This window comes from Prionailurus viverrinus, chromosome E2, assembly GCF_022837055.1.
Source record: "Prionailurus viverrinus isolate Anna chromosome E2, UM_Priviv_1.0, whole genome shotgun sequence".
NCBI classification, from domain to species: domain Eukaryota; kingdom Metazoa; phylum Chordata; class Mammalia; order Carnivora; family Felidae; genus Prionailurus; species Prionailurus viverrinus.
Genome location: NC_062575.1, coordinates 4,349,524 through 4,420,568, shown reverse-complemented (window position 1 = coordinate 4,420,568; position 71,045 = coordinate 4,349,524). Strand labels below are relative to the sequence as shown.

Below are 71,045 nucleotides of genomic sequence, written 5' to 3'. Positions count from 1 at the left end.
ATCTCGCGGTCGGTGAGTTCAAGCCCCGCATCAGGCTCTGTGCTGACAGCTCAGAGCCTGGAGCCTGTTTCAGTGTCTGTGTCTCCCTCTCTCTCTGACCCTCCCCCATTCATGCTGTCTCTCCCTGTCTCAAAAATAAATAAACGTTAAAAAAATTAAAAAAAAAAAAAAAAGAAAATCTTGGGGCGCCTGGGTGGCTCAGTCAGTTGAGCGACCGACTTCGGCTCAGGTCAAGATCTCGCGGTCCATGAGTTCGAGCCCCGTGTCGGACTCTGTGCTGACAGCTCAGAGCCTGGAGCCTGTTTCAGATTCTGTGTCTCCCTCTCTCTCTGCCCCTCCCCCGTTCATGCTCTGTCTCTCTGTGTCTCAAAAATAAATAAACATTAAAAAATTTTTTTTAATTAAATTAAAAATGACTTAGCTTCAGAATATGTACTTTGTAAACTTATTTTTATTTATTTTGAGAGACAGTGAGCACGAGTGGGGGAGGGGCAGAGAGGAGGGAGGGAAAATCTTAAGCTCCAGGCTGAGCGTGGACTCCATCTTGTGACCGTGAGATCATGACCTGTGTCGAAAGCAAGAGTTGGACGCTTAACCAACTGAGCCACCCAGGCGCCCCCAAGATACACTCTTAAGAGAACAAAAAAGACAACCCACACAGCCGGAGAGCAATGTTTGCAAATCACATTTCTGATGACTTAAATCCAGAATACAAAAAGAGTTCCCATAACTCAGTAATAGAAAAGCAAATAACCCATGAGCAGACACTACGGAGATAGAAGCCTATGACAAGATGCTCAAAAAGATGCCATGCCATGCTCTTAGAGAAAAGTAAAGTAAAACCATAATACAATATCACTTAACGCTTTTAGAATGGCTTAAAAGGCAGACAATACCCAGTGTTGAGGAACAGGAGTTCTCCTACCTTGCTGTTAGATATGTAAAATCTACCAGCTACCTTGGTAAAAAGTTCCTCCATACCTAATTTTAAGTATTTTTTAAGTTTTTATTTATTTTTGAGAGAGAGATAGACAGAGTGCTACCAGGGGAGGAGCAGAGAGAGAGGGGAGAGACACAGAATCTGAAGCAGGCTCCAGACTCTGAACTGTCAGCATAGAGCTCAATGCAGGGCTCAAATTCATGAGCCCTGAGATCATGACCAGAGCGGAAGTCAGATGCTTAACCGACTGAGCCACCCAGGTGTCCCAAAAGTTCCTCTGTTCCTTTGAAAGCTAGTCATACACATCTCTGACCCATCCATTCCATCCCCACATATCTGACCACGTGAACATATAATGTTCCCACAAAACCCTATATAGAATGCTTACAGAAGCTTCATTTAAAATGGACAAAAACTAAAAACAACCAAAATTCCCCTCAACAGCTAAAAGGACTTTAAAAACCTTTGTACATCCACATGATAACTATGACTCTGCAAGAAAAAGGAACCAACATGGATGAATGCCCTTTGCTGAGTGAGAGAAGCCAGACTCCAAAGTCTACAGACTATATGATTCTATTATGGGACATCAATAGGAAAAAGCCTGAACTCTAGGGACAAAGCATATGAGCAGTTCCCAAGGGAATTGGAATAACACCATTCTGTATCTTTAGTGGGGGGACACATGACTATCTGAACTTATAAACCTATAAAGCATAAAAATGTAAAATCACTAAAAAGTTATTTTTACTATATGTAATTTAAGCCTTAGTAATAAAAAAACTTAAAAATACAAGCATTTCCATGCACATCAGCAGACGACTAACTCTAAGTTCATAAGATGTAATGATGCAGGAAAAGCCTGGACTGGCTTAGAAAAAAAAAAATCACAGATTTTGCTGTATATCTTTTTATTTTGTATTTGTATGTTAACAAAAGGGAATTGGGTTTCCTTTGTCCCCCAGTGTGGACATATTCTTCCAATTCCTGTTTATCATTCACGGAAAAGCGACCCCTTTTCTTCCTCTAAAATTTGGTCCATCCCTTGGAAAGCAACCCCTTTTCCTTTTTTTTTTTTTAAGGTTTTTTATTTTATTTTTGAGAGAGAGTCCAAGTACAAGTGGGGGAAGGGCAGAGAAAGAGGGAGACACAGACCCAAAGCAGGCTCCAGACTCTGAGCTATCAGCACAGAGCCCGATGCCAGGCTCTGACTCATGAACTGTGAGATCATGACCTGAGCCGAAGTCAGCACTCAACCAACTAAACCACCAAGTCGCCCCTACAAGCAAACCCTTTTCCTAAACCTTCTGGCCCTCCCCCCACCCTCCCCACCCCCCACCTTATCTCAGCCCAGATGCTTGTGCATTTTATCCAGGGTTTGTAAGTGTACCTGTGGTGTTGGGGCTGAATAAATCCTTGTTACGGGAGAGCTGTCCTATTCACTGCCCCCCAAGGCAGGGATGAGCCCTGGTTGAGAACTTCTGGATTCACTCCATCTTCCTAGACTTAAAGTCAAAAAGTCCCCGAGGAAACACATCCAGGCTTCAAGTCCTGTTACAGACCCAGCTCAACTAATTAACCCACATACATTGCTTAGGGATTCTTCTGGCCAAGGCAAGCAATGCCCCAAGTGCTAGTCATTAAGATACACCTGGCCAGGTGACCAATAGGAGGTCTGGCAAAGCCCCAAGAACCAACAGTCTCCCAGTCTCACACCCAGGCGAGACCACAGGGCCCCCAACATCTCAAGACACCTTACCCAGGAGACTCCTCAGCTTCAGCTCTCCGGTGTGCCTGCCCCCACTGCTATTTCAGCATCTCTTAAAGGACATGACACACCCTTTATCCTCCTTCTCTGTCTTCCAACCAGATCTCTGACCCTTCCCTCAGCAAATCCTCTTATTGTAAAAACAAAACAAAAACACACACAAACACACAAGAGAGAAATTGTAAAACACTTTTTTTTTTTTTAAGATTGGAAACTGCTGAGATGGAAGAGGAGGATCTGGGGGTTCTGGGTAGAATGTTCTGGGAGGGTGTAAACTGAATGCCAAGATGAAAGTCGAGGATCTGGGGGTTCTGGGTGGAAGGTTCAGAGTGGGTATAAACTGAGTGTTGAAATGTAAGAAGAGGATCTGTGGATTTTGGGTGGATGGTTCTGGAAGGCTATAAATTGAACGTTGAGATAGAAGAGGAGGATCTGGAGGTTCTGGGTGGAAGGTTCTGGATGGCTGTAAACTGAATGCCAAGATGGAAGTCGAGGATCTGGGGGTTCTGGGTGGGAGGTTCTGGATGGCTGTAAACTGAATGCCAAGATGGAAGTCGAGGATCTGGGGGTTCTGGGTGGAAGGTTCTGGGTGGCTGTAAACTGAATGCCAAGATGGAAGTCGAGGATCTTGGGGTTCTGGGTGGAAGGTTCTGGATGGCTGTAAACTGAATGCCAAGATGGAAGTCAAGGATCTGGGGGTTCTGGGTGGGAGGTTCTGGGTGGCTGTAAACTGAATGCCAAGATGGAAGTCGAGGATCTGGGGGTTCTGGGTGGAAGGTTCTGGATGGCTGTAAACTGAATGCCAAGATGGAAGTCGAGGATCTGGGGGTTCTGGGTGGGAGGTTCTGGGTGGCTGTAAACTGAATGCCAAGATGGAAGTCGAGGATCTGGGGGTTCTGGGTGGGAGGTTCTGGGTGGCTGTAAACTGAATGCCAAGATGGAAGTCGAGGATCTGGGGGTTCTGGGTGGGAGGTTCTGGATGGCTGTAAACTGAATGCCAAGATGGAAGTCGAGGATCTGGGGGTTCTGGGTAGGAGGTTCTGGATGGCTGTAAACTGAATGCCAACATGGAACAGTTGGACCTATGGGTTCTGGATGGGTATAAACTGAATGCCAAGATGGAAGTCGAGGATCTGGGGGTTCTGGGTGGAAGGTTCTGGATGGCTGTAAACTGAATGCCAAGATGGAAGTCGAGGATCTGGGGGTTCTGGGTGGGAGGTTCTGGATGGCTGTAAACTGAATGCCAAGATGGAAGTCGAGGATCTGGGGGTTCTGGGTGGGAGGTTCTGGGTAGGTCTAAACTGGATGCTGCAGTGGAAGAGGAGGATCTTGAGGTTCTGGGTGGGCAGGGCAGATCTCAAGGGCATCTGAGCCATGCCAAAAGCCTAGGCACCATTCTGGGTCAAGCAGAGGGACCAGTATAACAAAACCCTGAAGTGGACGCGAGCTTGGTGGCTTATCGGATGGCACTGCCCAGTTGAACATCCACTAGCACGTGTACCTGAAGTGAAGCTGGGTCCAAGCAAAGTGTGTGCGTAGCGAAACATGCTCAAGCAAGGACAGACCTCAGAAGCATTGCACAAAGCGAGAGAAGCCAGGCAGAAAAGACTGCAGACATCATGATTCCATTTCTCTGAAATGTCCAGAAAAGGCATGAGTGAAGATGCAAGAGTAGGTGGGTGGTTACCAGTGGTGGAGAATGGCGCTTCAAATGTGCCTCATGGCGATGGTGGCACAACTCTGTGAATTTAGTAAAAATCTGAAATGCACACTTAGGATGAAAGAATCTGGGGGCATGTCACCTGTTCCTTCATCCAGCCATTAAAGGAGAAAAGGAAAATCCTCTGTAAGAGAAATACAAATTGAAGTTTAAAGGGGCGCCTGGGTGTCTCAGTCAGTTAGGCGTCTGACTTCGAATCAGGTCGTGATCTCGCCATTCATGAGTTGAAGCCCTGTGTTGGGCTCTGCACTGACAGTGTGGAGCCTGCTTGGAGTTCTCTTTCTCCGCTCCCCTCTCTCTCTGCCCCTGCCCTGCTTGCTCTCTCTCGCGCGCTCTCTGTCTCTCTGTCTCTCTCTCTCAAAATAAATAAAAATAAGCTTAAGAAAATAAAACTAGGGGCGCCGGGGTGGCTCAGTCGGTTAAGCGTCCGACTTCGGCTCAGGTCATGATCTCACACACTCCGTGAGCTGGAGCCCCACGTCGGACTCTGTGCTGACAGCTCAGAGCCTGGAGCCTGCTTCAGATTCTGGGTCTCCCTCCCTGTCTGCCCCTCCCCTGCTCGTGCTCTGTCTCTCTTTCTCGAAAATAAACATTAAAAAAAATTTTTTTAATTAAACTTTAAGTATGACACTTTTTTTTACCTAATATTTTGGCCAAAAGTTTGTTTTAAATGTTAGAAAGTCATGATCTCGCCATCCATGAGTTCAAGCCCCACATCTGGCTCTGTGCTGACAGCTCAGAGCCTGGAGTCTGCTTCAGATTCTGGGTCTCCCTCCCTGTCTGCCCCTCCCCTGCTCGTGCTCTGTCTCTCTTTCTCAAAAATAAACATTAAAAAAAATTTTTTTTAATTAAACTTTAAGTATGACACTTTTTTTTACCTAATATTTTGGCCAAAAGTTTGTTTTAAATGTTAGAAAGTCACACTCTTGGCATCGATGCAAGGAAACAAGTAACCCACAACAGACTGAGAGGCTGAGTGTCCTTGAGTTCCTCCATCAACATCATATCTTACCTGGCAAATGTGTGAGCTCTGGGGTTTGAATCCTGTGTTTATCAGTCCTTTGTACGCATGTCCCCTACAAGTTTCTTAATGTCTCAGAGCGTCAACTTCCTTGTCTGTAAAATAGGAATGACAGGACCTACCCCCCATAGGGCACATAGCCTCTCAATACACATTAGATACTTCTGTTTTTATTTCTGAAATGGTTTCGGCAGACCTCGAGTTATTCTTGAACCACTGTCTTGCGGTGCAGCCGGCGTACAGAAAGCTGTATGTATTTGAGGTATGCAAGTTGATGAGTTTGGAAGGAATCTGTGCCATAAACAGATCCACCAACACTGTGTGTAAGATTTACTCTGGGAGCAAGTTTTTCAGGGCACACAACACCCAACTGCTAACTATTCAGCATGTCCTGGGCTCTAGAACTTGTGGGTCATGCATAAGTGACAGGTCATACTCTCGGGCCACCCTCTCCCAGCCCCTGGCAACCCCCATTCGGTTCTCTGCTTCCATGAGTCTACTTTTTTTTTTTTAATTTTTTTTTCAACATTTATTTATTTTTGGGACAGAGAGAGACAGAGCATGAACGGGGGAGGGGCAGAGAGAGAGGGAGACACAGAATCGGAAACAGGCTCCAGGCTCTGAGCCATCAGCCCAGAGCCTGATGCGGGGCTCGAACCCACAGACCGCGAGATCGTGACCTGGCTGAAGTCGGACACTTAACCGACTGCGCCACCCAGGCGCCCCCATGAGTCTATTTAAGATTCCTCATGATGGGGCGCCTGGGTGGCTCAGTCAGTTAGGCGTCCGACTTCGGCTGAGGTCATGATCTCACGGTCCGTGAGTTCGAGCCCCGCGTCGGGCTCTGTGCTGACAGCTCAGAGCCTGGAGCCTGTTTCGGATTCTGTGTCTCCCTCTCTCTGACCCTCCCCCATTCATGCTCTGTCTCTCTCTGTCTCAAAAATAAATAAACGTTAAAAAAAAAATTAAAAAAAAAAAAAGATTCCTCATGAGATTCCTGACTGAAGGATCCCGTGGGCCTCACTCAGTCCTTTATGTCTGGGTCATCTCACTTAGCACAGCGTCCTTTCCGGGTTCGTCCATGCTGTGGCCAATGGCAGGATGTCCTTCTTTTTTAAGGCTGAATGATTCTCCATCCTGTTTCCTTCTACGTTAGATGCTTTTATTTGAACACGAAGCGTTTGGCCCAGAGCTCGAGGAAAAGCTACTCCCTTAACACCTGGAGGCAGCTTGGGGCAAGTCTTCCCCCACCCCAGAGCCTCAGTTTCTGAGGCCTCCCTCTCCCCTTTCCAGGAAATAAAAGTAAACTTATTTCTCTTTGAGCAGAAGGTAGGTTTGAAAACACACAGACACATGTTTGAGCTCCAGAAAAGAGGGAGAGGTCAGAGATCCAACGAAGGGGGAAAGAGGTGTGGGGACCTCATCTTGGGACTCTTCTCAGGATTTCTGGACTCAGACTGGATTCACAGTCCCACCAAAAAGCTGTGTGAACTTGAATGGATTACCTTGAGTCTCTGAGCTGGGTAAATAAACAAAGACCACCCATATAAGGACAGCCCAAGGTGGTTGCTATGATAAAGGAACTGGTCACCCTCACTTGTGTCTTGGTGGGGACTCAAGGACAGGCAGAGGAGGGGCAAAGCTTTGTTGTGGGGGAAAAAGAGAGAAAAAAAGAAAGAAAAGGAAAAGAAAGAAAAAGAAAGAAAGAAAAAAGAAAGAAAAAGGAAGGAAGGAAGAAAAAGAGAGGAAAGAAAGAAAGAAAGAAAGAAAGAAAGAAAGAAAGAAAGAAGAAGGAAGGAAGGAAGGAAGGAAGGAAGGAAGGAAGGAAGCCTGAGCCTGTTGGCACAGAGAGGCTGAGGCAGGCTAACCAGAAATCAGACATCCTGTGTAATTTACTGGAGATCCCATTTGGCTTTCTCCGGGTGAACCGAAATTGGAAGCAGGAACAAATTATTAGGGAAAATATCAGTTATTCATTAATTCCTGGTCATTTTTGGCTGACTGCTAGAGGGGTAACAGTTTGGCTGGTTCCTGGACATAGTGGTCTGAGTTGCAGACACCAGGCTGGCTTCCTGGGCTTGGTTATTGTAAATAATGGGATGGTTTTCTGGTCTGGTCACTGCAGATCACAGATCGTGGGCCAGAGTTCTGTTCTGTAGTATGGTCTGGCCACTGTCTGTTGGTATATTTACAAAGACACTAGACATAGCCCTGTTCTTACGTGTGTGATACTTATGGTAAATAATAATACCCATCTCCTGGGGCGCCTGGGTGGCTCAGTCGGTTAAGCCTCCAACTTTAGCTCAGGTCATGATCTCGAAGTTCGTGAGCTCGAGCACCGTGTCAGGCTCTGGGCTGGCAGCTCAGAGCCTGGACCCTGCTTCAGATTCTGCGTCTCCCTCTCTCTCTTCCCCTCCGCCGCTCACACTCTGTGTCTCTCTGTCTCTCAAAAATAAATAACCATTTTAAAAAATTGTTTTTTTTTAAATATTACCCATCTCCAGAGATTGTGAACATCTAACAGGATCTATAAGAGGAGGACACATTTTACTGGGAAAGGTGATTCCTGCCTGAAGACCTTTGCACTTACCTATCGTTCCCTCCACCTAAAGAGCTCTTTCCTCCAGTGTTGCTATGGCTTATTCTTTTTTCCTCAACCACATCTCAGCTCAAATATCGCTTCTTCAGGAAGGACTTCCCTGGGCACTCTGTACAACGTGCTGATTATAGTTAACAACACTGCATTCTATACTGGAAAGTTGCTGAGAGGCTGGATCTTAAATCCTCTCATCACCAAAAACAAAAACAAAACAAAAAAAAAAGATAACTCTGTGAGGTGAAGGATGTGTTCACTAGCCTTACTGTGGTAATAATTTCTTAATACATGGGTGCATCATATCGTCGACTTCCACCTTAAACTTATACAATATTATCTCTCAGTTGTATCTCAGCAAAGCTGGAGAAACCCGTATAAAGGACATTTCCTTCGTTCTGAAAAGTTGCATGTGCCCCTTTGTGGTCTGTGCCCTCACCCACCTGCACTCCTTAGCAAATGCCGATCTGCTTTCTGTCCCCCTGGTTGTGTAATATGGACTAAGTATTAAAGGGGGACCAGGCTTAGGGATGAATAATGTGATGGTGTTGGTGGGGAAAGGGATCAGATCAGATGATAAGGTCTGGGACGAATTCCCCAAACAAGGGGCTTTTAGGCTGAGATCTGAAAGGTAGGTAGGAGTTTGCCATATTAACATTTTTAAATTTATTTATTTATCTTGAAAGACAGAGTGTGAGCATGAGCAGGAGACGAGCAGAGAGAGAGAGGCAGAGAGAGAATCCCAAGCAGGCTCTGTGCTGACAGCTCAGAGCCTGGAGCCTGCTTCCAATTCTGTGTCTCCCTCTCTCTCTTCCCCTCCCCTGCTTGCTCTCTCTCTCTCTCTCTCTCTCTCTCTCTCTCTCTCAAAAAAGAATAAACATTAAACAAATTTTTTAATAAACAACTAAATAAATAAAAGAGAAGCAGGGACGGGGGGATGGGAGCCTTCTCGGCTCAGAGACCAGCACTTGCAATGCCTGGAGAGACCAGGGGGCTGCCTGGGACCTGACTTTGATTATTAAATAATCTTGCCTTCATCTTGAAAGCCTGGGAACCATGAACAGCCGGTGGGTTTTGTTCAGTTTCTTGAGATTTCAACATCATCCCCGCTTTTAAAAAGGTAAAGAAGCACCTGGATGGCTTAGTGGGTTAAGTGTCCAACCTCAGCTCCTCTCCCTCTCTCTCTGCCCCTCCCCCACTTGTGCGCACTTTCTCTCTCCCTCCCTCTCTCAAAAATAAATAAATTGGGGCACCTGGGTGGCTCAGTCGGTTAAGCATCTGACTTTGACTCAGGTCATGACCTCGTGGTTCGTGAGTTCAAGCCCCACCTTGGGCTCTGTGCTGACAGCTGAGAGCCTGGAGCCTGCTTCAGATGCTGTGTCTCCCTCTCTCTCTTCCCCTCCCCCACTCACACTCTATCCCTCTCTTTAAAAAAAAAAAAAAAAAAGAACCACAAGATCAGGACCTGAGCCAAAACCAAGAGTTGGATGCTTAACCGACTGAGCCACCAGGTGCCCCTGTCTTATGCTGATTTTAGACCAAAGAACCTAGAAGGGAGGGGGGGAATGTTTCCACCCCTACAGGAACAGAGAGTGCTCCTTGACTGATCACCACCCAGGCCTGTAGATGGAGGAGTCAAGACAGGAAAGTAAAACCAGCCGGAGAGGGTCAGGTGACAGGGCTGAACTTCTCTGAGCATAAGTGACTCAGTTGACCTCAGAGTGACATCCAGCTGTGCATGTTTAGGCTACAAACTGGTGGCAGAGCTGGGGCTTGAAGAGACGGGGTCCTTAGTCCCCAACAGAAAGTGTGAACTGACTCCCAAGTAGTGAAAGGAATTTGCCAGCAATCACTCAGGAAGGGCCCCAGAGCCAGAATTGGAGCTCTAGGCCCCCTGTCTTGGGGCAGATGGGTCTCCCCACTCCCAGCCCGCACAGCACAGCCTCCTTACCACCCAAGCCCTCACCATGTTTTTGAGCTGACTGGGGTAAAGATTTCTCCACGGCATCTTCTCCACATGGCTGTGGCTTCCACGTGGCTCCTGATCCCCTGAGTCAATGGCGATGGAGAGTCCATGGAGAGCTGGGGTCTCTGAGACCTCGGCTCACTGGGACCCTAACCTCCCCACCTGAGCCCTGGTGGAGACTACAGACTCTGTGATGTTTCAGAAAGAGAAGTGGAGGGGGAAGGAAGCAACAGATCTGGTCTTCCCTCTGTTCTTTTCCATTCTGTTTCTTTCTCGTAGTCTTTGTGGGGAAAATATTCACTCTAACGTTCATTCTTCCGTATAAAAGGTAGAGTGTACCTTGTAGCACACGATTCTATAGTGTGCAATTCCGTAGGTGTTACTGGCATATTCACAGGGTTGTGTGATACCACCACTACCTAATTCTGGGACACTTTGATCAAACCCCCAGAAAGAAACCCGGACCCATCAGCTGCCACTGCCCATTCCCCTCTCCCCGCCTGCCCTGGACAACCCCTGGTCTGCTTATGTTCTGTATGGATTTGCCTCTTCTGGACATGGCATAGACGTGAAACCCATACCACAGTATGTGGTATTTTGTGTCTGGCTTCTTCTTTTTTTTTTTAATTATTTTTTAATGTTTATTCATTTTTGAGAGACAGAGAGAGACAGAGCATGAGCAGGGAAGGGGCAGAGAGAGGGAGACACAGAATCTGAAACAGGCTCCAGGCTCTGAGCTGTTAGCACAGAGCCCAACGTGGGGCTCGAACTCACAAACTGTGAGATCATGACCTGAGACAAAGTGAGGCGCTTAGCCACCTGAGCCACCTAGGTGCCCCAGCATTATTATTTAAAAAAAAAAATTTTTTTTAATCTTTATTTATTTTCTTTTTTTTTTTTTTAATTTTTTTTTCAACGTTTATTTATTTTTTTTGAGACAGAGAGAGACAGAGCATGAACGGGGGAGGGGCAGAGAGAGAGGGAGACACAGAATCGGAAACAGGCTCCAGGCTCTGAGCCATCAGCCCAGAGCCTGACGCGGGGCTCGAACTCACGGACTGCGAGATCGTGACCTGGCTGAAGTTGGACACTTAACCGACTGCGCCACCCAGGCGCCCCTAATGTTTATTTATTTTCAAGAGAAGGGAGAGAGTGCGAGCAGGGGAGGGGCATAGAGACAGCGAGACACAGAATCCGAAGCAGGCTCCAGGCTCCGAGCTGCCAGCACAGAGCCCAATGCGGGGCTCGAACTCACAAGGCATGAGTTCATGACCTGAGCTGCAGTCGGACGCTCAACCAACTGAGCCACCCAGGAGCCCCATGTCTGGCCTCTTTCACTTGGCATAATGTGGTTTCATTAGATTTTGGTTTGTCTAATGATGGGACTCTCATAATTGGGGAGTTAACCCTGAAACGTGGGGCTGGGACAATCTGGGGTGGAATAACCTCCCTCTGCCCAGGGGATTGAAGGGGTGTAGGCAGACACTGATGATGGGGAAGCCAGACCTGGCATGGTCCTGAGGGTGGGAACCCCATTCTGGCCACAGGGATCAGTGAAGTACCTCCCCCAAACACCGGGGGGTGGGGGTTCAGTGGAAGGTGGCAGATAGCCCCAGGCTTAGATGATGAGGGCATTGCCCCAGTGCACAGTGCGGGGGTGGGGGGAGGGAGAGGGCTGCAGAATGTCCATCAGGAGGCAGTTTGGGGTGTGTATCCTGGGAGAGCAAGCCACTTGGGTCCCCGGTTTGTGGTTCTGGGTGTCTCTCTCCATGGTTGCAAAATGTGATGACAGAGCCTCTCAGCCAAGACTAGCCCCTTTCTCCGTCCCCCCAGCCCAGCCATCCCTCCTGCTCCGATTCCCACTCTCATGGAGAATCTACGGATCTGGCAGGGGTTCTGAAGAGAGATGGAGACCCTCTGGGTCCAGTCCCTTAGCTGAGACCTTGCATCCCTAGTTCCTGCTCAAGGTGCAGACCATGTGAGAGACACCTCACTGATCTCCCAAGGGGAGCTCTCCAGGACGGCTGTCGGCTGGAGCAAGAAGTTACAGGATGCCTGGTAAAATCTGAAATTGAGATAAACAATGTTGTAGCATAAATATGTCCCATTTGTATTGCATACATGGGACACACAGGAAAGATGATTTTTTGTTGAGCTGTGGAAATTTTTGGTTGCTTGAGCTTGCAATACACAAGACATGTTTCTTTGACTGAAAGATGATTCCTTAGGGGCGCCTGGGTGGTTCCACCCGTTGAGCGTCCGACTGCAGCTCAGGTCATGATCTCACGGTTCGTTCAAGCCCCACATGGGGCTCTGCACCTGCTTCGGATCCTCTGTCCCTCTCTCTCTCTCTCTCTGCTCCCCCCCTGCTTGCGCTCTCTCTCAAATAAATAAATAAACATTTCAAAATAATAAAAGATTTCTTGTTCATTCCAAATCCAGATGTAACTGGGCGTCTTGCGTTTTAGGTGGCCCCCATTTTGCTGCCCAGGGGCCTGTGGGTGGCTGAACTGTCTGTCTGCCTTTGTTGATGTGGCCAGATGGCACTGAGACTCACACAGAAGACTCATCATTCATTCTCTAGCAAACTGATTGAGAGAAGTGTTTTTGAGCAACACTCCATGACAAACACTGTCCCCACTGTCTGGATGGGGGACTCAGAAAGTAACATCTGTCCTCAAGGATCCTACGGCCCCAGCAGGATGTAGAAACACACGATTAAAATAGAGACACGGAGCACTACAACATCCCGTTCCAACAGGAATACTATTCCCTTCTTATCTGATGCCTCTGAGCCAGCCAGCCCCTTCTGAATCTCAGATTCCCTTTGTTATTATCGTCCACCTGGCGGAACCTGCCATCGCACCGTGAGTCTCCCGGGGTCTGGGGTCTTTCTGGCCGCACATCCTTGGTGCGGTCCACTGTGCTCTGTGTTTTCTCTATTTCCTGCCAATTGACAGCAAAATCAGGAAACCCAGTAATCCAGGATGTTCTTGTTCATTTTGTACCAGTTTATCTAAAATAAAGGTGATTTGGGGCACCTGGCTGGCTCAGTCGGTTAAGCATCTGACTTCAACTCAGGTCACGATATCGCCGTCCATGAGTTCGAGCCCCGCGTCGGGCTCTGGGCTGACGGCTCAGAGCCTGGAGCCTGCTTCTGATTCTGTGTCTCCCTCTCTCTCTGCCCCTCCCCCGTTCATGCTCTGTCTCTCTCTGCCTCAAAAATAAATAAACGTTAAAAAAAATAAAATAAATAAAATAAAATAAAGATGATTCGGGGCACCTGGGTAGCTCAGATGGTTAGGGGTCCGACTTCAGCTCAGGTCATAATCTCCCGGTTTGTGAGATTAAGCCCCGCGTGGGGCTCTGTGCTGATAGGAGCCTGGAGCCTGCTTGGGATTCTGTGTCTCCTTCTCTCTCTGCCCCTCCCCCACTCATGTTCCAGTCTCTGTCTCTCAAAAGTAAATAAGCATTAAAAAATGTTTTTAAAAATATAATGAAAATGATTTAAAAAAGAAAGCAGAGGGGCGCCTGGGTGGCGCAGTCGGTTAAGCGTCCGACTTCAGCCAGGTCACGATCTCGCGGTCCGTGAGTTCGAGCCCCGCGTCAGGCTCTGGGCTGATGGCTCGGAGCCTGGAGCCTGTTTCCGATTCTGTGTCTCCCTCTCTCTCTGCCCCTCCCCCGTTCATGCTCTGTCTCTCTCTGTCCCAAAAATAAATAAACGTTGAAAAAAAAATTTAAAAAAAAGAAAGCAGAGCTATGATAGAGGCTTATGAGAATTAAAAAAACAGAAACAGTGATCTGTTTTGCAAAAGAGACGAATAGGGGATTTGGTTGTGTCAGGAGCAGTTTTTTTTAAGGAAATTGCATTTCGGTTTAAGAACATGCACAGAGGCTGGTATGGCCAGGGGGTAGTGAGGATAAAATTCTATGCTGACTGCCCTGGGTCAGAAAAGAAAGGAAGGCCAGCCAGCGTGGCTGACCTGTCATGAGGAGGGGACAGAGATAGAAATTACTTAGAAGAAACTAACAGGGACAAGGTTATTTAGGTCCCTGCGAGCGCTGGTAAGAATTTGGTTTTCCAAGGACACTTGGGACCAGTGAGGTCCTTTTGGCTGGTTTCAGGCCAGGATAATTATTCGCGGTTGGAGAAGAACATTCTGGTCCAGCTCGGGCACGCGTCCCAGGGAGGCCTACGCGGATGTAGGGCGAGTGCAGCGTGCTGATTGGTCACCAAAGTGAGACCCAGAGGGGCATGGGGAGGGTTTACAAGGTGGGCGTCCGGGGAGGTGGGTTCACAGGCCCTGTGCCTGTAATTTCGTCCCGCGCCCGGGACGGTAGGGGAGAGGGGCGCGCTCTACAGCAGGGGGAGCGTGTACAGGAGACGTTACGGTTGCAGATCAGTAAAACCGAACTTGCCCTAAATGCAAATTGCTGAGAACGCGAAGAGCCGGATGCGCTTTCCCGCTGCGACCACCGGGGGGCGCGCCGCTCCAGGCCATCAGGCAACGCGGAGGCGCCGTGTCCTCGAGCACTTCCTTCTCCGGCCAGCAGGGGGAGAGCACGAGCCAGACCAGCATGTCCAGGCTGCGCATGACCCTACCTTTAGCGCAGGGTCCTGGGTTCAAAACCCCCTGCATCCCAGGCCAGCCACTGAGCGCCTGTAATGTCTACCTCTGGGCTTCATTTTCTCCTTTTATAAAGCCGACCAATCAAACACTGTTAAGTGATGGATACATGTTAGCCCCCTGGCCCCTGGCATGGTCCCCAGGCAACCACATGACCTCCTGTCCCCAGACTGATGCCTTTAGGATGCAGAGTGGCCCCGGGAAGGAAGACACAACCCGAAGTATTCCTGCAAATAATTCGGGAAAGGAACAGGCACTCCGGTTTGATTTGTTTTGTCTTTTGTCCTCAGCTCCTGTAGCTGGGACTTTCCAAAAGGGAGAATGTATGTTCTAGCATTTACCCAATCTGTTTTCTTGTTCTCTGCGTTTTTTGTTTTTTGGTTTTTTTTTTTTGGGGGGGGGGGGGTTTGGTTGTTTTGTTTGGTTGTTTTTTAAAGTTTATTTTTTTTTATTTTGAGAGAGACAGAGACAGAGACAGAGAGTGTGCATGGGGAAGGACCAGAGAAAGAAAGAGAATCCCAAGCAGGCTCAGAGCACAACAGCACAGAGTGCTATGGGGCTCGAACTCACAAACCGTGAGATCGTCACCTGAGCCGAAATCGAGGGCCAGACACTTAACAAACTTAGCCACCCAGATGCCCCGTTGTTCTCTATGTTTTAATAAGAGTATATCTTTGATTACATTTGCATAGTTCCATGTTTTTTTACATGGTTTGTAGGGGTGGCTGGGTGGCTCAGTTGGTTGAGTGTCCGACTCTTGATTTTGGCTCAGATCATGATCCCAAGGTCGTGGGACTGAGACCCCACATCAGGCTCCATGCTAAGTGCAGAACCTGCTTGGGATTCTCGCTCTCTCTGTTTTGTCTCTCTCTCTCTCTCTCTCTCTCTCTCTCTCTCTCTCTGCCCCTCTCTGCTGCTTGCATACTCTCTCTCTCTCTCAAATTAAAAAAAAAAATTAAAAATAAAATGGTTTGTAATAGATGAAAATTGACAGGGGTCTCTCCCACCCATTCATCTCTTTGCTCCCAGCCAGGCCCCGCCCTCCTCTACAAATGTCAGCCCTGCAGATGCCACTTAATGTGTCTCCTGGCGCTGGGATCTGGGGCATGGTTTTCTCCCATTACTATATGCGTTAGCCTACACCTTTTAAATTACTGTTTGTTGTTTTCTTGTTTAATTCAGCAGTATGTCCTGCTCGTCTGCCCCAAGCAAAAAGAGAATCCTGGCTTCTTTGCAAAGCACCTCCATACCATTGCAACGTGTGTGCATGGATCAGAATTTTTTAATTTAGTCCCTTAGTGACAGATTGTTTCTAAGATTTTTTTTGTTTAAGAAATCTCTACACCTGGGGTACCTGGGTGGCTCTGTCAGTTGGGGGTCCGATTTCCGCTCAGGTCATGATCTCACGGTTCCAGAGTTTGAACCCCACATCAGGCTCAGTGCTGACTCAGAACCTGGAGCCTGCTTTAGATTCTGTGTCTCCCTCTGCCCCTCCCCTGCTTGGACTCTCTCTCTCTCTCTCTCTGTCTCTCTCCCAAAATAAATAAACATTAAAAAAAAAAAAAAATCTCGGGGCGCCTGGGTGGCGCAGTCAGTTAAGCGTCCGACTTCAGCCAGGTCACGATCTCGCGGTCCGTGAGTTCGAGCCTCGCGTCGGGCTCTAGGCTGATGGCTCAGAGCCTGGAGCCTGTTTCCGATTCTGTGTTTCCCTCTCTCTCTGCCCCTCCCCCGTTCATGCTCTGTCTCTCTCTGTCCCAAAAATAAATAAAAATGTTGAAAAAAAAATCTCTATACCCAATGTGGGGCTCATACTTACAACTCTAAGATCAAGAATTTTCATGCTTCACCAACTGAGCCAGCCAGGCGCCCCAACAGGTTGTTTCTTCTGTTTTGCTGCCTCCCACGATGCTGCAGTTAGCAACTTTGTACTCAATTCTGTACATGTGCTGTTACACCTGCTGGGTGATTAGCAAGAAATGGTAAAAGGGCAAATGTCTTTCTAATTTTAATTGCCAACTGGCCACCACAGAGTCTTGCCATGTTGCGCTATAGGACGTCTGTCTGAACAGTTCTGTTTCTCCACTGGTTTTCCAATTCCAGAATGGGTTTATGTTCATGAACTGTTTGTTCATATCCTTGGCCCACTGGGAACACAGACTTCCAAATATTTAGCCATCTGTTTTGGGGTGACATCATCTCTGTTCACAGGACACCGATTTAAAAGGCTGACATCTCAGGGCACCTGGGTGGCTCAGCTGGTTAAGCACTTGACTTTGGCTCAGGTCATGATCTCACAGTTTGTGGGTTCAAGCCCTGCTTTGGGCTCTGTGCTGACAGCTGGGAGCCTGTAGCCTGCTTCGGATTCTGTGTCTCCCTCTCTCTCTGCCCCTGCTCATGCTCTCTCTGTCTAAAAAATAAATAAAAACATTTAAAAAAGATTTCTTAAAGGCTGACATCTCCTTGTTTTATTCCACACATGCTCACTGTCACCGTAACACCATGAAATTCAAAATTTTTAGGATCCCCATTTAGGAGATGTACAAAGTGAGGAACGCATCTCTGTGTGGCGTGATGGCCATCTTGTGTTACTTGTAATAAGTTCTCTTTGGGAGATGATACAATATTACTATATTATCACTGTAAGTGTTACCATTATAGTAATAAGTATTACCATTGTCACTGTTCCTGTGAGCACTTAAAATAAGGATGATTGTTATTTCTTCTAAGTGTTGCTATTTTTCTAGTAAACATAGATTACTATTATCACCAGTGCCTTTATTATCATTTAGAATGATAAGTATTACTAGCATTTTCTGACTTCCAGGCTCATGGACCTTTGAGGACCACCTCTGCCCTGCCTGCCTTCTCTGGCTGAAGGAGAATCCACAGCCCTCCACAGACTTTAAGCTTGGCAAGAACAGAGGTTTTCCTAGATTTCTTGGACTGCACTCTAAGATACAAGGTGTGCGGTTCCTTGACCAAGAATTGTAGGAGGGCCTCCATCCGCCACGACCTTGAGCACATGGCTTGACTTCTCTGGGTTCTCAAGTATCCCACCGAGCTCGAGAGGAACACAGGAAAGAATGTGCCTCAGGCACCACTACCTGGCAGTGTCCTTGTGGCCCATAGCTTCTCCCCTGCACCTGCTGTATCCTGGCCCCTTGACTCACTGGCCCTTCTCTCTGTGCGTCCAGCTTTCTGCAGGCCAGCGCCTAAGCTAAATGACCCCAGGGGTGGGTCTGAGTCACACTTGGCCCCGAGAAGCTCTCAGTCTGAGTGGAAGGCAGCCACAGCCCAGGCAGTGGATGGGGAGTCAGAGGTCTCACTACAAAACGGAACGATCCTTGCAGGTGTGCGTCTCCCTCTCGGGTAATTTCTAGTCTTCGCGGCCCTCTCCCCTCCCCACTGTGCACCCAGAGAGGCTGCCCTGTGCGTTAGCTCAGCTGACGGCTGGGACCTCACAGCCTCCCTGCCGGGATCTCCTTGTGCCCATCTGCAAACTCATTACTACTACAAAGACACCGTAGACAGGAAAGTCATTTATGGAATTTCAATGGACTCATGATTCAATAAAAAAAATAATAATTAACCCTTAGGATAATGTTCCCAAGTGACTCATCGAATATTGACCACAGATGCAGTGGCTCTGCTCTAAGGGAGCTTCTCTTTTGGAGATCAGGTTCTTATTTATTTCTTTAAAATTTTTAATATTTATTAGAGAGAGAAAGAGGGAGACAACAGAATCTGAAGCAGGCTTCAGGCTCCGAGCTGTCAGCACAGAGCCCGACGCGCCCCCGACGCGGGGCTCGGACAGCCCTCCTCCCGGCCCCCGCCACTTCAGCCTCAGCCTCAGGAAGGTCTCCGGGATAATTAGCATCCTTCACCACCCATCGCTGTAATAGTGATGAAAACTTGTAAGGTCTCCTCTCTTAGCAACTTCCAAATATACAACAGAACACCGTTAACTGTCGTCTCCGGGCTGTAAACCACATCCCCAGGACTGGCTCATCCCATCGCTGGGAGTTTGTACCTCGTAACCGCCTTCTCCCGTCCCGACCCCGCACCCCAACCACAAGTCTGTTCTCTGAATTGACAAGTTTGGGGTTTTTTGTTCTTTCTTTTTTTTTTTTTCAGATTCCACATATAAGCGACATCATACGATACTTGTCTTTCTCTGTCTTATTTTACTTAGCATGATGCCCTGCGTCTTTCAGAACCAGCCCTTTATCCCGCTCTTGCAAATGCTAGAGGAAGCCTCTCCCGCGTCCTGCCCACGCACATACTGCTGGCTTGTCTTTCCAGGGCTTTGAAGCGGGGACCCACGTGGAACCCCAGAGCTGGCATGAAGATTATTCTATCTTTATCCCAAAGTGAAAACAGCTGAGCTACAAGACGCAGCAAGAAATCTTGGTCCAACTTCCCTCCCGAAAAATGAAAACAGCCGCACTTAACTCCCTCCCAGTGAGTGGGTCCATTTTCCTTAGCATCAAAAAGCCCTCACACCCCCTCCTTTTGTTAAGTTGATATATATAAACTTTTCTCCAGGCCCTTCCTCCCCTTTACTGGGAGGTCCCTCATGCACGTGTAAATAAACCTGTCTTTTCTCCTGTTAATCTGACCATTGTCAGTTAATTTCCAGGCCCCCAGCCCCAGGACTCAGGCTGGAAGAGGAAAGTTTTTCCTCCGGGCGATTTCTCCGGAACACCTTCCGTAACTTCCCAAACGGAAGGAAGTTGCCCCCAGGCTGGACCACTGCCCACCCCCCCCCCACCCCCGCCTCAGTTCCCAGATTTTGCAAGTTCTGAAGTTCTGAGCCCCTTGAGGACGGGCTCCAAGTACGAAGAAATTTTATCTCCCTTGGTTGCTGTTGAATTAGGACCTGGAGAGTGTAGATGTCAAGGGATACGTGTTGAACAACAAAGTTTGTCATCACAAGAACCTTGAGGAATATCCAGCAAACCATACGAGACTCTTTTGTGTTAATTTTTTTAATGTTTACTCATTTTTGAAAGAGCGAACCCGAGTGGGGGAGGGGCAGAGAGAGAGAGAGAGAGAGAGAGGGAGGGAGACACAGAATCTGAAGCAAGCAGAGCCCGATGCAGGGCTTGAACTCACAAACTCTGCGATCGTGACCTGAGCTGAAATCTGACGTGTAACCGACTGAGCCACCCAGGTACCCCAAGAGACTCTTTTTTTTTTTTCAACGTTTATTTATTTTTGGGACAGAGAGAGACAGAGCATGAACGGGGGAGAGGCAGAGAGAGAGGGAGACACAGAATCGGAAACAGGCTCCAGGCTCTGAGCCATCAGACCAGAGCCTGACGCGGGGCTCCAACTCACGGGCCGCGAGATCGTGACCTGGCTGAAGTCGGACGCTTAACCGACTGCGCCACCCAGGCGCCCCACCCAAGAGACTCTTAAATAGAGAATAAACTGAGGGTTGCTGGAGGGGAGGTGGGGGGATGGGCTAAATGTTTGATGGGCATTAAGGAGGGCACCTGTTGGGATGAGCCCTAGGTGTTATATGTAAGCGATGAATCACTAAATTCTATTCCTGTAATTATTATTACACTATATGTTAGCTATCTTGGATTTAAATAAAATTCAAAAAAAGAAAAGGAATATCCAGTAAGAGCACGCTCTGGAAACCTACACGCAGCCCCGCCTGACGAATCCTCAAGAGACAGGAGATTTCTGCCCCATCTCACGGCGCCCTCCCATTCTGCCAGTAATCCCCCACGGGGAAGGGAGCTATCGCTGATCTATGGCACTAAAAAACAAAACAAAACAAAAACGACCACCTTTTTGCATCAAACTCATCAGAAGCTATTCCTTGAACGGACCGGCTTCTGAAATCTCTTTTGCACAAGGTGCAAATGGTCTCATTTCCAGACCGGTCCCCACAACTGCCCCCCCCCCCCCCCGCTTCTGTCTCCAGTCCCGTCGGCCCTGTCCCTTGACATCTCCACGCCAGACTGCTTTCATCATCCCTGCCGAGCCAAGTCTGCGTCACCGCTGTCCTGTTGGGGAGCATGAGCCCCCCGTGCCCATCGAACATAAATGTGGCTGCTGTGTCTGAGGGGGGACTGTCAGATTTAGTGCAAGAGACCCTCATAAATGGGCACCTCAGATAGACTCGCACCCACTGGAACATCGCTGTCCTAAACACTCACACCGGGAGTGCCTGGCTGGCTCAGTCAGCAGAGCCTGTGGCTCCTATCTCAGGGTCATGAATCTGAGCCCCACGCCAGGTGTAGAGCTTGTTTAAAACAATAATGTTAGGCAAGACTTTATTCAGGACAAATGACTAGGGATTTTAAGGAAGGAAAAATAATTCTCTAGAACCCTACTAAGTTCCTGGCTGAGACACCCTGACGCTCCCCTCTCATGATGAAAAGATTAACAGAAACTTGGGGCGCCTGGGTGGCTCAGTCGGTTAAGCGTCCGACTTTGGCTCAGGTCATGATCTCACGGTTCGTGAGTTTGAGCCCCGCGTCGGGCTCTGTGCTGACAGTTCAGAGCCTGGAGCCTCCTCTGGCAGAAACAAATTCTGTTTTTTTCCCTCTCTCATGTTCAAAGTATTCTCTAAAGAGTTCATCAAATCTCATTTGAATGAGGGTCCGACAATCTTTCCTGAATCCTGTGGAAGGAGGAAATTCCTGCCTCTTATTCCCAAGTCCCTTTTAGATCCCCCTTCCTCCGCACCCGCCACCCCCCTCCCACCCCTGTCTGGTCTGTCCCTGACTCCCACAGATGGGGCTTTGTAGGTGAGGAAATGGCCGGTCAGGGGCAGTGCTTAAGGCTTGTCACACAGGTGTTTTCACCCATTTTCTTTCCAACCTTTCCAACCCAGGTTCTGGGATCTTTTCCTCTCTTGTGATTGATACATTTTGAGCATAAGACTGTGTTCCTGACCAAACTGTAGCTGGGCTCAAGTGTGAGTGGGGGAGGGGCAGAGAGGGAGACAGAATCTGGAGCAGGCTCTAGGCTCTGAGCTGTCAGCACAGAGCCCGACATGGGGCTCAAACCCGCGAGCCAAGAGATCGTGACCTGAGCCCAAGGTGGATGCTTAACAAACTGAGCCACCCAGGCACCCAGTAAAGATTTTTTTAAAAGTAATCTCTATACCCAACATGGACCTCGAACTCACAACCCTGAGATCAAGAGTCACACACTCCACCAACTGAGCCAGCCAGGTGCCCCCTAAAAAGTGAAAAATGTTCATAGCCACATTAAAACAAAAGAAACATCATAGGTTGATTTTACGGATATACTTTCTATAGCCCAGTAAGTCCAAAACAGGATCTTTTTCTGTTCTAATCGAGATCAATATGACAAACTGAACTGATTGAGACCGTGTATACTCGCTTCTGTGTGTTTTTACTAAGTCTTTGAAATCCTGTGTGAATTGGGCCCTTGGAGTACCCTCGGGTCTGAACCAGCCCATGTCTAGGGATTGGCAGACACTGGGAGATTGAAGGGAATCAGTGGAGAAAGTGTGTTTTTCCTATTCTTTCCTTTAAAAAAAAAATAACGTTTATTTATTGTTGAGAGACAGAGAGAGACAGAGCATGAGCAGAGGAAGGGCAGAGAGAGAGGGAGACACAGAATCTGAAGCAGGCTCCAGGCTCTGAGCTGTCAGCACAGAGCCTGACACAGGGCTCGAACCCATGAACCGTGAGATCATGACCTGAGTCGAAGTCAGACCCTTAACCGACTGAGCCACCGGGCGCCCAAAGAATAATAATTTTTGAAGATATATTGTGTAATTTTTGATATATAACTTCAAAGGGATTTTAAAACAACTCAAGTTGACAGCTTGAGTAAGGATTATGGGTTTTTTTATTATTGTAAATGTGGTATATTAAATCACATCATTGAGAAAGAATTAAAAATATTGAGGAACATTTCACTGTGCCAATATTCTTCTGTTCTCGTGTATCTACGTGAACAAAATTTTTGAGAACTGGCATCACGAACATGAAAAATAAGAATGAAATACGGAACTCTCTCGTATCCTAGATGCATAATCTGTATGGGAGAGAAACTCTATTCATCTCCATTCCAAACGGAATTGGATTTTAATCTTTACTTAAGGTGGAACATATGTGGGTTGTCTGATCAACTCTGAACCAACAGTTTTGTAATAACAAGCCGGGGCCAGAAGTCTCCAGTTTTACACTCAGAAACAAGGGTCACAGACAAACACAGTTACAGAAATTGCAGTGTATGGGCACTTCTCAAAAGTCGGGTGTTGTGTGTGTGCGTGCACAAGTAACCTCCACGCCCAACGTGGGGCTCAAACTCACAACCATGAGATCAAGAGTCACATTCTTCTTTTTTTTTTTTTAATTTTTTTTTTTAATGTTCATTTATTTTTGAGACAGAGAGAGACAGAGCATGAAGGGGGGAGGGTCAGAGAGAGGGAGACACAGAATCTGAAACAGGCTCCAGGCTCCGAGCTGTCAGCACAGAGCCCGACGTGGGGCTCGAACTCACAGACCGCGAGATCATGACCTAAGCCGAAGTCGGCTGCCCAACCGACTGAGCCACCCAGCCGCCCCAAGAGTCACATTCTTGATCTCACAGTCTGTGAGTTCGAGCCCCGCGTCGGGCCCTGTGCTGACAGCTCAGAGCCTGGAGCCTGCTTTGGATTCTGTGTCTTCCTCTCTCTCTGCCCCTCCCCCACTGGTGCCCTCTCTCTGTCTCTCAAAAATAATAAACATTAAAGAAAAATTTTTTAATTACTTCACAAGACCTCCAAGGCCTGCGTGATCTGGCCTGTCTCCCCTTACCCCTCATTCACAACATCTCTAGCAGAGACAGGATTTAAGATCCACCCAAGCCCCATATTCTTAGAAGCTTCTAGCCCATCCTCCTTCATTCATTTGGTCAGTCACCAAATTCATGAATACTTGGAGCTACTACTATTTTCGAGGTGCTGAGGATGCAGGGCAAACGGAAGAGCCAGTGTTGGTTGTTGGTTGGAAAGAAAGGCAACCAAGGAATGGTCAAAGACAAAAGCCAAACATAAGGAAACTGGTTTTAGTCGACTGGGAGCACACCCCAGGTCTAAGCATTGATGGAGCATCTGGGCAGAGTGGCTTTGCCTTGGAAGATTTTAGGGAGAAATGGACAGGACAGAGTGACCACCTATGGGGATGGCTTTTGTCATCCTTGCTGGAGGCCTCGGCCAACTGAGCAGGAAACATTGTTGTCTTCAGTTCCAGGGTCGTCTTTCAGCTAAAATTGTGGAGGCCACGATTACGGGGGGTCGGGGGTCTGGGTCTGGCCTTGTCATAGGACAGGGGAGTCCCCTGGGCATATGGAGAAGGGTGGTTGTTTACAGGAAGCCTTTTCCTGGGAACCAAAGGGAACCATCCATCTGTGCTTTTAGGACACTGGTAAAGCCCAACACGGGCAGATAAAACCAGAAACCCAGTGTGTCGGACCGTCCCGAGGGAATTTAGGAGAAGCAAAGCAGTGTGAGGCGATGGGGTGGGGGTGGCAGGCTAGGAGCTAACAAAGGGATATTTCAGGGGGGGCGTCTGAAGAATAGGGGATGCTGCAGCCCAGTGAGGGAACCGAGGGGCCCTGCGGCAGGCACTGCCTAGGAGACCCCAAAACACATGCAGAGTGTTGTTACCAGCTTCCTCTGATCAATCTGAGAGGTCCAGGGCCTTGAGTGACCTTGGAGGATGGACCCCAAACTGAAGACTTTTGGCCAGTGACCAAAGGGGATTCACTTTACCCAACTCATTCAATCCAGAGGGCAGGACGGCCAGGAACCATCCCCTCCCCCCCACCCGCCATTCCCCAGTCTAACACCAGAAACCCTGATTTCCTACCGAGTAAACTCTTTGTGGGCATACCTGCACCCAACTGGGAACGCAACAGACTTACTAAGTTGGGGGGATTCTGTCCCTTCTTCATCTCGGGTGTCTTTTAGTCTTTGATAGCGACATTGGGGTCGCGAGGTGCACATCACGCAGGCTTAACTCTACACGTGCTGAGTGTACTTAAGCACATCTGGGGGAGACAGAAACCCACCCTCCTTCCTGGATTTCCTGAAGGAAATACAACATATCCAGGTGAAAACCAGCACAGAACTCACAAAGATGCCTCAGAGGGGCACCTGGCTGGCTCAGCCGGTGGAGTATGTGACTCTTGATCTTGGCGTCATGAGTTCAAGACCACCCCCCCCCCCCGCCCCGCACCGCCCCACGTTGTTGGGCACAGAGCCTACTTAAAAAACTAACAAAAAAAGATGGCTCAGAAAATATTCCATGCTAATCAAAATTAGAGAAAGACAAATATCCTATGAGGACTTTAAGAGACAAAACAGATGAACATAAGAGAGGGGAAGCAAAAAAATAAAATAAAAACAGGAAGGGGGACAAAACAGAAGAGACTCTTTAATATGGAGAACAAATTGAGGGTCACTGGAGGGGTTGTGGGAGGGAGGATGGGCTTAATGGGTAAGGGGCACTAAGGAATCTACTCCTGAAATCGTTGTTGCAGTATATGCTAACTTGGGTGTAAATTAAAAAATAAACATTCCAAACTGGGGCTGTTTGGCTCAATGCCAGCTACACCCTAAACCCTGATAAATATCTATCTCCCAAAGACCTCTGCTACAGGTGCTCGGTTGGTGTTCCTAAAAGGAGAGGTTGCTTTTGTATTTTCTGAATACAGAATTATCCTAACACAGATAACACGTTCACCAGGATACCTTGGGTTTCTAAAGTGTTTTCCCGGACCTGATTTTTTTTTTTTTCTTTTTCAGTTGACAGATTCATTTATTCAGGAAGTATTTTTGAGCATCTAGGCACTGGGGAATACAGCCCCGAGCAAAACAGAAGAACACCCTCAACAGGCCTGCGTCCCAGTTGTGCAGACAGACAACAAAGGAACAATTGGGTTTATGATGCCAGGATGATAATGATACGTATTATAGACGCAGGGTGGAGAGTCAGGAAATGTGGTTCTAGAAAAGCCGACCTGCAGAAGCTTCCAGAAGGAGGCACGATTCGATCCACAGCCTTGCGTGAAGCCAGGGAGGTCAGGCCATTTAGAAAAGTCCAGACACACAGACCCTTACGTGTTTGTGAATGCATCATTGCGGACCTCTGGGTTTCTTTTCCATAGCGTGTGACGCCCCAATATAACTGCGGGCTTAGCTGGTTTACGATGCTTTTCTGCCAACACTCTTCCCAGCAAAGATGTAAACTCCGGGCGGCTCAGGCCTTTCTTTTTGTGTTTCCTACTTACCATTTTATCGCCAGCCCACCTTAAAGTCTCGGTACATATTAAGTGATGAGTGCGGAGCCTTGGAAGTAGCAGGCGCTCGGGTGAACAGAATAGACACCAGAGACGCCCTTAGTGTGCCCTTGAGAAGCATCTCAGCTAGTCAGGTAAGAATCCTTCCCCACAAGGTTTTCTCCCAAACCCAGCCCCAAAGCAGCAAATTTAGATAAAATGGCTAGATTCTTTTAATGTCATAAAGAGGATTATCAACCTTCTCCACCCCCAGGCTGCAGGTAACCGTGGACTGATAGAATATGGGATTAGAGGAAACAATAACTATGTAAAAGGATTTCCAAAACTGTTGGGATCTTCACAAAAGAATCTTTTCTCATTGGTATGGAAACCAGCCCAATTATGCCAAGGACTGGGTGGGGAGTGTAGAGCGGCCAGGGCGCCATTGTAATGAGAACAAGGTTAGTGATTTGCAAATGAAGATCTTGGGATTCTGCCGGAAGAGTTCCTGATTAGGCAAAAATCCCTTCCACCGATTCCCCACCTCCCCCAACCACCTCGGGCTATCAGATCTCCTGTCTGAAATCTTTGGAATTTCTTCCCATCAGGAATCCAAAAAAAAAAAAACCCACACACACATTAAAAAAAAAAAAAACACCCTTTAAAATATTAATTTCAGACTTTAAGTCAATAAAGCTGGAGGGAAAAAAAAGAAAGCAATACATTGGGGGAGAAAATAGCTAACGATGTAAACTTGATAAGACTTTAAGCGGGCAGGTTAAGTGGCGAAAACAGCCAAGGTTAGACCCAGCATGGAATTTGCAAATCGGAGGGAGGTATTAGGAGCTCCTTGTCCGGCACTGTCTCACCACAAGTGTCACCAAATCACTGGGAAAACTATCAAAAATGGGCCTTTTACTATCAGTTGACTGAAAATCATCTTTGCAATGTAGTCTTTGTTTAATGATCCTTAAATTCAGGTGCATTAACAACGTTTATCACCCTGGGTGGGGGGAGGGGGAGTGTTCACGGCATCTTTGTGACAAATCCAGGACTGATTTTGGGATTGTGGAGGTGGGGCTGGGGGGGGGGGGCACAGGTGAATAAGACAGAATAGCCGCTGTTCCCCAGGACCTAAGCACCAGAGGCAAATAAAAAACTGTGACAAATACCTGAGAAGGGGTAAGCCTGTTATCAGAGACATCATCAGAAATGTAGGCACTTGGGGCATGAAGTTAGTAAAGGGATGACTTCACTGGGGGAGCCCCCTAGATGACAGCACTGGGGGAGCCCCCTAGAGAAGAGGGTTTTAGTATGGGGTCAAGGATGAATGGGCTGCATGGGGCGGGGGGGGGGGGGTCCAGGGCGGGAGGAGAAAGCCCAGAAAATTGCCAAGACAAGGGGAGGCGATGGGGAGGAGCTGGGTGAATTTGGGGAGACACCTGAAGGTCCAGGCACCCAGGTGTGGCGGCAGAGGAGGGGATCCCGGTTTAGATCTGATCTGGAGCACGTGCCTGGTCCCATGCACTGCCCTCCAGCAAGCTGACAAGGACCAAAGCAAGACTTTGGAGCCCGGGCTTCTCAACTCGGGCCGCGTTGTACTTTTCCTTCTTTCTGACCCTGTGTTCCTTCGCCTGTCGCTGCACCTTTATTGGCCTTGCCTGTGAAGTGCCCACAGCTCTTGAGGGGTTAACCGCCATTCACAGAAGATTTTAGAAATGGCTGGGCTCTTGTTAGAGCTGCTGTCACGAATGTCTAGGGTCATTTAAGAAATTATGCTAAGTTTTGGGGGCGCCTGGCTGGCTCAGTCGGTAGAGTGTGCGACTTTTGATCTGGGGGTTGTGAGTTCAAGCCCCGCATTGGGCATGGAGGCTACTTAAAAAAAAAAAAATCCCAAAATTTGAAAAATGGAAAATGTCTAACAGTAGGGGGTTCACGAATAAAGTTATGATAAGCACATACTCTGTTTTGCCCTTCAGCCATTAAAGCACATTTTATCGATTTTTCCACTATTTATGTATTTTAATGCCCCCAATCTCCCTTTGCAAACCCCAGGGGCCTCAGGCACACCTCCAAGATTTGCCAAGGGGAGAATTCCAAGAAGGCCTCAGAGCTCAGGCAGATGCATGAATTAAGTCAACACGGTGCACACTTTTAAAAGGTATCAGAACATGTTGAGAAGTCGTGCTCTAACATTTGTGGTTAAAACAGAGCTTTTTCTTTTTAAATTAAAAATTTTTATTTGTAAGCAATCTTCATACCGAACGTGGGGGCTTAAACTCACAACCCCGAGATCAAGGCTCCACCGACTGAGCCCGCCAGGCGTCCTTAAAATACTTTTTAAAAACTTTGTATTGAATTTAAAAAACATGGAAGCTACCAACATCCACGTTTATAGGAATGTGCAGCAATATTGAGATGACGTAATAGGAACAGCAATTCTGTTTGCTCGTTTTGGGGAGGAAGGCTTTTTTTTTTTTTTTTCTGCCGATTGATCACTCTATTGCTATAGGTGTTAGGTTTTGGGCCAGGGATCATTCTTCCTGGAGAGGAGACTCACCTGGCCCCCAAGCACTAAATGCTGAGAACACTCTGCCCAATCCCTCCCGACCCCAGAAATGTCTCCAGACCTCACCAATTATCCCCTGGGGAGAAAAAAAAAAAAAAACACCCCTGATTGGAAACCACTGTTCTAGGCGATTAAAAACCCAGGGTCTTCTTTATGTATCCCTTTTACCCTTCCTGGTACGTCCCAGAAGCTCAATAAACATAATACATATTATGCTTAAATATTTGCTGAAGGAATGACTGATTCCCAGGAATTCCCAGGAGGTGAAATTACTTTCCTTTGAGGATTTGGCATTTCCCTAGTCCTGGTGACGGACCAAACAAAAAAGTAGTTTCAGAAAACAGGTGAGGGTGTGTCTGACCCAGACCAGCTCCAATCAGAGGGGCTAGGGTGGGTCTGGGCGGAGAAGGAGAGAAGGGAGTGAGCTTTCGGTTTATATAAGAGCCCAGCAGCCCAGACCTCCCTGCCTGAGACTGGTCGCGGCCTTCCTGCTTTCTTCTTTGTGAGTATCAGCTGTCTCCTTTTTTTTTCCCCCCTTCCTTCCCCCGTCTCCCATCTTGAAGATGTTTCCCTTACTTCCTGCATTCCGATCGTGCACTGACGGCTTTTCCCCTGCCCCTTGGTCCCTGTTTCCCCAGCTCCCCAGCTCCCCAGCTTTCTCAACAACTCCCCATGTGGTGTGTTCACCATCTTTCTGGGGTTCTTGCCTACAGGTGCCCCGTGGGTGTGACTGGGGTTCATTTTTCAAGGGTGTTTAGGGTAGGAGTGGCCTTCAGGGTAGTAACGCTGTTCCAATCATCCACATGAAGGCCTAACTACAACCGCCCTCAAGTTAGTTCCTAAGTTACCCAGCACCGTGGTTAAATTCTTTGGACCTGGGGTGACGGATACATACATGGGCGGTGTTCTCCTTAGCTGAGCTATTTCTGTGCTAATCGGGCGGTTTGCGCGTACTTTGACTCTAATAAATCTTCACTTTTGTGTACCGCTTCCCGGACTTCTAGGGTCAAGGTGGGTTTAATCCAATCCTGCAAGCGATTTTTGCCTGGCAGGTGGGATGGTTGGCGTTCCTTAAGCACAGTCTGTGGCACTCAAACTGTGGGGGCACTTTCTGTTCTAAGTAGGAAAGTGCCGCCATTTTTTGAGTGTCACCGATTGGGAAGATCCACTCAGAACCGTGGGATGGGTCCTTAAAAGCCCGTCGGGTTCTTCCGAGCCCAGTCCGGGGTCCCTCTGGGCAATGCTCTGCTCTCCCGTGGTACTCAAATGTGGAAGCACTCTTCAGACAAATCAGTGAAAAGTGCTACTATATTTGGGTGTCACTGGTGGGCACCATCAGCGGAGTCCATCTTGCTCTCGTCAGACTGTCACAGCTTATGTATCAACTGCTGAGCTCTCCAAGGCAAGTGGGGCCAAACCCCACTTGTGGGGCACAGGGAATGGGCTGGAGATCTACCCTTTGGTTTTGCGAGGTCAACACCTATGACCTGGCCGTTCAGTGCGCCCCTAATGCGTTCATAACCTGAGACTTTTTTCTGTACCTAGATGTCCCGGTGGTGCCTCCAGCTAGGAGGCAAATCCTTAGCAGTGCTCAGACTGGGATACACAAAATGGGGGCACTTCCCGTTCTCTGTCTGGAAAGTGCTCCCATTTTTGTGTGTCCTTGTCTGAGGAAATCCTCAACGCCCTAGAGCTTGGAAAGCTTCACTTCCCAGCCTGCTGTCCTGGACCCGAGCTGCGGCTTCCAGCCCACCCATCCCTCCAGCAGGCTGGCTCCCCCCACAGCCATTTGTTCTAGTGGAGTGTTGTGTACAACCTTTGGCCCACGGGTAGTAAGAAGCCAAGGACTGGCTCTGAATGCCTTAACCCCTTTATTCTACATTGAGTCCTAGTTCAGGTCCTTTGAACGAGCAGAGGAGGGGCAGAGAATCCCAAGCGTGGTCTCCTTTGGCAGCTCCGCCCGATGCGAGGCAACGTGAGGATTAGGACCTGAGCTGGAACCGAGTCCACATGCTTAACCGACTCAGCCACCCAGGCACTCCGGTCCTATTTTAGCCTTAACATCTCCAAATGGTGGAACACTTCAATAAAATAACCATGATTTTGTGTGGGTTTGTGGCTTTGTTTAAAAATGGGCCCTTGGCTTTTCAGCAATGTGGGAGGGAAGGGCTGGATCATCTCTGCTCCCCCCCCTTACACCTTCAGTAAAGGAAATCTTTGACCTTAAAACAGGTTTTGTAGAACATGAGAAACCAATTGAGCCCTGAAAAGTCCTGGGCTTCCCCACCTAGTATAGGGACATGGGTGATGCATCCTCCATTCAGATAGGCTACAGGCAAAGCCAAAGTTGACTGCACATTGGGAAAGAATCACAAGGAAAGGAGATGTATCTTAGAGCTAAACGCCTAATTGCGGGTTCCTCAGTGAGTGGGTTAATGGTACCAAACGAACACTAGCTTGGTTGCTCCTAAGATCTTGAGGATGTCAGGGCGGCTTCCATTTCAACACTTGCCTCCTAGAGGGCTGTGCCTGAAATTGGCTCACACCGAAGAAGTCTTGCCCCAGCATTCTAGACCTTGTCAGACCAGGATCCCCCTCCCACCGTTCCTCTTCCAAGGCATGTTAACATATTCCTACACCCCCAGACATGTGCGTAGATCTTCCTGGAGGCCACCTAAGGGCCTGGGTGGTGAGTGGGCCAAGGGCCTGGGTGGTGAGTGGGCCAGGTTTCTCCTTGTTCAGCTTCAGCAAAGGGTCTGTGGCATGGTTTGTGGGGTTGTAAGGGGCTGGAGGACAGACAAGTCAAGGGCGCCCAGGAAGGAAAGGCCTTGGTTTCAAGAGTCAAGTGTCAATGAGACCCTGATGTCCACACGAATGTCTGCGGGTCTGAGTTAGCTTCCTTTTCCAGGCTTTCACGGGCTCCAGGGTCACTGTTTCCTCCCTAAGCTCCAGGTGCTTCCTACTAAATTCCAGCCTTAGGCTAATGGCTTCATTTCAGCACACTCATGGTGTCCTTGGGCGTTCCTGGGATCAATCAACTGGCTTGGACTGAGGGAAAGTCTGGTTTCGCCCGTGTCCTCCGCAGCATGGGACAGGTCACAGGCCAGCCTACAGTGGGCTAATCCCGGTGAGGGATCCAGCCATCGGGCAGGACCGTGTGCAAAGCAGGACTGCAAGGGAGTGGGTGGCGGGGCTGCTGGCCTGACCAGTATTCTCTGGCACCTGGCCTGACCTTCGAGACTGTCTAGCACCCTCACGGCACCGCTAATCCTCAACTTTGCCACAAGTGCCATTTCGGCTGCAGGCCTGGCTGTAGGGGGCTGTCCTGTGTGTTACAGGATGTATCGCTAGCATTAGAGAATCCTGGCATTGCCAAGTGTCCGGGGGTGGGGGGGGGTTGCAAGAATTACCCTCAGCTTAGAGCCCCTGCTCAATCCTCAGGTCCTGTCAATGACCGTAGCATCCCCCAAACTAAAGCTGTTCAAGCTCCAGGCTCCACGATGCCTTGACCCAGTCCCCAAGCAGAAAGGATCCATCCTGCATGGGAGTGCACAGGAGAGCCTGCTCATCACCGTTGACCAGCGGGGTCCTGGGATGCTCTTCCTCTGCCCTGCCTTCAAGAGGAGAGCTAGAGCCATTCAGCAGCCAATGTCCAGGTGAGGTCTTGTTCCCCGAAGCGCATCCAGCCTTCTGTGCGTCATTTTGTTCAGGTCCATCCCAAATAACCTGAGGACACACAGCGGGAAAGGTCATCCCAGGCCCAGGCTGCGGCATTCCAAGGTAAACCTCAAATCTCTCACATGTCCTGCCTTGTTAACATAATCCCATCATCCGGTACTTGGTTGGAAACCGAGTCCCTTGGGGAGGGAGGCTGGACTCTGAGCTACCACACTATCCCAAGTCTCTAACCTCTTCACTGGTTTAATTTGTGGCCGTCTTTAAGAAGCAGCAGCCAGGTTCCCCCCCCTTTTATAGACGGGGATACTGAGGAGCGAAGAGGCCGGAAGGCCTCCCCATCCCACACTGCTTGCATACATTAGTGCATGAAGGAGAATCTCGCCCATCTCCGATGGGCGTCTCGATTGTTGACCCTCACTCCCAACTCCAAGCCCCAGGCCCCGCCTCCTTCAGAACCAGAAACCCGTCTCTCACCAGAGCACTCGAAGTTTGCAGCCAGGATGACTCAGCCCTTTGCACAGCAGCCTGACCCCCGTATCCCCCAGGGTGTTGTTGGTCAGATAAAGCTCCGTCAGGGTCTGGCTGACGCCCAGGGCGGAAGCAAGATGCTCACAAGCTTTGGCTGTGAGGCCACAGCTATCCAGCCTGTGGAAGACAGTGGTTGAAGCAATATAAGGAGCTACTTTGGGGGCAGTGTCTTCAAGGGGATTCAGGGTGATGGTTTTAGGAGACCGATTTCAGAGAAAGCAGGGTGGTGCCCAGCCAGTCCAGGTTAAGGCCAATGTGCTGGAAAACATTTAAGGGAAGCATTTAAGGATGCTTCTCAATTCACAACTTCATCTCCATACGTTACCCACTGATTTTGCAGTCCTATCCATTCCCCTTTATGGTAATTCGATCCCTGTCTGTCATTGAAACCCCGTTCTCAGTCCATCTTGGGTTCACACTGTCCTTGAGCTCAGGATCCAGGCCTAAGTCGATTGGTTCCCCTGTCTCCAAGTCACCATGAATGGTTTCAGTTGGACACAGGGCCCACCCAAAACCAGTGCATCAGACCCATACTTGATTTCCCGAGCTTTTTCTTTCAGAACTTAGACCTGGTAAGAAGTTGTGTTTTGTGAACAAGCAGGATCAAGGCAAAGCTTATTTGATAAAAGGAGCCAATACAGCGACGAGGGGGGAAGATAATGGAGATCAAGAATCCCAAATGCCTAGATCAAGCCATACCTGAAGCCAATTTTCAGTTACATAAGTCAATCTCTCTCTCTTTTAGGAGCCAGTATGAATTGGGCTGCCACCTGCCCAAACAATATGCCATCTGATTCTCTCTAATTTCCAATCTGCCTCCCACTGTGTTTCTTTCCTGCATTCTCTGCCTTTCCGGTAACAATAGGAATGGGTAGCACCTACTGAGGAACAACGGTGTGCCGAGCACCTTGCTAAGGGCTTTGCGTTTACTTCATTTGTTCCTCACAGCAACTTTTGAAAGAAGTAGTATCACAGCAGGGATGTTAAGTGGAAATATTTTAATCTTAGTTTGGCTGAGGCTGTGAGGCGAGAGATGCCAGCTCCCAAAACGAGGTACAAGACAACAGCTCGGGACTCGCAGAGGAAGAGGAAAAACCAGCTTGCTGACGAAGAACCACCCACGTCACAGGTGCAGGGGGGTCAGGAGAGGAAGATGAGGGTGCAACCTGTAGACGGGTGTGCAAGGAGGTCGGTCGCCCCCGGCAGGCACCTCCCCGGGGTGGGGGTGGAGGGTCCCTGTAAGAATGCGCATATGATCCCCGGGAGAGGTGCCTGCCAGATGGGGGGTGGGGAAAGTGCTGTCCCTGAGCCCCATCCCCCCGCCCCCATCCTGATGCCCACCTACCCAGACCAGCACATAAGCCAGAGCCTCAGAAATGACAATAGAAACAGTCCCTCGGGGTGGGAGCCAGGCGGGTTTTGGGGACAAAGAAGGAGGAGGAGTGATAATTCACATTTGACTGAAATTCACACTGGAACAGATTGACTTTTTATTATATAAAGGTCACTGAGAAGCCAAGAATCTGCCCAAGTAAATGTCAGCGGAGAAGAGGAAAGTTTACAGAAAATGTTTACAGGCAAAGATGGAAGGTAAAGTGAGGCATTTTTATGTTTGCCTCCTGCAGAGAATAAATTACCGCCTGAGCTCTCTGCGGGTTTTCTCTCCACCTCGGGGCTCCCGCTGGCCCTCTTCCAGAGCGGGGGAGGGATGTCCCTCCGATAGAAGCACAGGGCAGAGATGCGCCCCCAGCCGGAGACCGCCCCCACCAGGCCACCAGTCCCGATGCCCAGGGCTCAGCTCACCACAGTTTCTGGAGTCTGCAGGTGGGGTGTCCCAGCCCCTCACACAGCGGCCACATGCCCCTGTCGCCCAGGTCATTGAAACTCAGATCCAGCTCCCGTAGGTGGGGGTTGACCTGGAGCACAGCACGGAGACCCTCACAGGCGGCCGAGCCCAGCCTGCAAATGCCCAACCTGGAAGACAGGACGCACAGAGGCGAGCTGAGTCACCCCAAAGGTGTCCCCGGGGAGGGTTTCTTTCTGTCCAGGTGCCCGTGCAGAGAGGTGACCAGACACCATCCCCGCCCCCCCGCCCCCCCCCCCCCAACCACCACCCGAGGCAGAAAAAGGGAGAAGCAAGGGGCAGGTGGGTGGGAAGACGGGAGGCAGAGAGAAATAACAAAGAAAGAGGGAAAGAGGAAGGAAGGAACACAGGGAGATGGTCCAGAGGAAAGATGATATTCAGTATGGGTTGGGTATCCATCCAATGAGTGCTCGTGTATCAGGTTCCTCCAGCTGCTGTAACAAGTTCCCACACCGGAGGCTCACAAGGTAGACACTGACTGTCTCACGGCTCTAGAGGGAAGCCTGGCCCTGCCCCCCCCCCTCCCCCCCCCCCCCCCGCCCCTGGCAGCTGAGAACCTGGTCCAGCCTCTCCCCAGGCTTCTGGTGTTCACCAGCCATCTTTGGGGTACATCTCTCCTGCACAAACATCACCCCGTCTCTGCCTCCATGTTCACACCGCGTCTTCCTCCACATGTGTCTGTGTCCAAATTTTCCTTCTTCATGAGGACACCTAATTAGGGGCCCCTCCCTGCTCCAGCACTTTATCTACAAAGACCCTGGAATGGGGGGGGGGCGGGGGGGCGGAGCTATATCCTTACCCAGTTTCTTTCTTTTTCTTTTTTAATTGATTTTTAATTTTTTTTTAATGTTTTAATTTTTTTGAGAGAGAGACAGAAACAGAGCACAAGCAAGGGAGGGTCAGAGAGAGAGGGAGACACAGAATCTGAAGCAGGCTCTGAGCCCCATGCAGGGCTCGAACCCACGAAACACGACATCATGACCTGAGTCAAAGTCGGACGCTCAACCGACTGAGCCCCCCAGGTGCCCCAACATGGGAATTTTTTTGTGCAGATGAGCCCATAGCAGCAAGTGGTTTATAAGGGCCTTTCTTTCTTTTTTTAATTTTATTTAGTTTAAGTAAATTAAAATATACATTCTCTTACACCCAACGTGATGCTCAAACTCATGACCCTGAGATCAAAAGTCACATGCTCTTCTGGCTGAGCCAGCCAGGTGCCCCAACAGCAAGTAATTTAAGCATAACTTCGTCTGTTTCTCATGATAGCCACTGGAAGGAAAATGCTATTACCATCTGTTGTTAGGACACGTGGGGTGCCATGCACTGCTCAAGGTCACGGAGCTGGGGTTCACTTAGCCACTGTCCATGCATACTGTTGCAATCGAAAGACTTTTTGGGGGTACTTAAGAGAGTCAAAAATGCTATTTCAGAGGCACCTGCGTGGCTCAGTCAGTTAAGGGTCCAACTTCAGCTCAGGTCATGATCTCAAGGTTTGTGAGTTCGAGCTCAGCGTTGGGCTCTGTGCTGACAGCTCAGAACCCGGAACCTGCTTCAGATTCTTTGTCTCCTCTCTCTGCCCCTCCCTCACTTGCGCACGCTCTCTCTCTCTCTCTCTCCCTCCCTCCCTCTCTCTGTGCCCCTCCCCTCTCAAGCATGCATGCATTCTCTCTCTCAAAAGTAAATCAACATTTCTAAAAAGTGCTATTTCACTGTATAGTATTTTTTTTTCCAGATTTTCAGACATTCCTGCCTGTCCTTAGATATGGCTCCCATAGGGCGAAAACCTGAACTCTCTTTTCCTTTGAGGGTGTCAGTGTTTCCCTCAGGCAACATGTAGATCTATAGACATATAAACATCTGGTTGACCTGCTGTGTGTGGACAAGGGAAAGAACCCAGCCTCAGCCAATAAGAGCCACATTGGGGTAAGTGGAGAAATGCCTTCTAAAACATTTTTTTATAGGGACACCTGGCCGGCTCAGTCAGAAGAGCATGCGACTCTTGATCTCAGGGTGGGGAGTTTGAGCCCCACATTGGGAAAAGACAGGAGTAAAAAATAAATAAACTAAAAAAAAAGCAACCTTTTTATGCATTCTAAAATGTAATGGCAGAATAAATGTGTATGAATAGCTGAAAATTTGCAAGAAGAAAACGCAAAAAGGGCGCCTGGGTGGCTCAGTCGTTTAAGCGTCCGACTCTTGGTTTAGGCTCAGGTCATGATCTCATGGTTTGTGGGTTCAAGCCCCACGTGAGGCTCTGTGCTGACAGTGTAGAGCCTGCTTGGGATTCCGTCTCCCACCCCACCCCCACCCTGGCCCCTTCCCTGGTCAGTCTCTCTCTCTCAAAAATAAATAAGTAAACATAAAAAGAAAAAGAAAACGCTAAGGACAGGATTTCCTTACTTTATTAAATGGCTTTGCAAAAATTAAAGAAAAAAACTGAACCCCACCTAACCACACAGGTAAACACAAAGAAAAAACTGAGAACACCCTTGACCTTGTACTGGCAAAAGATTTTCTTTTCTCTCTTCTTTTTTCTTTTAAGTTTATTTTTTTAGTAGTCTCTACACCCACCGTGGGGCTTGAACTCACCCCGAGATCCAGAACTGTAAGTACGTTCTTCTGAGCCAGCCAGGCACATGGCAAAGGAATTCTTGGACACCTCACAAGGACATAAATCATAGAAATGCACACGGATCTGACCTCAAAACATACAGATTTGTGCCTGAGGAAAGCATCCACAGACAATTTGACAGGCTGAGGACCTACCGAGCAGACGTTTCCAAGATACGCACTCAACGGAAGATTAATATCTAAAGCGGGGAACATTCGCAGAGCAAGGCAAATATAGAACACATACCAAAGACACAAATAAATTATGCAATTAGGAAATTCACAGAACGGGGAAACCAAAAAAGCCGATAAGCACACGAAGAGATACTCAACACTGAAATGCCGTTTAAGAACATTTTACACCCACCAGGGTGTTAAAGATAGAAAGTTGAATAACCATCAAGATACCAGCAAAGTAGCTTTTCCTAAATAGCGGTCGGAAGTGTAAACCTCATCTTTCTAGAGAGCTATTCAGATCAGGTGGAGATGTCAAATTCAGTCTGAGTGTGTGACTTGACTCCGGGTTGGGGGTGGGGGCTGGTGGGGGGGCATTCAGGAAAGGACACACAAGAATGAACATCACAGCAGAGCTGGGGACGGGAGCACGGCTCCATACTATCCGGTGTGTGCAAATAACTGAACGCAGGTGAGCTCAAAGGGACGCCTTAGATATGTCTGCACCAAGCACATCCTCAGTTATAAAGATGAGTGGGGGAGGGGGAGAGGTTGGTGAGCTGTATCATTTACATAAAGACAGGAGTGCCTACAGACGAGCTTTGGGGAGCGAAGGAAGGAGACTAAATTAAAACAGGGGCCTGTGGGGGGCGCCTGGGTGGCTCAGTTGGTTAAACATCTGACTTTGGCTCAGGTCCCGATCTCAAAGTTTGTGAGTTCAAGCCCCACATGGGCCTGTCAGCACAGGGCCCACCTAGGATCCTCTGTCCCCCTTCTCTCTCCTCCCCCACCCCATGCATTCTCTCTCAAAAATAAACATTTAAAAATTTTTAAAAAGTATATATATATAAAACACACACAGAGGTGTGTGTGGTTCCATAGTGATAGTGTGGACCGGATGCAGTAGAGAAAAGAATGAAGAAATGGGGCATTTGTCCACACTTGATCTTAGCCAAAAGGCCGAGAAGCGATGGGGCATTTGTCCAAATGTAACGAAAGCAATAGAAGCCAGGCTGTGCACAACATCTTGAAAGAAAAAAGCAAAACAAAACTTCTAGCATGAACGACATCAGATAATAGATGAGACTTTTGTAGGGCAGACAGAGTCTCCTTTGGGACTATAGAGAAAAATGACTTTGTTTTGGAAATTGACAGCCTTCTGCAGTTTCTTTTTGTTCCTCGGTTTATTCATCCATTCCTTCTTGTAAAAATATATTAACTAGGGGCACCTGGATGGATCAGTCGGATGGGCATCTGACTTTGGCTCAGGTCATGATCTCATGGTTCACCTGTTTGAGCCCCGAGTCAGGTTCTGTGCTGACAGCTTGGAGCCTGGAACCTGCTTTGGATTCTGTGTATCCGTCTCTCTCTGCCCCTCCCCAACTAGCGCCTGGTCTCTGTCTCAAAAATAAATAGAAGCTTTAAAAAAATAAAAATATATTAACTTTACTAGAATTAAAATTTAAACACTGACTCTTGATTTTGGCTCAGGTCATGATCTCATGGTTCATGAGATCAAGCCCTGCGTCAGGCTCTGTACTGACAACACAGCCTGCTTGAGATTCTCTCTCTGCCTCTCTCTGTCAGTCTCAAAATAAATGAACTTAAAAATTTTTTTTTAAATAAATAAAATAAATTTAATTGAGCATAAGCTCAAATTAAATCCCCAAACTGAGAACCCAGACCTTATTTAGGGATTAAGGAAGGAATCCATGGGGATGAAGCATTTGTTTGGAGTCCTAACAGATCAAACAGATGTTATCCAGGAAACAGGAGGAATAGCAAAGTAGGAGGGCATCCCAGGAAGAAAGAACTGTTTGTGCAAAGGCCCTGTGGCAGAAAAATCTTTGAGGCAGATGTAGCTAGAGGTTAGGAGAAGAGGGAGTGACCCCAGTGAGCCCAGTGAGCCCAGATAGAAGAGCAGACTCAGATGATGGTGAGGAACACAGGACTCACCGGAGGGTCTGGAGTCTACACTGGGGATGCCTGAGGCCCTCACACAGCAGCAGCACCCCGGGGTCCCCCAGGTCATTCAGGCTTAGGTCCAGCTCCCTCAGGCTGCAGTTCACACTGAGGATGGACGTAAGGTCCTCACAGGCAGCAGCAGTAAGGTCGCAAATCTTCAACCTGTAGGAAACCCAATCCAACATGTATTATGAGTGTTTTCTATACAATGCTAATTTTATCTCCCCTACCCCCCAATCTTTAATGCATTTTCTTTTTTCAACATATTTTTTTTAATGTTTCATTTCATTTTATTTTCGAGAGAGACAGAGTGAGCAGGGGAGGGCAGAGAGAGAGAAAGACACAGAATCAGAAGCAGGCTCCAGACACTGAGCGTGTCTGCACAGAGCCAGATGTGGGGCTCGAACCCACGAACCGTGAGATCATGACCTGAGCCGAAGTCGGACGCTTAGCCAACTGAGCCACCCAGGCGCCCCAAAAGTAATGCATTTTCAAAGGAACAATTCATTGTTTAAAAACAGGCAAAAGTGTGAGTAGACATTTCTTTGCAGAAAATAAACAAACGGTCCAAAATCACACGAAAAGATGCTCAGCATCGCTAATCATTAGGAAAACGCGAATCAAAACCACCAGGACGTACCACATCACATCCATTAGGACAGCTATTGTAAAAAATAATAATAACGTTTTTTACGAATTTCAAAAGGCCCCTGAACACCACGAATGTTGGCAAGGGTGTGAAGGGATTAACTTTATGCACTGTTGGTAGGAAGGAATAATGGTGAAGTGAGTGTGGGAAACAATATGGCAGCTCCACAAAAAATTAAACACAACCCTATGCTCCATCCATTCCGCTTCTGGTTACATAGCCCAAAGAATTGAAAGTAAGCGCTCAAAATAATATTTGTGGCTCAATGTTTACAGCATTTTTCAAAATAGCCAAAAGGCAGAAGCACTCCAAGTGTCCACCAAGGGATGAACTGAATGGATTCAACTGTGGTATATCCACGTAATGTGATGTTATTCCGCCTTAAGAAGGAACTTTTAACGCAGCGATGTGAATGAAAGTTGAAAAGATACTAAGTAAAAGAAGCCAGTCTCACACACACACACACACACACACACACACAGAGCACACAAATATTTTGTGATTCTAGTTACATCAGGTACCTACAGTGGTCAAATACCATAAAGACAGAAAGTAGAATGGAGGTTATCAGTGGCCGGGGCAGGCAGATGGGGAGGCGGTGTTTAATGGACAGTCTCAGTTTTGCAAGATGAAAAAGTTCAGGCGATGGATGGTGGTGATGCTTTGCACAACAGTGTGAATAGCTTAATAGTCTTTAAGTGAATAGTGAATAGTGAATAGTCTTCATAGCTTAAGACCATGAAGCTGTATGCTTCAGAATGGCAAAATAGAAGGCATGCCTGGCTGGCTCAGCTGGTAGAGCACACGGCTCTTGATCTCTGGGTCGTCAGTTTGAGCCTCACGAGTGTAGAGATTACTTTTTATTTATTTATTTTGAGAGGTGGAGGGGCAGTGAGAGGGGGAGAGAGAATCAAGCAGGCTCTGCGGTGTCAGCACAGAGCCCGACGTGGAGCTCGAACCCACGAACTGTGAGATCGTGACCTGAGCTGAAATCAAGAGTCGGACGTTCAAGCGACTGAGCCATCCGGGCGCCCTGAAATTACCTAAAAAATGATAAGATGGTAAATTTTATGATACATGTATTTTATTTTCTTTTTTTAGTGTGATGCATTTTCTTGGCTAAAGTAATCCAGAAAACACAGAACAGCATTTCTGTGCTCATCGTGTGTGATTCCTCAACCTGTCTTTGATGCTCCGCCATAAATTAGCAGTAATGTGTTTGGGATGCACCTGAACTGATAGAAGTGCAGAGCAGGAAAACACTATTGCCCCAAAACCCACTCCTCAAAGGTGTCCCCCGTTGACATTTAGCACAGCGTCTTCCTATATATAGAAAGAGAAGACAGAGTCCTGGATTTACCACGTGAGACCCCGGACCCAGCTGTGCCTGAAACCAGTATTTCCCTCTGGACTTCTCGGTGACAGAAACCAACAAACTCACTCTCGTCTCCAGCCACACTGAGATGAGGTGTCTGTCCGGACAACCACAGGAATTTTTGTGGATGCCTTTATTGTAGGGAGCTCTGTGGCATTTGACACTGATGTTAGTATTGCCCTGATGCTTATTTATTTATGATTTATTGTGGTAAAATATATGTGACACGGGGCGCCTGGGTGGCTCAGTCGGTTAAGCGTCCGACTTCGGCTCAGGTCATGATCCCACGGTTCATGAGTTCGAGCCCCGCATCGGGCTCTGTGCTGACAGCTTGGAGCCTGGAGCCTGCTTCGGATTCTCTGTCTCCCTCTCTCTCTGCCCCTCCCCTGCTCATTCATGCTCTGTCTCTGTCTCTCTCTGTCAAAAAAAAAAAAAAAAATATATATATATATATATATATATGTATGTATAAGTGACATCAAATTTACCATCCTAACCTTTTCTTTTTTTGGCCCCGTGAAGAACTCACCACAGGATCCGCAGTCTACACACTGGATGCCTCAAGCCTTGGCATAACAGCCTCAGACCCAAATCCTCCAGCGAATTCCCCGCCAGGTCCAACTCCACTAGATGCTGATTGGTGCTGAGCACAGAGGCGATCTCCTGGCAAGCGCCGGCCTCCAGCTCACACTTCCTCAACCTCGGGAGGGAAGAGACGTTGAAGAGGCTGCCATCTTGCTTTCCTGGCTCCTCCCCTGGCCCGTCCAGTCACCCAACACGAACCTACACATGTCACCACGGCTCAGAGATGAACAAGAGGCCATCGTCTCCAGCAGGAGCATCCTGTCTAACGAGGCAAAGGGCTAAGCAATTATACTCCAGGGAAGGCAGTGCCATTGAGGCAGGAGTGAGCCACAGCTCACGGCAGGATCTCCAGAGCTCAAGGTCAGGGTGGGTCTATCTCTGGCACTCGCTAGCTCTGCACCCTCAAGCAAAGTGTCTGCAAGTCGGTTTCCTGTTTCACGTGCTGCCTTAGGTTCGCTGCCTGTAATATAAGGATGATGGTCGCACCTGCTTCCTAAGTTTCTCGAGAGGAGCACAAAATTTGCTAAGGGGACAGGATGTAGAACCACACCTGACACACAATAGGTGCTGGGACGGTGAGCTACTGTCTATTAAAACCATCGTGGTGGGGCGCCCGGGTGGCTCAGTGGGTTAAGCGTCCAACTCTTGGTTTCAGCTCAGGTCATGATCTCAAGGGTTCGTGAGTTTGAGCCTCAAGTCAGGCTCTGTGCTGACAGTGTGGAGCCTGCTTGGGATTCTCTCTGCCTGTCTCTCTTTCTCCTCTCTCTCTCTCTCAAAATAAATAAATAAACATTAAAAATAAAATAAAATACAATACATTAAAATACAATAAAACCTAACTCATGTTTGGCAACCTGTGCATAGTTAGGGAAGACTCTCTGGGGGGCTGGGATGGTTCTCAAAGGCTAAGTAGGAGTTCCCTCAGAGGAATAAGAAGGGACGTGGTAAGAGATCATAGAAAATATATATACTGATCTCTGCCCCTGTTCCCAGCACAGAGCTCCTGAATCCCTGTAATTCCTAAGTGGTAAGAACACCAGGATTGTGTCTTGGGATGGGTGGGCTCCCGGATGGGCCTGGGCACCAGAGAGGCCAAGCCCTGATGAGAAGCTTAGAACGTTCAGCCCTGCCCCCCCCCCCCCCCCCCCCCGCTTCCTCCAGAAGGGAGGGGCTGGAAATGGAGTAATGATCCATTCACTACAGGAGGAAGGCTCCCTAAAACCCCAATAGCGGGGCACCTGGGTGGCTTAGTTGGTGAAGCAAACAGACTTCAGCTCAGGTCATGATCTCACAGTTCGTGGGTTCGAGTCCCACTTTGGATGAGCCCCACTTCTCCCTCTCTCTCTCCCTGCCCCTCACTCACTTGTGCTCTCTCTCTCTGTCTGTCTCGCAAAAAACAAACAAGCAACAACAAACGATAGCACATGGTTGGGAGATTCCAGGCCGGTGAACACGTCCACCCCATCCTCACCGGGAGGGCGGTGCACCCAGCCCGGTGAGGACAGAAACTCCTGCTCTCGGGACCCTCCCAGACCTCCTCCCATGCACCTCTCCCCCTGGCTTTCAACTGTATCCTGTATCATACAGGATCATTAGTTATCATCAACCTAATAAACTGAGAAACCTAAGTGTTTCTCGGGAGTTCTATGAGCCACTCTGGGAAATTAATCAAACCTGGGGCAGGGGGTGGGATAGAAGCCAGGTGACAACTTGGATTTGTAACTGGCATCTGAGGCTGGGGTGGGGACGTGGTGGGGGTGGGGGGGCAGTCTCGTGGTGGGGAGCCCTCACCTGTGGGGCCTGACAGCACCTCCAGGCAGACGGAGGCAGAGTGATTTATAGGACACCCCACTGGTGTTGCAGAGTTGCTTGCTGTGGGAAATCCCACACATTGGTGACCAGAAATATCAGAAGCAGTGTCCTCTGTGGGAGTGGGGCAGACCCCCAGGGGACGCTAGGTGGCTTGTCCACAACCGTGGCCTTGCGGCGAGAAGGGACTGCATGGCTAAATGTCACGAACTCACAGGAGCTCGGCGTGCAGACCCCTCGGGGTGTCGCTGACCAGTAAGGTGTGGGGTCTGCGAGGGTGAGTGGCCTGGGCACTCCCCACCGTGGTCGTGAGGTGGGTGGGGTACAAGGAGGCCAGGGAGGGGTTCCCTAAAGCTCAAAGGGTCCGGGGCAGGAGTCTACGGTCTCCGGGCAGCCCTACGGCACAGACCAAGGACCAGTCCGGGGTGCAGACTCACTGAATCGCCTGCAGCCTGCATCTGGGATGCCGGAGCCCCTGACACAGCATCTTCACACCCGGCAGCCCGAGCCCATTGCCGCTCAGGTCCATCCTTCTTAGATTCTGATTGGCCATCAGGGCGGCCGCAAGGTCCTGGCAGGCAGAGGGAGCCACACAGCATCTCTTGAGCCTGGGCACGAGGGAGGGGACAAGAACCAGGTCACTTCCTGTGGTCAGAGGGTGGGTTCTGCCCCTCGTCCTTTCTCTCCCTCCTTCTTTTGGTCTAGACCTATTTCCCCCTTCCTTTATTTTTTATTTTTTTATTTTATTTTTTTTTAACATTTATTTATTTTTGAGACAGAGAGAGACAGAGCATGAACGGGGGAGGGGCAGAGAGAGAGGGAGACACAGAATCTGAAGCAGGCTCCTGGCTCTGAGCTGTCAGCACAGAGCCCGACGCGGGGCTTGAACCCACAAATAACCTGAGCTGAAGTTGGATGCTTCACTGACTGAGCCACCCAGGAGCCCCAATAAATAAACTTAAAAAAAATGAGGTCACGGGGCGCCTGGGTGGCGCAGTCGGTTAAGCGTCCGACTTCAGCCAGGTCACGATCTCGCAGTCAGGGAGTTCAAGCCCCGCGTCAGGCTCTGGGCTGATGGCTCAGAGCCTGGAGCCTGTTCCCGATTCTGTGTCTCCCTCTCTCTCTGCCCCTCACCCGTTCATGCTCTGTCTCTCTCTGTCCCAAAAATAAATAAACGTTGAAAAAAAAAATTTTAGAAAAAAAAAATGAGGTCACTAGAGTGAGCCCTAGCCCACTGTGACTGGTGTCCCTATAAAAAGAGGAATCTGGGGGCACCTGCGTGGCTCAGTCAGTGAAGCAAGCAACTCTTGATTTTTGGCTCAGGTCGTGACCTCACAGTTCATGAGTTCAAGCCCCGCATTAGGCTCTGTGCTGACGGCATGGAGCCTGCTTGGGATTCTCTCTCTCTCTCTCTCTCTCTCTCTCTCTCTCTCCCCCCATTCATGATCTCTCCTGTTTCAAAATAAATAAATAAACTTAAGCGGGGGAAAAAAAAGGGGAAACTGGACACAGACTCGCACATGTCAGGACACGGGGCAAAGACAGCCATGTGCAAGCCAAGGAGTGAGGCCTCGGAGGAGACCGACCGTGCCCACACCTGGGCCTGGGACTCCTGTCCTCCAGATCCCCTAGGCTGTGGGGCTTTGCTAGGCCAGCGGAAGCAAACACCACCACATACTCTTTCTGACTGAGCCCCGTGAAGACGGGGTGTGTGTGGGGGTCCATCAGAAGCCCGCAGACCCGCCTGGACTCACCTCAGGTTCTGAAGTTTGCAGCTGGGGTGTCTGAGCCCTTCACACAGCAGCCTCACGCCCCGGCTGCCCAGGGCGTTGCGGTCCAAGAGCAGCTCCCGCAGATGTGGATTCGTGCTCAGAGCCGCAGCGAGCTGCTTGCTGTAGGCATCTGGCAACACGTTCGTCTCGGGTCTGCGTGAAGGAAAGACAGGACAGAGTGGAGCTGGGCCAGACTCCGTGCAACGATTATGCCACACGCGTGTGTCCCTTTCACAATTTACAAAGTGTCATCTTTCTGTTTTATGTTAAAAAAAATTTGTGTGTTTATTTATTTATTTTTTTAAATGTTTATTTATGTTTGAGAGAAAGAGACAGAGGGCAAGTGGGGGAAGGACAGAGACAGAGAGAGGGAGACAGAATCTGAAGCAGGCTCCAGGCTCTGAACTGTCGGCACAGAGCCCGATGTGGGGCTTGAACTCAATGAGCCATGAGATCTGACCTGAGCCGAAGTTGGACGCTCAACTGACTGAGCCACCCAGGTGCCCCTTTAGAGTTTATTTTTGAGAGAGAGAGAAAGAGAGCAAGAGAGAAAGGGGCAGAGAGAGACGGAGACACAGAATCCAAAGCAGGCTCCAGGCTCTGAGTTGTCAGCACAGAGCCCCACATGGGGCTCAAACTCATGAACCCTGAGATCATGACCTGAGCCAAAGTCAGATGCTTCACTGACTGACCCACCCAGGCACCCCTCTTTATGTTTTACTTTTTATTTTATTTCTTTTTTTTTCAACGTTTATTTATTTTTGGGAGAGAGACAGAGCATGAACGGGGGAGGGACAGAGAGAGAGGGAGACACAGAATCGGAAACAGGCTCCAGGCTCTGAGCCATCAGCCCAGAGCCCGACGTGGGGCTTGAACTCACGGACCACGAGATCGTGACCTGGCTGAAGTCGGACGCTTAACCGACTGCGCCACCCAGGCGCCCCCAACGTTTTTTTTGTTTTGTTTTGTTTTTTTTTAATTTATTTTTGGGACAGAGAGAGACAGAGCATGAACGGGGGAGGGGCAGAGAGAGAGGGAGACACAGAATCGGAAACAGGCTCCAGGCTCTGAGCCATCAGCCCAGAGCCCGACGCGGGGCTCGAACTCACGGACCGCGAGATCGTGACTTGGCTGAAGTCGGACGCTTAACCGACTGCGCCACCCAGGCGCCCCAATGTTTTACTTTTTAAAGGTACGCTCTGTGCCCAATGTGGCTTTTGAACTTCCAACACTAAGATCATTAGTCTTGCCCCCTTCGACTGAGTCAGCCAGGCGCCCCCTACATTTGCATTTAAAATATTGCGCTCTGGGGCGCCTGGGTGGCTCAGTCGGTTAAGCCACCGACTTCGACTCAGGTCATGATCTCAGGCTTCCCGCCGCGTGTCAGGCCCCGTGCTGACAGCTCAGAGCCTGGAGCCTGTGTCAGATTCTGTGTCTCCCTCTCTTTCTGCCCCTCCCCTGCTCACTCTCTCTCTTTCTCTCTTACTGTGTCTCAAAAGTAAATAAACATTAAAAATACTGTAAGTTTGGGGCGCCTGGGTGGCGCAGTCGGTTAAGCGTCCGACTTCAGCCAGGTCACGATCTCGTGGTCCGTGAGTTCGAGCCCCGCGTCGGGCTCTGGGCTGATGGCTCCGAGCCTGGAGCCTGTTTCCGATTCTGTGTGTCTCCCTCTCTCTCTGCCCCTCCCCCGTTCATGCTCTGTCTCGCTCTGTCCCAAAAATAAATAAAAAACGTTGAGAAAAAAAACAAAAACAAAAACGTATGTTTAGGGGCACCTGGGTGGCCCAGTCGGTTAAGCGTCCGACTTCGGCTCAGGTCACGATCTCACAGCTCGTGAGTTCGAGCCCCGCGTTGGGCTCTGCGCTGACGGCTCAGAGCCTGGAGCCAGCTTCGGATTCTGCGTCTCCCTCTCTCTCTGTCCCTCCCCCGCTCATGCTCTGTCTCTCTCTGTCTCTCAAAAATAAATAAATGTTAAAAAAATTTTTTTTAAAACCTATGTTTATAATATATTTATAATTATTACATATAAGGTTATACTCATATGCAATTATATATATATTTATATATTTCATGTAAATATATATAAATACATATATAATGTAAATATATAATATAAATAAATATGTAAAATTGTGTGACCCCCCCCAAACCCTAGAGGCCTTAACTATGACAGAGTTACACGTACCGGTGGGTTTAACAAATCATTGCACACAGAGTGTCCACACTGTTACGAAAACATCACGGTGTAAAAGTGACATCAGCACCTGTTGATTTCTGACCCTGTACGCAACCAACCCACTGTTGACCCTTTACACGAACCCAAAAAGGCCGGCATTGAAATCCCATTTTCCGCATAGAAAGACTGAGGCTTGACAAGCAGAAGGGACTTGCGCAAAGCCGCACAGCTAGGGAGCAGTGGAGCTGGGATTCTAAGCCACGTGTGCGTGACTCCAGACCCCGGGCTATTGGCCACCATGACCTTCTTGCGTCCCGGAGCACAATAACGTAAAGTCCTGGGCACACGGCCCCACAGAAAAGCATTTAGTGTGCATTTATGGCATCTAGGTCAGTACGGAAGCTGGTTAGCAGAACTGTGATTCCACATGGGATGAAGATTTGTGAAGAGCCAGGCAGCACGGTCACTGGAAGTAAGCCTCCAGTCGGAGTGAGACGTCAGCACATCGACCCTATTATCTGTATCCCCTGGTCCTAGACACCTCTCCTTCCTGGATTGTCACACGGCTTAAGTCAGAAGCAGATGTCTGTCAAGCCGACTGGGAGACCCTGTGAGCCGACCCCCACCCACTTACACGTGATTCATGCACAGCTCAAGACCCCTGCCCCCCTGCCTCGAGGAGGGGTGGGAGGTACTTCTGAGTCCCATTGGTGACGAGCTGGATGGGGTTCCCTTTGTTGGCTGCCTCCCTTCCTTGTCTTCTCGACTTGCTGGGACCACTTCCCAAAGAAAGTCCTCTAGGGGACCAGAATATGCCACCCCCAAATATGCCACTTTGGCATAAGGATTATTTTGAGTTTGAGGCAAACAAGATGCAGAAAGAAATCTTCCCATCCCGACCACTTGTGAAAGTGACGACTCCCATAGGGCCCCTCTCCTGGGGAAGTTTTATGGCCATGAAGATGGAAAAACCTCAAGCTGAACGAGTCTGAGAAGGGTCCCTGATGCCTACCCCACCACCATCTGGCTCTTCTCTGAGAACAGATCAGTCTCCCGTGTGAAGAATCTCCTCCCTCCACCAGAATGAAGGGAGGGATCCTGATCACCAGAGAGTGAATTCAGGACCAAGAAGCTTAAATAAACAAACCTTATTACTTCTTCACTATTGACTGCCCCCAGCCCAGAGTGCTTTGTCTTATCAATTCTTTTTTTTTTTTTTTAAGTAAACTCTACGCCCAATGTGGGGCTCAAACTCACAACCCCAAGATCAACAGTCACACACTCACTGACTGAGCCAGCTGGGCGCCCCTAATTTCACAGGTTTTTTTTTTTGTTGTTGAAGTTTTTATTGACTTATTTTGAGACACACAGAGAGCGTGAGTAGGGGAGGGGCAGAGAGATAAGGAGACAGAGAATCTGGAGTGCTGTCAGCACAGAGCCTGAAGTGGGGCTTGAACTCACGAACCGCGAGATCAAGACCTGAGCCAAAGTTAGATGCTTAACCGACTGAGCCACCCAGGCTCCCCCAGAGATCTTTTAAGGTAGCTCTCTCTATGTAATGACATTTATAAAGCTGATTCAAAATTCAGCTTGACATGTCCTCAGATGGCTTGTCAATTCTTTGCAAGTTGATTGTTTTTTTTATCTGAATGTATGAGAGCTTCCGGCTCTGATGCAGGCTTTCAAGCACATGTAAAAATTCATTAAAACGTGTCTGCTTTCCTCCTGTGAATCTGTCATATGTCAGTTTAATTCTCAGGCCCAGCCAGAGACCCAAAGAGGGAGGAGGAGAATTTTCCTCCCCTACAGCTCCAGGACGGACCTGTACAAATACACCTTACCCCATCTGTTTCCCCCGTATTTTTGCCTTCCCACAGTTAACCTCCAGAGAAGCTCACTGTCCTTTTCCTTTGTCTTGCCATATCTCTAAAAATGTATTGTTCTTGTGTTAGGACGCTATAAAAGCCCAGGTTCTAGCCAGCCCTTTGAGTTACTCATCTCTGGGTACTCCCCCGTGTAAGTGCAGATGAACTAATAAACCTTTTTTTTGTGTGTGTGCCCAACCTGGGGCTTGAACTCATGACCCCAAGATCAGAAGTCACATGTTCTACCAACTGAGCTAGCCAGGTGCCCCGGAATTAGTAAACACCTAATGAACTTCTCTTTGTTTTTCTCTGTGAATCTGTCTTTTGTGAGTTTAATTTACAGGCCTCTGTTCTGCACCTAAGAGGGTGGAAGGAAGGAAAAAGGATGACTTTCCTCTCTTATTCTACTTACATTCAAATCCTTTTGTCTAAGGGTTACTCCTTGGGGAACCCAAACCAAAACAAAGTCTTAGTGGGGCACCCGGGTGGCTCACTTCCTTAAGCATCCGACTTCGGCTCAGGTCACAATCTCACGGTCCGTGGGTTCAAGCCCTGCCTCAGGCTCTGTGCTGACAAGTCAGAGCCTGGAGCCTGCTTCAGATTCTGTCTCCCTCCCTCCCTGCCCCTCCCCCGTTCACACTCTGTCTCTCTCAAAAATAAACATTAAAAAAATTTTTAATTAAAAAAAAAAATCTTAGCCAAAAAGCTCAAAGAGTCACTTCCTGAGATCTTCCTTCCTTCATCCACCCCCTTCACACCGCCCAGCCCTCCCTGTCGCCGCCTATCACCCCACCCTGTTTTATTTTCCTCATAGCAGTTCTCTCTATATGAAACTACCCTAATGATCGAGTCTTGTTTGCTCGTTTGCCTGTTGACTTATTTACTGCCCTTGGCTCTCTCCCTTCCCATGAGGATGTTAGTCCTGGCAGGGGGCACCACTGGCGTGTTCACCGCTGTCTGGACTCTGTAGGAAAGTGCCCGTGATAACATTTGTTGGCTGGAAACACTGTCCTTGACAGGGGCCCCAATTTAGTCCTAACGAGTCCTGATTAGGAGCAGGACACTAACCTGGACACTGTTGACAACGTGAGGACCACACCATCCTGTGTTTTAGGGGGCCGTCCTGGGCACGGTGGGATGTCTTTTTTTTTTTTTTAATGTTTATTTATTTTTGAGAGACAGAGACAGAGAGAGAGCATGAGCGGGGGAGGGGCAGAGAGAGAGGGAGACACAGAATGTGAAGCAGGCTCCAGGCTCCGAGCTGTCAGCACAGAGCCCTACATGGGGCTCCAACCCACAAACCGTGAGATCGTGACCTGAGCCGAAGTCAGACGTTTAACCAACTGAGCCACCCAGGCGCCCCCGGTGGGATATCTTTGTAGCATCCCTGGCCTCTTCCCTCCAGATACCACAGCAACCTCCCCTCCCCCCACCGCCTCTAGTGGTGACCACCCAACCCTTCCCCGGATATTGCCAAGTGTCTCCTGGGGTGGGGGCAAAAATCATCCCCAGCTGAGATCATGAACCTGGAGAGCGAGCCCCACCGGGTACTTACGACGGTGCGGGTAGCGCCTGGGGCCCAGAAGTCCATTTCCCGCCACCGTGCTCTTCCGGGCTGTAGGCAGCCCCGTGCAGCCGCACGGTCAGGGCGTTCCTGCAGTTTTTCACGCACAGGGAGGCAATCACGTGCTCCATCTTGGTGGTGATGTTGCCGACGACAAGCACTCGAAAGTGGCTCAGGGCTTGTTGGATAAACTCCTCCTCCTGGATCTCGTACAGGCAGCTGAAGAGCTCCAGGGAGCCCTGCTGGAGGGTGGAGCCCTCGCTCCGAGCTTTGCTTTGGATCCAGGCCAGCAGCTCCAGCTTGACGTGAGGCGAGACCTCCCAGCAGAGACTCTTCTCCAGGTAGCTCCTTGTCTCCTCGTTCAGGAGGCCAAACAGGAAGCGCACGGTGAGCCCCAAGAAGCTCCTTCCCGAAAACCCGTACTCCGCCAACAGCCTCGTCACGCTCTGCTCTGGGCTGGACCCGGTCTCCCCGGCGCCCAGGATGTAGTACATGGCGGCAAAGAATTCCTGGAAGCTGAGGTGGATGAAGCTGTAGAACTTTTCACAGTTGATGTCCTTCTGGAAGATGTTCATGTTGAGGAAGGAGGAGACATCTGCCCCATCGAGGCCATGCTTCCGGAGGTCCTGCTCCTCAAAGAGGATCTTCTGATTCCAGACGCCGTCCGCCGCCAGAGAGCACAGCGCCCTCTGGTTGGCCGGGGGGTGCAGGGTGGGGCTCCCCGGCTTGGGCTGCATCAGACTCAGGAGGTAGAGCAGGTACACGGCCGTGGTGGTCCTGGACGTCTGTCGTAGGAGCCCCCCGTCCTCCAGCTGCTGCTTGAGGCAGGTGCACACGACCCAGCACACCATGGGGACAAAGCACAGAGTGAACAGGGGCTCGTTGTCCCTCATGAAGCTGAAGACTTGAGCGGCCTGCTCTGCATTGTGGAAATACTTGTAGCAGTACTCCCGCCTCTCGGCCTCCGAGAAGCCCAGGATCTCCACGTGCCTGGGATGCTCCAGCAAGCGCTGGAGCTTGTCCAGAGCCGTGGGCCTGGTGGTGATGATCATGGACAGCTCAGGCAGCAGCTTCTTCCCAAGCAGGCTGCGGAGGAGAAGCTCAGTGGGCCGTTTCTCCTCCCAGCAGAGGCACCAGGGGCCCTGAGGGTGGTGGAAAGAGGGTTTTAGCTCGTCGAAGCCATCGACGATGAACAGGAGGCGCTCGGGGACTCGGACAAGCTCCTGGAGGGGCACGCTGGGCTCCGGCCAGCAGCTGGAGATGAGGTCTTGGGCGCTCTGCTCCGAGGTGCTCTGGTTCATCTCCCTGCAGTTGATGTAGAAGAGATAATCAAACCTGCCTTGGAAGAGCTTCCCATCGGCCCAGTCGAGCATCACTTTGTGGGCCAGCATGGACTTGCCCATCCCGGCCGCTCCCTGCAGGACCACAGTGCGCGGGGGCTCGGGGCGCTCCTCGTCCGGCTCAAAGAGGGTCTCCATCTGGATGAGGCTGGCCTGGTGCCCCACGGCTCTTGCCTGTCCCCAGCCTGTGTCCAAAAGCTTCTGCTGGGCCCACATGGGAGTTGAGTGCTCCTTCACCAGGAGGAGGCGGGTGTACCTGCGGCTGAGGTTGACGCACTCCCCCAGGCGCGCATTTCGGTCTTGCATCAGCCGAAACTTCCTGCGGACGTAGTCCTTGTAGGTTTCCCGGGGATCTAAGGGAGGGGAGTGAGGAGGGGGGTCCATGGGAGACTCATCAGCCACTGTTCGTGGATCGGAGGGCGAAAGCAAACCACGGTCTCTTGGTGCCTATTTGTTCTGCAATATCCTCGGGATGCTTTTCTGGATGGAGCCTGGGGGGCTTGGTACTGTTCTCATGGGAAGCAAAGGCACTAACAGGGAAACTGTCCTCGGGCACAGGAGTCTATCCTGGCGACTCAAACGGGGTGTCCACGTCCTGGAGCACCTCCAGCACCTGCTGATGGAACACAGCAAGGGCACCTAGAGGAGGCTGTCAGCCTCAGCCACGGGTTCACTCGGGTCCTCCCGGGGAAGATACTGAAATCCCACATGGGCCCACAAGGAGCTGGTCGCAAATGGGAAAGTGAGCCCCACTCCCCAGCTACAGAACCCCGAACTGCATCCCTACCGGGACTGCTGTCTGATTTGCCTGCACGCTGAAGTTTGAGAAGGCAGCGCTCCCAAGGTTTCCGCCTTTGAAAAAAGGCCGCTGTGCATGGGCACTGGAGAACTTGTCTGCTCTCTAAGCCCTTTGCTAAATGTCTCTTTGGGGAAATCTACTTGGTAGAGATGTGAATGCACAATCTAGAACAGTGGTGCTCACCAGGATGATTGTGTCCTCCCCTAGGGGGTTTCTAGCAAGGTCTGGAGATATTTTGGGCCCTAGCAACTGAGGGGTGGGGCACCAGCTACGACCATCCTGTGGGTGGAGGCCAGGGTGGCTGGGTGGCTAAGTCAGTTAAGCATCTGACTCTTGATTTTGGCTCAGGTCGTGTCTCACTCACAGTTTGTGAGTTTGAGCCCCACATTGGGCTCTGCAGTGACAGTGCAGAACCTGTTTGGGATTCTCTCTCTCTGCCCCTCCCCTGCTATCTCTCCCTCTCAAAAAAAAAAAAAAAAAAAAAAAAAGCAATCATCCTTTTGTAGTTGAATGTCCCCAGAGGTCCATAATATTGGACCTAAAGGAATGGTTCCTGCCTAAAGGAAGGCTAAAAAAGAGATCTAAATTTGATCCTGGGACTCTCTCAAAAGGAATGCATGCACTCTTTTATTTTGAATTCTAGGAAAATACACATAAAATGTAGCATTTTAACTGTTTTTAAGGGTAAGACTGACTCAATGATATTAAGCACATTCACAACGTTGTGCAATCATCAGCACGGTCCATTTCCAGAAATTTTCGTTCGTCCTCAACAGAAACTCTGTGCCTATTAAACACTAACTCCCCATTCCTCCCCCACCCCCAGCCCCTGGTCCACTCTCTGTCTCCAGTGTGACTTATTTAAGTACCTCATATAAGTGGAATTGTATTGGCTCATTTGACTTAACATAATGTTTTCTTTTTTCTTACAATCCAATGCAGGGCTTGAATCCTGAGATCAAGACCTGAGCTGAGACCAAGAGTCTCAAGGTGGAGAGTCTCAAGCTGAGACCAAGAGACCACTGGGAAGGGGGAAGCTTATTGAAAAGATTTTATGGGTGGATGGATGGATGCTTAACCAGCTGAGCCACCCAGGTGCCCCTGACTTAGCATAATGTTTTTGAAGTACATCTATGCTGTAGCAAGTATCAAAATTTCATTCCATTTTGGGGCGCCTGGGTGGCTCAGTCGGTTAAGTGTCCGACTTCGGCTCAGGTCACGATCTCTCGGTCTGTGGGTTCGAGCCCCGTGTCAGGCTCTGGGCTGATGGCTCGGAGCCTGGAGCCTGCTTCCGATTCTGTGTCTCCCTCTCTCTCTGTCCCTCCCCCATTCATGCTCTGTCTCTCTCTGTCTCAAAAATAAATAAACGTTAAAAAAAATTTTTTAAAAAAGACAAAATTTCATTCCATTTTAAGTCTGAATAATATTCCATTGTATGTATATATACCATATTTTGTTGATCCATTCATCCGCTGATAAAGTTATCTTATTCCTCCCTTAATGTGTATTGATAAATATCAATACTTCTGAGTTTATAAATATACCATTTGCACTTCCCTTTCATCAATGGTGATTCTATTTCATGTAGAAAGGTTTTTTTTAAATTTATTGTATTTATTTTTTTTAATATTTTATTTTTGAGAGAGAGAGAGAGAGAGAGCACTAGTGGGGAGAGACAGAGAGAGAAGGAGACACAGAATCCGAAACAGGCTCCAGGCTCTGAACCATCAGCATAGATCATGATGCAGGGCTCGAACCCACGAACCATGAGATCATGACCTGAGCTGAAGTCGGACCCTTAACCGACTAAGCCACCCAGGCACCCCTACATTTTTTTTTAATTGAACAAAGGTAATTGTGACAGTAATGCTTGGATTTTGTAGAAGTCCTAGTGTTTTCCTGTAGAGAAAGGGCTCTTATTTTCAGACATGGGGAATATCAGGAAAATAGAAAAGTTTAAAATAATGATGAGAACGAAAATGGAGTTACCACATATTGGCCATGTGCTATGCCCAGTGCATAAAGACACCTTTGAAAGATGTCCAGAATCATTTGTGTTCTTGTTGACAATGATACTCTCTGTCCAGCAGCCCATACTCATTTCTTCTTCACCAACAGTCCCAATTTTATTAAGGTGATGGATGCTGTTCTTTTTTTTTTTTTTTTAGGTTTTTAAAAATAATTTTTAATCTCTTTTTATTTTTGAGAGAGAGAGACATAGTGTGAGTGGGGGAGGAACAGAGAGAGACAGAGACACAGAATCTGAAGCAGGCTCCAGGCTCTGAGCTGTCAGCACAGAGCCCGATGTGGGACTTGAACTCACTAACTGTGAGATCATGACCTGAGCTGAAGTCGGCCGCTTAACCGACTGAGCCACCCAGGAGCCCCTTTTTAGATTTTATTTTAAAGCAATCTCTACACTGAAAGTGGGGCTCTATCTCACCACCCAGAGATCAAGAGTCACTTGCTCCACTACTGAGCCAGCCAGATGCCCCGGGAGCTGATGCCTGATACCAGCCATATGCTGTCCCTTCACAAGCCCCAGAGTATGAATCACAGTTTGGCTAAACCAGTCATGAACAATCTCATTCCCTGTTGCCAGTGGCTGGTCTGGGAATGTGCCCCAGTTCCAACCAATGAGGTGCAAAGGGATGACCACCGGGAAGGGGGAAGCTTGTTGAAAAGATTTTATGGGTGGATGGATGGGTGAATGGGTGGCTCAGTCAGTTGAGCAACTGACTCTTGATCTTGGCTCAGGTCACGATCTCACAGTTCATGAGTTCGAGCCCTGCATTGGGCTCTGTGCTGACAGTGTGGAGCCTGCTTGAGATTCTCACTCCTTCCTTCTCTCTCTGCCCCTCCCCTGCTGTCTGTCTGTCTCTCTGTCTCTCTCTCTCTCTCTCTCTCTCAAAATAAAATAAATTTAAAAAAATGATACTCTCATGAAGAGGAAAATCTTTTGTCTCTCTTTTTTTTTTTCCCTGCTTGGAATTCACTTGCATGAAATGGTTTGGTTGCCATCTTGCAACCATGAGGTGACAAATCTTAGGACAAGTGTAACAGCAGGAAGTTAGGGATTTGATCGTGTTGCTAACTGGCCACATAAGGCAGAGTTTATGTGCAGAAACCACCCATGTCAAGATGTCTTGTTATGCTTTTCTTTAATGCAAACATTAAATATTTTTTTTTTTTTGCTTGATCTAGTCCATTGGACAGTCTGATACGTGTAGCCTTGTGTATTCTACCAGATACATGGCTCATGACTCACCTTTCCTTGGAGTTCCAGGAAAGACTTCCAGACAACATACTGACTGGCTCTCCAGTGAGGATGAGCCATCAGGTGGAGTATCTGGAAGAGAAATTTTGGAAGATCAGCTAGCATATATCTGGCTAGCTCTCAATAATATTAGCTACTTTGAACACCTGAAGCTAATATAGCTTATATGTCAATTAAAAAAATACTAGTTACTATTACATCAGACTGTCTACATGATAATTCTCTGTCCACCCACACCCCAGAATGTTTGGCATTCACCTCACATGCATTACTGTTGAAAACACTTGCTCTCCATAACCCACTCTCCTTCCTGGGTACACATTGTGGGGATCAGCACCTCCATCGATCCAACAAATCCTTTCAGGCAGGAAGTTGTGAGTCAGCTTGGATTTCCTCCCTCTCCTTCAGTCCTTGCCCACACCTCATCCATCTATCCATCCATTCATCCACCCATCCATGCATCCATCCATCCATCCATCCATTCATCCATCCATCTCCATCCTCCATCTACCCATACATCCACCCATCCACCCATCCACCCCTCCATCCCTCCATCCACCACCCACCCACCCATTAATCCATTCATCCATCCACCCACCCATCCATCCAACCATCCGTCCATCTCCATCCATCCATCTACCCATCCACCCACCCATCCATCCACCCACCCATCCATCCATCCATCGATCTGCCCATCCACCCATCCATCCATCCCTCCATCCATCCACCCATCCATCCACCCATCCATCCACCCATCCCTCCATCCACCCATCCACCCATCCATCTACCCACCCACCCATACATACATCCATCCACCCATCCCTCCATCCATCCCTCCACCCACCCACCCATCCATTCACCCATCCACCCATCCATCCACCTACCCATCCTCCCATTCCATCCATCCACCCACCCACCTACCCCATCCATCCATTCATCCAGCCATCCAAAAAATATACCTATTTTGGGCACCAGTGTTATCCATGCATTTTCCTAGCATTGGATACATAGCAATAAACAAGACACAAGGTCTCTACCCCGTGGACCTTACTCTCTATGGTGTGGAGAGTTGAGCACATAAAAAACAACCTTTTCAGGAGAGCCTGGGTCGCTCAGTCAGTTGAGCATCTGTTAATTTTGGCTCAGGTTGTGATCCCAGGATCCTGGGATTGAGCCATGCATCGGGCTCTGTGCTGAGTGTGGAGCCTGCTTAAGATTCTTCTCTCCCTCTCTCTCTCTTTCTCTCTTTCAAAAAAAAGAAAAAAAAGGAAACACTTCACAAAACTTCAGATAATGATGGAAATTGTCTTTACAATGAAATAAGAATACATGACAGAGTAATTAAGAGTAGTATTTTAGTTTGGGTGCAAGAATGGCTTTTCTGTGGGTGTATTGTAAGATCAAATATTCCAAGTGCTTCCTGGACATCTTTGATCTCACAGGACCCCAGAGTGTAAGCCTCAGTGTGAGTTCCCGTGCTCTGGCCAGGTGTGTCCCCACCTAGTGACACAGCCTGCCCCTTTGGCTAGTGTTCCTACTAGAATTGGACCAGCTGCCTCATCCCCACCTCCTAGACCGACTGCACCTCACTGGTCCTCATTCTCCCGAGTTCCAGTTCCCTGCTGGCCCGTGAAATTATCCAGACAAGCCAACATTGTCCTCTTCCAACAATCCCAAAGCCCCCACACTCCTCTGTCTACAAAGGCTGCCTCCTGCAGCCCCTTGAGGTTCACTACCTTTCTGAAATCAACCCAGTGAGACTCCCATGGTGCATGGGGTCTCCTCTTCTGAGCTGTGAGTGTATGCGACAAATGTTAGTCTCATCCATCCTGTGTTTGGTGTCGGTGTTCAGCCATCTGAAACCACTTAGGGTGGGATATGTCTCCTTCACCAGTGGGGTGAATAGGGGGTGATCAGAACAGAGGATAAGGTACTTAATCTGAGATCTGAATGGCAAAGGGCCAGATATGTGAGCAGGGCCATTCTAAGCAGAAAAAAAACAAAACAAAACAAAATAAAAACAACCTAAGGCAGCAAGTGTAAAGGTCCTGGGGAAGAACAATGACACAACAGCAACGAGCTTCGGGGTAAGTGCTGGGTGGGTTTGGAGAGACTGGCTCAGCGGGCCTTGTAGGAACACCTTGAGCAATTTGGATTACAATCTACTCACAGCAGGAGGCTACTGGAGGCTTGAAAGCAAGGGAGGGGGTGATTTAATCCATGGTTGTAAAGATTATTGTGCCTGCTGAGTGGGGAAAGCCTGTAAGGAGAGGTGAGGGGTGAGGGGCAAGCATAGCAGGTGGCAGTCAGCCACGTGCAAGGTGGGTCACCCTCTGGGCGCTGGGCGCAGAAGTGGGGGGAAATGCTTAGAGCTGTAAGTGCTGGGATTTGACAAAGCCTGGATGTGTGAGGTTTGGGGAAACAAGGACTCTGATATGATGCCCCAGTAAAACCAATCAAAAGTGATAGGAATCAGACTTCACACTTATTCGGATGGCAACTTTAAAGAAGCAAAACAGGGGCGCCTGGGTGGCTCAGTCAGGTAAGCATCTGACTCTTGGTTTTGGCCCAGGTCATGATCTCACGGTTCATGGGTTTGAGCCCCACATCGGGTTCTGGGCTGACAGTGTGGAGCCTGCTTGGGTTTCTCTCTCTGTGTGCCCCTCCCCAATTTGCATGTGCTCACTTTCTCTCTCTCTCAAAATAAACAAATGAACATCAAAAACAAAACAAAACAAAACAAAACAAAAAAGCTAGAAACAAAGGAAGCACCGGGCTGGCTCAGTCTGTAGAGTATGCGACTCTTCATCTCAGGGTGATGAACTTGAGCCCAACATTGGGCATCTCTAGGGATTACTTTAATTTTTTTTAATGTTTATTTATTTTTGACAGAGAGAGAAACAGAGCATGAGCAGGGGAGGGGCAGAGAGAGAGGGAGACACAGAATCTGAAGCAGGTTCCAGGCTCTGAGCTGTCAGCACAGAGCCCGACACAGGGCTTGAACTCACAGACTGTGAGATCATGACCTGAGCTGAAGTCGGATGCTCAACCAACTGAGCCACCCAGGGGCCCCTCTAGGGATTACTTTAAAGAAAAAAAGAGGGGCGCCTGGATGGCTCAGTTGGTTAAGTGACTGACTTCAGCTCAGGTCATGATCTTGTGGTCCATGGATTTGAGCCCCATGTTGGGCTCTGTGCTGACAGCTCAGATCCTGGAGAATGCTTCAGATTCTGACTCCCTCTTTCTCTGCCCCTCCCCCACTTGCACTCTTTCAAAAATAAATAAACATTTTAAAAAATTTAAAAATTGGGGCACCTGGATGACTCATTCGGCTGAGCGTCCGGCTTCGGTTCAGGTCATGATCTCACTGTTCATGAATTCAAGCCCCATGTCGGGCTCTGTGCTGACAGCTCAGAGCCTGGAGCCTGCTTCAGATTCTGTGTCTCCCTCTCTCTCTGCCCCTCCTCCTCCTCCTCCTCCTCCTCCTCCTCTCTCTCTCTCTCTCAAAAATAAATAAGCATTAAAAAAAAATTTTTTTTTTTAAAGAAAGGACTCAGTCTGGAGAAATAGTTATCAGTTCTTAATGCTGGGAGAAGTTTAGATGGAATGGGAAAAGGGAGGGGCTTTACACTTGTACATTATTTGAATTTCCAATAAGGAGTTTGTAAATGGACGCCTGGGTGGCTCAGTGGGTTAAGCGTCTGTCTTTGGCTCAGGTCACGTTCTCACGGTTCGTGGATTCAAGCCCTGTGTCCGACTCTGTGCTGACAGCTCAGAGCCTGGAGCCTGCTTCAGATTCTGTGTCTCCCTCTCTCTCTGCCCTTCCTCCACTCATGCTCTCTCCCTGTCTCTTTCTGTCTTTTTTAAAAAAATTTTTTTAACGTTTATTTATTTTTGAGACAGAGAGAGACAGGGCATGAATGGGGGAGGGTCAGAGAGAGAGGGAGACACAGAAACAAGCTCCAGGCTCTGAGCTGTCAGCACAGAGCCCGACGCGGGGCTCGAACTCATGGACCACGAGATCATGACCTGAGCCGAAGTCAGATGCTTAACTGACTGAGCCACACAGGCGCCCCTCTCTTTCTGTCTTAAAAATGAATAAATATTAATTTAAAAAAAAGCATTCCATGTTTTATCTTGGCAGCTCTTGTCTGGAGGCAACTGGTGGTTTTCTGAGCCTCAGTTTTCTCACCTCTATGATAGGTGTAATAATAATCATATCTATCACACAACATTCACAACACAGCACGCATCATTTTGCAACGTGCATGCCTTGTTATAGGAGGAAATCAGAAGCGTCTGATCAGCAGCCCAACTATCTCTTAGGACAGAAGACACGGCCCTCGAGGACGAGGGGTGGGACAGGGCAGAGGAAAGAACTCACAAAGAGGGTATTGCCTCCAGGGCTCTACGGATAAGTAGGAATTTTCCCGGCAAAGACCTTGGAGCCTGGGCATTGCGCACCCAACGTGGCCCCAGCAAGGCCAAGGGCAGAGGCGAGAAGCCAAGGAAGGGAGCTGTCGGGGTGCGGCCTGACTGCCCAGCGCCTCCTTACCCCTCACCGGGTCCTCTCTCTGTCCTCTTTCCCACAGGTCCCGCCGGTTGATGCGCTGGAAGAGGCCCAGCGCCAGTGGCCAGGCCGCGCCCGGCCCGCAGTGAGCCACCAGCAGCTGTGCGGTGTCCAGGGGCCCCGCTGGCTCCAGCTTCCCCCAGGGGATCCTGCTCCCCTCAGCCTCCGGCAACGCGCCCAGGTACAGCTTGAACTTCTTCAGCTCCACGGCCTCCAGCTCTTCCAGGTAGGCGGAGAGGCGACAGAGGCTGTCGCTAAGCGGGGCTCGGGGCATGGGGGCGTCGTGAACCCCAAGGGACAGCAGCAGGAGCCTGGAGTGTGTCCACACGAGGTGTGCGATTCCAACATGCCCACCGTCTGATCCGCTGCAGGCGAGACTGGAGGAGCGAGAGAGGACAGTCCTTGTGATGAAATAGAGCTTCCTCACCCTGCAGGTGACGCCTGGGCCCCACGCACCGGTGGGTGTTCCCTTCCAAGAAGAGGAAGCTGGGCAGATTAGGAAATCCCAGGAGTTGTCCACCGAGAGAAAGAATTTCACTTCTGCTCCCTCTTCCCGGCTCCCCACACTCCTTCCTATCTCTCCCTGCCCATGGGCCTTTGCAGTATCCTCAAGCTAGTCACTGCCCTCCTGGTGGTTAGACCCCCCCCCCCCCCTATTCTGCTGGTATCAGGCTTGGACAGGCCACCTGCATGAGCAGATGGTCCGTGAGCAAGCGTGAGTGTGAAACGTCAACCCGTGTGGGCAAACTTCTCTTCTAGGTGGAAACGTTACAAACCTGACCGCAGGAGTCTGCTATTTTCTCTTTTCTCAGCCACAAGACTGCCATATCCCAGAGGGGGACTGTGTGGTAAGTAGGCAGAGCAATGGTCCCCCAAAGGTGTCTGTGTCCCAATCCCGGGAGCCTGTGATATGCTACCTTACAGAGCAAAAAAGACTTTGCAGATGCAATTAAATGTCAGGCTCATGAGGGGCGCCTGGGTGGCGCAGTCGGTTAGGCGTCCGACTTCAGCCAGGTCACGATCTCGCGGTCCGGGAGTTCGAGCCCCGCGTCAGGCTCCGGGCTGATGGCTCAGAGCCTGGAGCCTGTTTCCGATTCTGTGTCTCCCTCTCTCTCTGTCCCTCCCCCGTTCATGCTCTGTCTCTCTCTGTCCCAAAAATAAATAAACGTTGAAAAAAAATTAAAAAAAAAAATGTCAGGCTCATGAGATGGGGACATTACCCCGGATGGTTCAGATGGGCTCAGGAAAGTCACAAGGAGGACCAGAGTCGGAGGGCAAGGGCGACGGGAGCAGAAGGAGGAGTGATGTGATGATGGCTGGAAAAGGCGACGAAACGGATTCTCACCCAGAGCCTCCGACGGCACAGCCTGCTGACACCCCGATTTTAGCCCTGTTTCAAACTTCTGACCTCCCAAACTGTAAGATAGTCCACATGTAGAGTGGACATGTGATTTGTTATAGCAGCACAAGGGACTGATACAGACTCTTTTTTCTGCCTTGGGCCAGGAATGAAAAAGATACAGATGAAGCCACAGCTAACAGGCTCCCGGGGACCATGTATGTGAACAATGTTGCTATAGGGGCCGTGCATGTGAACAACATTGCCATAAGTCAGGAAGGTGGAGGGCTCATTGGTTACTGCCAGTACTGTAGCCCAGACTGACTGGCAGAGGGACATAATTACTTTAGGAGACAGTCAAACCAGCATTGTTTCACTTAGGATGCGGTGGGCTGGAACTAGGATTCCCAATTCCAATGCCTTAAACAAGGAGGAGAAACAAACCACAGCTGCAAGAAATAATATGGATAAAGCCTGTGGGCATAATGTTAAGCAAGGGAAGCCAGATATAAAAAAAAGGGTGCATGGGTGGCTCAATTGGTTAAGCATCCAACTTTGGCTCAGATCATGACTTCATGGTTTGCGAGTTCGAGCCCCGTGTCAGGCTCTGTGCTGATAGCTCGGAGCCTGGAGCTGCTTCAGATTCTGTGTCTCCCTCTCTCTCTACCCCTCCCCTGCCCGTGCTCTGTCTCTCTCTGTTTCTGAAAACTGAATAAACCTTAAAAAAAAAAAAAAGATATCGGTTACCCTGGGAATGGGGTTCAACTGAACCCCAAATAGGGTTTTGTTGTTGTTGTTTTTTGAATATTGTATTTATTTTTGAGGGAGAGAGAGCACAAATGGGGAAGGGGCAGAGAAAGAGGAGACAGGATCCTACATGGCTCTGCTGACAGCCGAGACTCTGATGTAGGGCTTGAACCCATAAACCGTGCAATCATGACTTAACTGACTAGCCGCCCCATAGCCCAAACTATTTTGATCACCGTTTTCTTCCCAGCAACTAGAACAGCACCTGGAATACAGTAAATGCCCCTCTTATATTTGATGAGCCGTATAATGAATGAATCACACATGTATATAGCATTTTATGTGACCCAAGATGGAGACATTACCTAAGGGAGGGCACAGTTTGGAGAAAATAGATAAATAAATATATTTTGTTAAACTACTTGGAATGGAAAGTAAGACTTTAATCTTTTTAATGTTAATTTATTTTTGAGAGAGAAAGACACAGAATGCGAGTGGGGCAGGGGCGGAGAGAGAGGGAGACACAGAATCCGAAGCAGCTCCAGGCTCTGAGCCGTCAGCGCGGGGCCCGACGCGGGGCTCGAGTTCACGGACCGTGAGATCGTGACCTGAGCCGAAGTCACCCGGGTGCCCCCCTTGCCTCACTTTCATATGGAAATGGTGAAGTGCTTGATGAAGGGTGGGGAATTTCATGGAATGTTGTGCAGGAATTTTTCAACTATTATTACTGGTCTGGATTTATCAGGAGGATAAGACAGTGGACACGAGGCAGGAGACAGGGAATCAGGAACGTTATTCCGCCAGGACTCAGAGAGATGAGCGGCCCCCACAGGGAGCAGAGAGTCCGTGAGTGTTTCTGTGCAAGCCAGCAACCACCTGACTTGCATGCTGGGGAGAGTTCTTGCGGACTTTCCAGGGTCAGTGGTGCCACATGGAGATCCCACGGGGGCCCCTCTCCCGGGCCCCGCACCTCTCCACCGCACCAGCAGAGTGACCCTGGGAGAGTCACCTTACCTTGACTCCAAACCTCTAAAGGCCCAGCAAAGGATGGAGAAGTAGGCCGCAGGACAAGTCCTTACGTAACTTTGGTAAACTGGGAATCTCAGAGGTGAGGTATTGGGCTCTGACCCTCAAACGTGACCTACTTCGATCTTCCTACCTTCACTAAGTGCTGCGGCCGCCAGAAGTCTCCCCGACAGACGAGCAAATTCTCTGCCTCTGTGGGACTTCCTGTCTAATGGAGACAAAATAAAGGAACACAAATAAACAGATACACAAGCGTGTGGAGTTCAGAGTGTGGAAGATGCTACGGAGGGGACAAAATGCAGACTGGAGAGTTCAGGAAGCCTTCTGCAGGACATGGTGTGTGAAGTGAGTCTTGAAGGGTGAGCAGGGTTCAGCAGGGGAGGGAACCACAGCTGGGCAGGTTGTGGGCGGGGGGATGCTGAGGGGCCAGGGGGGTCTGGCAGGTAGAAGGGAGAGCAGGACAACATCAGGAGATGAAGTAGGTGAGAGTACCAAGACAGGTCAGAAACACCTTGAGTGATGCTTGGACTCAATCCCGAGGGCAATGGGGAGCCATGGAGCATTTTTTTTTTTTTTTATTGAGGTAAAAATACACACTGCACAACATTTACCACTTTACCTATTTTAAAACGTACAGTTCAGGGGCACCTGGGTGGCTCAGTTGGTTCAGCATCCGACTTTGGCTCAGGTGATCTCTTGAATCATGAGTTTGAGCCTCATGTCGGGCTCTGTGCTGACAGCTCGGAGCCTGGAGCCTGCTTCCGATTCTGTGTCTCCCTCTCTCTCTGCCCCTCCCCTGCTCATGCTCTGTCTCTCTCTCTCTCTCTCTCTCTCTCAAAAATAAATAAAAACCTAAAAAAAAAATTCTTTTAGCGGCACCTAGGTGCCTCAGTCAGTTAAGCATCTGACTTCCACTCAGGTCATGATCTCACGGTTCATGCGTTCAAGCCCTGCATCAGGCTCTGTGCTGACAGCTCAGAGCCTGGAGCCTGCTTCAGATTCTGTGTCTCCCTCTCTCTCTCCCCCTCCCGTGCTTGCACTCTGTCTGACTGTCTCTCTCTCAAAAATAAATAAAAACATTAAAAATTTTTTAATAAAAAAATAAACTAAAAAAAAAATGAAACCATATAATATGTGACCTTCTAGGTCAGGCTTATTTCACTTAGTAAAATGTTTGAAGGTTCACCTGTCACAGGGGGCTTGAACTCATAAACTATGAGATCATGACCTGAGCCAAAGTCAGATGCTTAACCAACTGAGCCACCCAGGCACCCCTAACCTGGGTTCTTTACAAGTTAGATATGAGCTTCCCTGAATGACTCACTCTCTGACCTCCTTCCCCACCACTGTCGCAGGAGGAAAAAGATTTCTAAGAATGCAGAGAGGAGGGCGGAGGAAAGCTGAATCTATAACTACTTCGTACATCTCCTTTCAAATAAGTCCTTTTTTCTCTTGGGAAGGAAGACAATTGACAATATCTGGGGACTTGGGTAGCTCAGCACTATTTTTACAAACACAGGAATCAATCCATCCCAGCCTCTGAGTCCAAGGGCCTCAGGGTCTAAAGACAAGGAAAGACGATTTTTTATGACGGTCAATTTAGGAAACACTGAAAACGTTTCCTCAGACTTTTTTTTTCCCCCACCAAGAAAATGTGATTGCTCTGATTACAAAAATGTCATGTCTTTAATATACAAGATTCTAGTGTGTTAGTAAGGGGAAAGAAACAGGGGCACCTGGGTGGCTCAGTCGGCTAAGCATTCAACCGCGGCTCAGGTAATGTTCTCACGGTTTGTGGGTTTGAGCCCCGCATCGGGCTCTGTGCTGACAGCTCGGAGCCTGGAGCCTGCTTTGGATTCTGTGTCTCCCTCTCTCTCTGACCCTCCCCTGCTCGTGCTCTGTCTTTCTCTGTCTCAAACATTAAAAAAAATTAAAAAAAAAGTTTCTCTCTCTCTTCCTCTGTCCCTCCCCCATTTGCATGCTCTCTCTCTCTGAAAATAATAAATAAATAAATAAATAAATAAATAAATACTAAAAAAAAAAGAGATGATCTTAATGTTTGAATAAATTAATTATGAAAATAGATGAGGAAGTGAATGAATGAATGAGTTTGTTCCAACCGTGGAGTGCATTAATATTATCTCACTGAATCTGCACCACCCTTAAGCAGGGACTGTGGTACCCATAGTACGTAGCAGACAATAAATCCATAGAGGTAACTTGATCAATGTCACATGACCAATAGAGTTAAAGGCAGAATCAAGTCTAAACCCAATCAAAGCTGGGGTGATAGTCCCCACCTTGGTTCTCAGCTGGAGGTGAACATTGTGATCTCCCGGAAAACTTTTAAAAATTATATATAAGATATATGCGTATGTGTGTATATATATATATATGCACACACACAAAGTTTTCAAATATACATAATGTTAATATTTCATATCTATATACGAAATTGTAATTACATACAAATCATAACTTATAAATATGTGAACATAATATGTATATTAAATTGTCCCCTTTTGGGGCATCTGTGTGGCTCAGTGCATTAAGTGTCTGACTTTGGCTCAGGTCATGATTTCACAGCTCCTGAGTTTGAGCCCCGCTTCAGGTTCTGTGCTGACAGCTCAGAGCCTGGAGCCTGCTTTGGATTCTGTGTGTCCCTCTCCCTCTCTCTCAAAAATAAATAAAACATTAAAAAAACATTTTTATTATTCTGTATTTTATTTATTTTTAGTTTATTTATTTATTTGTTAATTTTAATTTAAATCCAAGTTAGTTAACATATAGTTAATAATGATTTCAGGAATAGAATTGAGTTATTCGTCATTACATATAATACCCAGTGCTCGTCCCAACAAGTGCCCTCCCTAATACCCATCACACATCTAGCCCATCCCCCCCACCCACCTCCCTCCATCAACCTTCAGTTTGTTTTCTGTATTTAAGAGTCTCCAGGGGGCACATGGGTGGCTCAGTCAGTTAAGCATCCAACTTCAGTTCAGGTCATGATCTCACGGTTCCTGAGTTCGAGCCCCACATCCGGCTCTGTGCTGACCCCTCAGAGTCTGGAGCCTGCTTGGGATTCTGTGTCTCCCTCTCGCTCTGTCTCTCCCCACCTCTCTTTCAAAAATAAATGAACGTTAAAAAAAAGAGAGAGACTCTTATGGTTTGTCTCCCTCTCTGTTTTTATACTTTTGCTTCCCTTCCCTTATGTTCATCTGTTTTGTTTCTTAAATCTCACTTATGAGTGAAGTCATATGATGTTTCTCTTTCTCTGCTGACTAATTTCGCTTAGCATAATACCCTCCAGTTCCATCCACGTAGTTGCAAATGGCAAGACTTCATTCTTTTTGATCGCCGAGTAATAATCCATTGTATATAGACACCACATCTTCTTTATCCATTCATCCATCGATGGACATTGGGGCTCTTTCCATACTTTGGCTATTGTTGATAGTGCTGCTGTAAACATTGGGGTGCATGTGTCCCTTCGAAACAGCACCCCTGTATCCCTTGGATAAATACCTAGTAGTGCCATTGCTGGGCCATAGGGTAGTTCTATTTATCTTTTTTTTTTTTTAATGTTTATTAATTTTTGAGAGAGAGACAGAAATGGATTTGCTTTTACAAGAAATGTGACAAAGTGCTGAGTCCTTAGGTAGCACTGGACGAGACCAGGAGCTGCCCCGGGGTGGGGGGTGTCACAGCAGAGGTTTACATTTACCCTTGTTGTCAGAGAGAGAGAGGACGTCGAGTGCCACGGCTGCTGTCAGCACCCCCAGCATCACCAGCTCACAGACAACTGGCCATAAGATGGAAATCACCCTTCCAGCCTCCAGATGGGGAAACCGGGGCCCGGAGGAGCGTGCACCTCCATTGCAGAGCGAGACAGTGAGGGACATGCGTTTCAAACTCAGATCTGTCTGGCTCCAAGTTCCAGCTTTTACACCCTTACTGACACTTACCCACCAGGCGACTCCTCCAATTTGGGGGATACTGACGCCCAGAGAAGTGAAGTCCCCTGCAGACCATCACTTAGCATCCCCGAAGCTGTCAGCTTCAGCTGGTCACCGCCCCCACTGCCCAGTCACAGCTTCGTGGGGGGCCAAGCACAGGGGTTGTGAAACTTCCTGCAGAGCTGTGTCCTCACTGTCTCTGACCGCAGACCCTGGCAGGAAGTGCCCAGCCCAGCTGGCCCCTCCCCCACGGGGCTGGGGACAGTCACCTCGAGCCTCGCCCTCCAGGACCCCACCGTGCCTGCCCTGACCGACCAGGAAGAGAGGGCCACTTGCTCATGACACGGAAACTTCATAGCACGAGGCACCTAAAGAAATCTGCTATGCTCCTAACATCTCAAACCAGGTCATGTCTTGCCGTTACGAGCTCCCTTAGAATGCCAGACATGTCTGCCACGGAACTTAGCATGGTTTGGGGTTAGACACCGTCCTTGCATAGTTAGCCTATGACCACCAGGAGCCAACCGGTGGGCTGACCAAAGCAGGTTTGCTCCAGAAGAACTGGGGTGAGGCTCGAACTCTGGAAATGGAGAATGGATACCTCCTCCATTCTCTCCTCTCCCCACGGTCCTGGATCCCCAAACAGTGACAATCTCCGGAACACCCCCTCCACTCTGCAGTGGACACATTTTGACTTCACAACATACAGCAGTCCTGCCCCTGGACTTCCCCATTCTTTTATGGCCGAAGGAGTAGAAGAAAGCCACGCCAAGCTGATGTAACAGAGACTCCCAGAATGCATATGGCTCCGTAAGACGGGCCTTTAGTTCTCGTGAGGGAGGAGTATGAGGTTGGTGCACGGCCAGCAGGTGGCTCTGTTCCAGACTCATCGCGGACCAGGCTGGTGGATGGATGCCTCCACTCTACTCAACAGATTGCTTCCACACCTCCGCGACTGTTGTCACCATACCCAGGCAGCAGGAAGATGGGAGGGGGGAAAAAAAAAAAAAAAAGAAGAGCAAGCACTTTTCTGAGGAAACCACCATCCATAAATTACACAGTTCGTCCGCCGTCTACCCTAAGCCTCCCCAAACTTGGCCATCCTGTGCCCAGATAAACTTCAAAGCGTTCCATTACCCAAGTAGAGATTGGGGAAGCCGAATGACGAACAGCCTCCAGCATTACCGCCAGAAGGTTGTGTTTTTCTAAATAAATAGATAAATAAATAAATAAAGCTAGCAGGCAATTTTTTTCCATCTTCCATTCCCCTGGAATGCACAACTATAACCACAGTCAGCTCTTGAACTAGCATTTTTTTTTTCCTCCCTACTCATGTGGAGGAAAAAATTGCCTTCGCTGGAAACAACAACAACAAAAAAAACCCCAAACAAACGCAAAGCAAGTAACAAGCAGTCATCGGCAAAGCTGATGCCCTGAGCTTCTTAGAAGAAAAGTTTCTTGATCAGCAAATCTCTGCACCAGCTCAGTACTAAGGCAGCAGACCAAAGGGGCTCACAGGGGTGACATTGTGGTGTTGGAGAAGGCGGCCCCGCTGTTGAGGTCCAGCCTCCTGGTCTGTGTGGGGTTCAGGTAGGCAATGAGGCAGCTCCGGTAGCTGAGGGAGACTGCTGGGTGTGGGAGAGGTGGGTCTAGGAGGACTTTCAGTGGCCCCCTGATGAAGGCAGGTGCAGGACAGTACTCAGGATGCCGCTGGAGGACAGGCTGGCCACGGCCACCTGGTGCACCTGACAAGGTTGTACAAACCCCCAGGAAGGGCTCCAGCCTGATGAGAAGCCTTGAAAGAAAGGTACCTTTGTTCTCAGGGTTGCTCAGAGGACATAACTGCTGTGATACGGCCCTTCTTAGCAGGGTGAGGATGTGCAGGTAAACATATATTGATGGCCCAGCGTCTGGGGAAGCCGTGAATCGAGAAGTCTGTGATATTGTGATTTATAAGAAAGAGCTGACACTCAGGGGCACCTGGGTGGCTCAGTCGGTTGGGTGTCCAACTCTTGATTTCGGCTCAGGTCATGATCTCACGGTTTGTGGGTTTGAGCTCCATGTTGGGCCCTGTGCTGACAGTGTGGAACCTGCTTGGGATTCTCTGTCTCCCCCTCTGTCTGCCCCTCACCCACTGGTGCTGTCTCTCAAAATAAACAAACAAATTTATTTATTTTTATTTTTTTCATGTTTATTTTATTTTTGAGAGAGAGAGAGACAGAGCACGAGCAGGGGAGGGGCAGAGAGAGAGGAGACACAGAATGTGAAGCAGGCTCCAGGCTCTGAGCTGTCAGCACAGAGCCCAATCACTCTAACTTGCGAACCGCGAGATCATGACCTGAGCCGAAGTCGGACACTTGACCGACTGAGCCACCCAGGTGCCCTAAAATAAATTAATTAATTAGAAAAGAAGAAAAAAAAAGAAAAAAAGGCACACACTAACTCCCTCAAAGTGGCTTAACAACAAAAACATGAAGGTCCCTATCAGTGGAGCCCAACACATAGGAAAAAAATTAGTTGATTCTACAAATGTATATTTCAGACCTTTTATTTGTTTTTTTAAGTCTGTTTATTTTAGGAGAGAGAGGGAGAGAGAGCACGCAGAGGAGGGGCAGAGAGACAGAGGTAAAGAGAGAATCCCAAGCAGGCTCCACACTTTCAGTGCAGAACACTACTAGGGGCTTGATCTCATGAACTGTGAGATCATGGCCTGAGCAAAAATCAAGAGTTGGATGCTGAACCACCTGAGCCTCGCAGATGCCCCTATGCCAGGCCTTTTAAAAAGCATCAAACGATCTTATCCAAAATGTAGTGTGCTCTTGACTCAGGCCCTGGATACAAAGCACACTCATTTGACGGGCCGATTGGAGATCCCGTTTCCACAGAATTAACTCTACCCAGAATGAACGC

At 48.9% G+C, this 71,045-nt stretch overlaps 1 protein-coding gene across 5 annotated transcripts; it reads right to left on the bottom strand.

Annotated features, from left to right (window-relative positions):
• Positions 1–30,339: 30,339 nt before the first annotated feature.
• On the bottom strand, positions 30,340–61,417 carry NLRP12 (NLR family pyrin domain containing 12). 5 transcript variants are annotated; one of them, XM_047834163.1, is made up of 10 exons: positions 61,050–61,417; positions 56,486–56,566; positions 51,070–52,771; positions 45,456–45,626; positions 44,139–44,309; positions 41,837–42,007; positions 39,275–39,445; positions 34,474–34,644; positions 32,617–32,787; positions 30,340–32,190 (listed from the first exon to the last, which is right to left on the bottom strand). In XM_047834163.1, the coding sequence occupies exons 1-10, from the start codon at positions 61,336–61,338 to the stop codon at positions 32,103–32,105; spliced, it is 3,186 nt and encodes a 1,061-aa protein (XP_047690119.1). In that variant the 5' UTR covers positions 61,339–61,417; the 3' UTR covers positions 30,340–32,102. The 5 variants fall into 5 exon arrangements, with proteins under 5 accessions (XP_047690119.1, XP_047690120.1, XP_047690121.1 ...); XM_047834164.1 differs by having other exon boundaries at positions 34,477–34,644; XM_047834165.1 differs by lacking the exon at positions 41,837–42,007.
• Between the last annotated feature and the right edge of the window lie 9,628 nt (positions 61,418–71,045).

Coding starts and splice junctions, on each gene's coding strand:
- NLRP12 (XM_047834163.1), bottom strand. CDS start 61,338: ATGCCCCGAGCCCCGCTTAGCGACAGCCTCTGTCGCCTCTCCGCCTAC. Junction 32,788..34,473: donor TGCAGACTCCAGAAACTGTG/GTGAGCTGAGCC, acceptor TGTCTTCCACAG/GCTGGATAGCTGTGGCCTCA. Junction 32,191..32,616: donor TGCAAACTTCGAGTGCTCTG/GTGAGAGACGGG, acceptor GTGTGTCCTCAG/GTTATTTGGGATGGACCTGA.